Raw genomic sequence first — 61,715 nt, forward strand, 5'->3', positions numbered from 1 at the left:
ACTGCTCTAGATAATAAGAAAAAATGGAGTTGCTTAGCACATAATTTGGCCAGTTCATGCATGCTCAGCAGCCAACGACAAGGCGATCTCCGGTTTCTGGGAACCTATCTACCGTATTTTTCGGACGATAAGACGCACTTTTTTCCCCCAAATTTGGGAGGAAAATGAGGGGTGCATCTTATGGTCCAAACATAGAGGTACCTGATAGTTGCGGTGGTGGAGCGGGATCGCAGGGCCCTCAGTTCCCTCCCTCCTTCAGGAACCTGGCGGAAGAGGTAAGATGCTGCGGGCCGGGGTGTGCCTGGGGGCCAGGGCTGGTGTTTGCCTGGGGGCCGGTGTGTACCTGGGGGCCAATGTGTGCTTAGGGGCCGGGGCCTGCCTGGGAGTCGGTGAGCGGCGCGGCTTTCCGGTGTGCGCAGCCATCTTCCTGAAGCTATGATCTACAGGAAAATTGCTGCCCATGTGCAGACTGGTAGCTCGGGCGGCCATTTTCTTGTAGATCACAGCTTCAGGAAGATGGCCGCGCACACCGGAAAGCCGCACATGTCGCTCTGCCATGCCGCTCACTGGCGGTGTCTGTCTAGCCCCCAGACACCAGCCCCCAGGCAGACACCGGCCCCGACCCCCAGGCAGGCACCACCCCCAGGTAGACACCGGCCCCCAGGCAGACACCGGCCCCAGGCAGGCACCGGCCCCCAGCTAGGCACTGGGCCTCAGCCATCTCACCTGTTCTGCTGCAGCTGACAGGTTCCTGAGGGAGGGAACGGAGTTCCTTGCTATCCTGCTCCACCACCACAACTCCCTGAAGCACCGGCTTCCTGAACTACAATGTCTCCACTGCCCCGCAGGTAAGATAAGTACCTATTTAGACTATAAGACGGACCCTCATCTTATCAAAAATATTTTTTTACTATAGTCTACCCCAAAATTTGGGGTGCGTCTTATAGTCTGAAAAATACAGGAATGTGAATCCTCTACTAGGCTAAACCCTAGGGTGAGGGGGGGGACCATGAATACCAGGATTGGGGGGTGAGGGGACCATGCATACCAGGATGAGGATTGGGGTGCCATGCATACCAGGATGAGGGGTACCATGCATACCAGGATTGGGGGGTGAGGGGACCATGCATACCAGGATAGGGATGAGGTGGTACCATGCATATCAGGATTGGGGTGAAGGGACCATGCATACCAGGATTGGGGGGTGAGGGATAATAATAATAATAATAATAATAATAGTTTATTTTTATAGCGCCAACATATTCCGCAGCACTTTACAAATTTTAGGGGGGACTTATACAGACAATACAGAATAAGCATATCTCATATCGAACGGAGTGAGGGCCCTGCTCGCGAGCTTACAGTCTATGAGGAAGTGGGGGAGACACAAAAGGTAAAAAGTACATATATTGTATAATGCAGCCTTGATATACTGAATAGGATAAATAATAATACATGGACTGGTCGCCAGCCAGTATGTGTGCAGTCCTGACAGAGGCTTTTATGTGCATGGTTGGTTTGAACCCGAAGTTGAAGAAGATTTTAATATGGGGGAAAGCTGGGATGGACAGAGTGTGTTTAGGTGATACGCCAGTCTAAAGAAATGTGTTTTTAGGGTTCGCTTGAAACTGTGGGTATTGGGAATTAATCGAACTGTCCTGGGTAGTGCATTCCAGAGAATTGGCGCAGCACGCGAGAAATCTTGGAGACGGGAGTGGGAAGTTCGGATTATGGAGGATTTTAGTTTCAAGTCATTTGCAGAACGGAGGGCACGTGTAGGGTGGTAGACTGAGACAAGGGAGGAGATGTAGGGGGGTACTGAAGCATGGAGCGCTTTGTGGGTAAGCGTGATAAGTTTAAAACGAACTCTATATTGGATGGGCAACCAATGCAATGACTGGCACAGGGAAGAGGCATCTGAGTAGCGGTTGGCGAGGAATATGATCCTGGCTGCTGCGTTCAGGACGGATTGGAGAGGGGAGAGTTTAGTAAGAGGGAGACCGATTAGTAGAGCGTTGCAATAGTCAAGACGAGAATGAATAAGAGCGACAGTAAGAGTTTTTGCCGAGTCAAAGGTGAGAAAAGTCCTGATTCTTGAGATGTTTTTGAGGTGTAGATGACATGAACGAGCGAGTGATTTGATGTGAGGAGTGAAAGAAAGATCTGAATCAAAAATGACCCCAAGACAGCGGGCTTGTAGCTGGGGAGTAATGGTTGAGCCATAAACGGAGATGGCAATATCGGGCACAGGTAGATTAATGGAGGGAGGAAAGACGAGGAGTTCAGTTTTTGACAGATTCAGTTTTAGGTAGAGGGAGGACATAATGTTAGACACAGCAGAAAGACAATCACTGGTCTTTTGTAGTAATGCAGGGGTGATGTCTGGAGCAGAGGTGTATAATTGGGTGTCATCAGCATAGAGATGGTACTGAAAACCGAATCTACTGATTGTTTGTCCAATAGGAGCGGTGTATAAGGAGAAAAGAAGGGGGCCTAGGACTGATCCTTGAGGAACCCCGACAGTAAGAGGAAGGAGAGAGGAGGAGGAGCCGGCAAAAGACACAGAGAAGGAGCGGTCAGAGAGATAAGAGGAGAACCAGGAGAGAACCGTGTCCTTGAGGCCAATAGTGCGGAGCATAGTGAGGAGGAGCTGGTGATCCACAGTGTCAAATGCTGCAGAGAGATCCAGGAGAATCAGCAGGGAGTAGTGACCATTAGATTTAGCTGTTAGTAGATCATTAGAGACTTTAGTGAGGGCAGTTTCAGTAGAATGTAAAGAGCGGAAACCAGATTGTAAAGGGTCAAGAAGAGAGTTGTCTGAGAGATAGCGGATTAGACGGGAGTGGACCAGGCGTTCCAGGAGTTTAGAGATAAAGGGAAGATTGGAAACAGGTCTGTAGTTGGCCGTGCAGTTCTGGTCGAGGGATGGTTTTTTAAGTAATGGTTGTATGCTGGCGTGTTTAAAAGAAGAGGGAAAGATACCAGATGAGAGGGAAAGGTTGAAAATTTTAGTTAGGTGAGAGGTGACAGCTGGAGCAAGGGACTGAAGGAGATGTGAGGGAATAGGGTCGCTGGTGCAGGTGGTAGGGCGAGAAGATGCAAGGAGCCTGATCACTTCATCTTCCGTGACTGGTTCGAAGTCAGAAAATGAGCAAGATACAATGTGGCGGGGGGGAGCATGCATAACATTTGGGGATTGGGAGAAAATTTCCTGTCGGATATGGTCAATTTTTTCTTTGAAATAGTTAGCCAGATCGTCAGCGCTGAGGTCGGTGGTCGGGGCCTGTGCTGTTTGATTGAGGAGAGAATGAAACGTGTCAAAGAGTCGTTTAGGATTATTGGAAAGTGAGATGATGAGGTTGTTAAAGTAGGTTTGTTTGGAGAGGTGAAGGGCAGAGTTATATGTTTTCAGCATAAATTTATAGTGGAGGAAATCTTCGGGCAGATTTGATTTTCTCCACAGCCGTTCAGCGCACCTGGAGTACCTCTGGAGAAGACGTGTTTCAGGCGTGTGCCAGGGTTGTCGCCGTCTATGCCGAATTGTTCTTTGTGTAGGAGGTGCGGCTTCATCCAGGGCGCATAGCATTATTTTGTTATAATGCTTCAATGCAGATTCGGGACATGAGAGGGAGGAGATTGGGGCCAATGATGATTGCAACCTTTTTATAAATTTCTGGGTGTTAATGGCGCGTAAATTTCTATAAGTGTGGACGGTGGGAGTGTCTTGAGTAGAGTCACAGTTCTTGACAGAGAATGAAAGAAGATTATGGTCAGAGAGTGGAAGGGGAGAGTTAGTAAAGTCATGTACTGAGCAAAGCCGGGAGAAGATCAGGTCCAATGTGTTCCCGTCCTCATGTGTAGGAGAATTAGCAAGCTGTGAAAGGCCGAAGGAGGAGGTTAATGATAAAAGATGCGTGGCAGATGGGGAAAGAGGATCGCCAATTGGGATGTTAAAGTCTCCCATGATTATCGTGGGGATGTCGCAGGATAGAAAATTTGTAAGCCAGGCAGCAAAGTGATCCAGGAATTGACGGAGGGGACCTGGGGGGCGATAGACAACCGCCACTCGCAGGGAGAAGGGCCGGTAGAGTCTGACTGTGTGGGCCTCAAAGGACGGGAAGATAAGGGAGGGTACAGGGGGGATAACCTGAAAAGTACATTTTGTTGAAAGAAGCAGACCAACACCTCCACCTGATCTGTTGTCAGGTCGCGGGGTATGAGAGAAATGTAGGCCACCATAGGAGAGAGCTGCAGCGGCAGTGGTGTCCGACTGCTGGATCCAGGTTTCAGTGAGAGCCAGAAGGTTGAGGGAATTAGAGAGGAAAAAGTCATGGATGTAAGAGAGTTTATTACAAGCTGAGCGTGCATTCCAAAGGGCACAGTTGAATGAGACAGAAGATATGCAGGGAATATTAATGAGATTAGCAGGGTTTCTGAATGTAACAGGGAAAGAGTTAGTGTTATTATTACTGGAGGGTCCTGGGTTGGGAGAAATATCACCTGCGACTAATAGAAGGAAGATACAGAGAGTGAGCAGATGATTGAGTGATTTGTGAGAGCGTTTCCTGCGTTGTATGGTGGGAATGAATGGATCTGCGTGGTATAACATTGTGAAGAGAGCATGACAACTGTACATAGGAGAAGAGAGGAGTGAGGGATTAATATGGATGAAGTGTGCCGCATTTGTGGGAGAACGGTGAATGTGGATGATTGTAGCAACCAGAGTATAAATGGCACAGATACAAATGGTGAATACTGTTTGCCAAAAAGATGACCTGGAAGCAAGTTTGTTTAATTGTCTTACCTGTCTCCTGCCCTGTCCAACTGCCATTTTCTAACTGCCAGGGCACTTTGCTAAATTATGGCACTTCGATAAAGTATGCATAAATGCTATATGCATAAATGCCCCCGCATAAATGCCTCCCCTTAACTAAGTCTCAATATATAGGGACGTATCTGCTTAGATCTGCACAGATTTAACTCATTAACAATCAATCACTAGCTTAAAAGACAACAGGAGACCATAAAGTGCAGGGAAAAAAAAAAAAACAAAAAAACAGACTAGTAAACTCGGCATGGATCATAAACTCTTAAAGTAAGTGTGATGACCTTTAAGTATCATGGAATAAAAAAGCTAGAGGAGTGAAAAAATATATACCAGAAATTGATAGGCTGCAGAGCATTGCATGGAGATATAATGCAGTTTTCAGGACAGATCACACAAGCAGTGAAAAATATATACCAGAAATTGATAGGCTGCAGAGCATTGCATGGAGATATAATGCAGTTTTCAGGACAGATCACACAAGCAGTGAAAAATATATACCAGAAATTGATAGGCTGCAGAGCATTGCATGGAGACATAATGCAGTTTTCAGGACAGATCACACAAGCAGTGAAAAATATATACCAGAAATTGATAGGCTGCAGAGCATTGCATGGAGATATAATGCAGTTTTCAGGACAGATCACACAAGCAGTGAAAAATATATACCAGAAATTGATAGGCTGCAGAGCATTGCATGGAGATATAATGCAGTTTTCAGGACAGATCACACAAGCAGTGAAAAATATATACCAGAAATTGATAGGCTGCAGAGCATTGCATGGAGATATAATGCAGTTTTCAGGACAGATCACACAAGCAGTGAAAAATATATACCAGAAATTGATAGGCTGCAGAGCATTGCATGGAGATATAATGCAGTTTTCAGGACAGATCACACAAGCAGTGAAAAATATATACCAGAAATTGATAGGCTGCAGAGCATTGCATGGAGATATAATGCAGTTTTCAGGACAGATCACACAAGCAGTGAAAAATATATACCAGAAATTGATAGGCTGCAGAGCATTGCATGGAGATATAATGCAGTTTTCAGGACAGATCACACAAGCAGTGAAAAATATATACCTGTAAGAAGAGAAGAAAGATGAATATTAGCAATGCCATTTTCTAACTGCCAGGGCACTTTGCTAAATTATGGCACTTCGATAAAGTATGCATAAATCCATGCATACCAGGATGAGGGATGGGGTGCCATGCATACCAGGATGAGGGGTACCATACATGCCAGGATAGGGATGAGGGGGTGCCATGCATACCAGGATAGGGATGAGGAGGCCATGCATGCTAGGATAGGAATGAGGGGTGCCATACATACCAGGATAGGGGGATAAGGAGGTATCATACATACCAGGATAGGGATGAGGGGTACCATGCATACCAGGATAGGTATGAGGGATACCATGCATACCAGGATTGGGGGTGAGGAGTGCCATGCATACCAGCATTGGAGATGAGGGGTACCATGCATACCAGGATTGGGGGGTGAGGGGACCATGCAAACCAGGATAGGGATGAGGCGGTACCATGCATACCAGGATTGGGGAGTGAGGGGACCATGCAAACAAGGATAGGGATGAGGCAGTACCATGCATACCAGGATTGGAGGGTGAGGGGACCATGCATACCAGGATTGGGGGATGAAGGGTACCATGCATATCGGGATTGGGGGTGAGGGGACCATGCATACCAGGATAGGGATGAGGCGGTACCATGCATACCATGATTGGGGAGTGAGGGGACCATGCATACCAGGATTGGGGGGTGAGGGGACCATGCATACCAGGATTGGGGGGTGAGGAGTGCCATGCATACCAGGATTGGGGGGTGAGGGGAGTCATGCATACCAGGATTGGGGGTGAGGGGAGCCATGCATAGCAGGATTGGGGGTGAGGGGACCATGAATACCAGGATAGGGATGAGGGGGTACCATGCATACCAGGATTGGGGGTTGAGGGGACCATGCATACCAGGATTGGGAGGTGAGGGGAGCCATGGATACCACGATTGGGGGTGAGGGGACCATACATACCAGGATAGGGATGAGGCGGTACCATGCATACCAGAATTGGGGAGTGAGAAGACCATGAATATCAGGATTGGGGTGTGAGGTGACCATGCATACCAGAATAGACATGAGGGGGTACCATGCATACCCGGATGGGGGGCTGAGGGGACCATGCATACCAGGATAGGGGTGAGGGGACCATGCATACCAGGATTGGGGGAAGAGGGGTGCCATGCATACCAGAATTGGGGGTGAAGGGTGCCAAGCATACCAGGATGGGGATGAGGGGTGCCATGCATACCAGGATAGGATGGGGGCAACACATAACAGGATGGGGGAACAGGATTGGGGAGCACAAATACCAGGATGGGGGCAGCACAAATACCAGGATGGGAGCAGAACAAATTCCAGGATGGGGGCAGAACATAGCAGGATGGGGGCAGCACAAAGCAGGAGGGGGGCAGCACATACCAGCATGGGAGACCATATACCAATAAAAATGCTCGCCACCCGGGTGTAGAACGGGTTCAATAGCTAGTGTACATATATTGTATAATACAGCCATAATATACTAAATAGGATATGCACAAAACAATATATGAACCAGTCACTAACCAGTATCAGTACAGGTACAGACACAGAGGACTATTAAGTGCATGGAGTATGTGTGAACAGATGATATGAGAGACATTATTTTGAAGAAAAATTTTGTATGGGCCAAACGGGGATAGTTAGATAACTGAGATGAGGCGATAGGCCTCTAAAGAAATGCGTTTTCAAGGCACGCTTAAAACTGTGGGTATTGGGGATTAATCGAAGAGTCCTGGCTAGTGCTTTACAAAGAACTGGCGCAGCACGCAAGAAGTCCTGGGGATGAGAGTGGGAGGTCCGGATTATTGAGGATTTTAGTTTTAAGTCATTAGCAGAACGGAGGGCTGAGACGAGGGAGGAGATGTAGGGTCATGCAGAACTGTGGAGCTTTTTGTGGGTGAGACTGATATGTTTATATTAAACTATGCAGCGGATGGTAAGCTTAGACCCTGGAGAACATGATCAAGACCCATTTTTCCAGTCCCCGATCACATGATTGCCGTTATTCAGTGAATTGCATACCAGGATGTGGAATGGGGTGCCATGCATAGCAGGATGAGGGGTACCACACATACCAGGATTAGGGGTGAGGGGACCATGCATACCAGGATAGGGATGAGGGGTACCATGCATACCAGGATGAGGGATGGGGTATCATGCATACCAGGATTGGGAGTTGAGGGGACAATGCATACAAGGATTGGGGGGTGAAGGGAGCCATACATACCAGGATTGGGGGGTGACGGGTGCCATACATACCAGTATAGGGATGAGGGGGTACCATGCATGCCAGGATTGGGGGGTGAGGCGACCATGCATACCAGGATTGGGGGGTGAGAAGACCATGAATACCAGGATTGGGGGGTGAGAAGACCATGAATACCAGGATAGGGATGAGGAGGAACCATGCATACCAGGATTGGGGAGTGAGGGGACCATGCATACCAGGATAGGGATGAGGGGATAACATGCATACCAGGGATTGGGGGGGTGAGGGGAACATGCATACCAGGATTGGGGGGTAAGGGGTGCCATGCATACCAGGATAAGGATGAGGGGGTACCATGCATACCAGGATGGGGGTGAGGGGACCATGCATACCAGGATTGGGGATAGAGGGGGCTATGCATACCAAGATTAAGGGGTGAGGGGGGCATGCATACAAGGATGAGGAATGGTGTGCCATGCATACCAGGATGAGGGGTACCACACATACCAGGATTGGGGGGTGAGGGGACCATACATACCAGGATAGGGATGAGGGGTACCATGCATACCAGGATGAGGGATGGGGTACCATGCATACCAGGATTGGGGGTTGAGGGGGCCATGCATACCAGGATTGGGGGGTGAGGGGAGCCATGCATACTAGGATTGGGGGTGAGGGGACCCATGCATACCAGGATTGGGGGTGAGGGGACCATGCATACCAGGATAGGGATGAGGCGGTACCATGCATACCAGGATTGGGGGGTGAGGAGACCATGCATACCAGGATAGGGATGAGGAGGTACCATGCATACCAAGATTGGAGGGTGAGGGGACCATGCATACCAGGATTGGGGGATGAGGGGTACCAGGCATACCAGGATTGGGGGTAGAGGGGGCCATGCATACCAGGATAAGGAGGTAAAGGGACCATGCATACCAGGATCAGGAATGGGGTGCCATGCATACCAGGATTGGGGGTTGAGGGGACCATGCATACCAGGATTGGGGGGGTGAGGGGAGCCATGCATACCAGGATTGGGGGGGTGAGGGGTGCCATATATACCAGGATAGGGATGAGGGAACCATGCATACCAGGATTAGGGGCTGAGAAGACCATGAATACCAGGATTGGGGGGTGAGGGGGTACCATGCATACCAGGATTGGGGAGTGAGGGGTGCCATGCATACCAGGATGGGGATGAGGGGTGCCATGCATACCAGAATAGGGATGAGGGGTGCCATGCATACCAGAATAGGGATGAGGGGTGCCATGCATACCAGGATAGGGATGAGGGGTGCCATGCATACCAGGATAGGATGGGGGCGGCACATAACAGGATGGGGGAACAGGATTGACTAGCACAAATACTAGGATGGGGGCAGCACAAATACCAGGATGGGCGCAGAACAAATTCCAGGATGGGGGCAGAACATAGCAGGATGGGGGCAGCACAAAGCAGGAGGGGGGCAGCACATACCAGCATGGGAGACCATATATCAATAAAAATGCTCGCCACCCGGGTGTAGAACGGGTTCAATAGCTAGTGTACATATATTGTATAATACAGCCATAATATACTAAATAGGATATGCACATAACACTGTATGAACCAGTCACTAACCAGTATCAGTACAGGTACAGACACAGAGGACTATTAAGTGCATGGAGGATGTGTGAACAGATGATATGAGAGACATTATTTTGAAGAAAAATTTTGTAGGGGCCAAACGGGGATAGTTAGATAACGGAGGTGAGGCGATAGGCCAGTCTAAAGAAATGCGTTTTCAAGGCACGCTTAAAACTGTGGGTATTGGGGATTAATCGAAGAGTCCTGGCTAGTGCGTTACAAAGAACTGGCGCAGCACGCAAGAAGTCTTGGGAATGAGAGTGGGAGGTCCGGATTATGGAGGATTTTAGTTTTAAGTCATTAGCAGAACGGATGGCTGAGACGAGGGAGGAGATGTAGGGTCATGCAGAACTGTGGAGCTTTTTGTGGGTGAGAGTGATATGTTTATATTAAACTCTGCAGCGGATGGTAGCTTAGACCCTGGAGAACATGATCAAGACCGATTTTTCCGGTTCCCGATCACATGATTTACGTTATTCAGTGAATTGCAGCGATAACAAAAAAAAAAAGTGTGCCCACGGTTACAATGATTTCTCTCTCCTCTGACATGATATACATGTCAGAGGAGAGGGAAATGAAGCCCCCGAGCCTTCCCGGTACCTCTTCCATCCCAGGATCTCCTGATTCATTTCCTGGCCCTCCGTCATCTTCCTGTTAAAAAAAACAGGCGGGCGCATGCACAGTGCGCCCACGAAGATCTGCCGGCAGCAATAGGGAATTTTCCCTATTAGCTCCTTTTGATCACTATGATAAACCCTATCACGGTGATGAAAAGAAAAAAAATCAAATCTCCCTTTGTCACATAAAAATTATAAAATAAAAATTGTTTTTTTCCATTCTTTGCAGTTAGGGTTTAGGGTTAGGATTTAGGGTTAGAATTATGGTTAGGATTTAGGGTTAGAATTAGGGTTAGGATTAGGGTTGTGTTAGGATTAGGGTTAGAACTCGGGTTAGGATTGGGGTAGGATTAGGGTTGGAACTAGGGTTGTGTTAGGGTTAGGGTTGTGTTGGGGTTAGGGTTGGAGTTAGGGTTGTGTTGGGGTTAGGGTTGGAGTTAGGGTTGTGTTGGGGTTGGGATTTTTTCAAAAGTAAAGAAAAAAAATGATGACAATATGGCGACAAGTGTTGAGCGCAAGTACTCGCTACTTGAGTTTGCATCGTGTGCTCGGGTATGCACAGAGTATCGCAGGTGCTCGAATGACATGCCCGAGTCTCCACCCCATATGCTTCGCAGCTGTTATACAGCAAAAAAACACATGCAGGGATGGCCTGCCGTACACAAGGAATTCCCGCATTTTTTTTGTTGGGTGTCTAAGAGCCGCACAACATGTGGAGCGGGGACTCGAGCACTTGCGATACGCAGTGAATAAACAAGCAACCAATGCAAACTCAAGTAGTGAGCACTTGCGCTCAACACTATAAACAAGATATTCAATATGATGACCTAATGTTATCAAATTCTGTGTCGTACCTCTGGGTTTAAAATGCTCACTATCCCCTTGATAAAATCCTTGAGGGGTGTAGTTTCCAAAATGGGGTCACTTGTGGGGGGTTTCCCCTGTTTAAGCACATCAGGGGCTCTGCAAACACAACATGGCATCCGCTAATTATTCAAGCAAATTTTACATTCAAAAAGTAAAACAGTGCTCCTTCTCTTTCGAGCCCTGTCGTGCGCCCAAACAGTGATTTTTCCACATATTTGGGGTATCAGCGTACTCAAGAGAAATTGCACAACAATTCTCGGGGTCCATTTTCTCCTACCCTTGTGAAAATAAAAAAATTGGGGTGAAAAGATCATTTTTGTGGAAAAAGTTTGATTTTTTATTTTCCCAGCTCCACGTTATAAACTTCTGTGAAGAACCTGGGGGTTCAAGGTGCTCACCACACATCTAGATAAATTCCTTGAGGGTTCTAGTTTCCAAAATGACGTCACTTGTGCGGGGTTTCCACAGTTTAGGCACATCATGGGCTCCCCAAACGCAACATGGTGTCCGCTCTAGATTCCAGGCAATTTTGCTTTCAAAAAGTCAAAAATGGTTCCCTTCCGAACCCTGCCGTGCGCCTAAGCAGTGGTTTTCTCCCATATATCGGGTATCAGCTTACTCAGGAGAAATTGCACAACAAATTTTGAGGTCCACTTTCTCATGTTACCCTTGCAAAAATAAAAAACAATGGGGTCTGAAGTAAAATTTGTGTGAAAAAGTTAAATGTTCATTTTGTCCTTCCAAATTGCTTCAGTTCTTGTGAAGCACCTGAAGGGTTAATAAACTTCTTGAATGTGGTTTTGAGCACCGTGAGGGGTGCAGATTTTAGAATGGTGTCACTTTTGTTTTTTTTTCTGTCATATAGACCCCTCAAAGTCACTTCAAATTTGATGTGGTCCCTAAAAAAAATGGTTTTGTAAATTTTGTTGGAAAAATGAGAAATCGTTGGTCAACTTTTAACCCTTATAACTTCCTAACAAAAAAAAATTTTGTTGCAAAAATTGTGCTGATGTAAAGTAGACATGTGACAAATGTTATTTATTAACTATTTTGTGTGACATATCACTCTGATTTAAGGGCATAAGAATTCAAAGTTTGACAATAGCAAAATTTTCGCCCAAATTTTTTTTTTTTCACAAATATCATACTGAAGAAATTTTACCACTATCCTGAAATACAATACGTCATTAAACACAGTCTCAGAATCAGTGGGATCCGTTGAAGCGTTCCAGAGGTATTACCTCATAAAGTGACAGTGGTCAGAATTGTAAAAATTGACTTGGTCATTAAGGACATAATTGGCTCCGTCACAAAGGGGGTTAAATATCAGCAGCAGAATGGGGGACATATACCAGGATGGAAGATATATATACCAGGATGGAACCACGATGAAGGCGCATATATATATATACAGTGCCTACAAGTAGTATTCAACCCCCTGCAGATTTAGCTGGTTGACACATGCGGAATTAACTTGGCATTGTGACATTTGTACTGTAGATCAGCCTGGAAGTGGGAAATGCACTGCAGCAAATTTTTTTTTTGTTTTTTTTTTAAAACGTTAAAAGTTAATTCAGAGTGTCATTTATTATTCAACCCCTCAAACCACAAGAATTCTGTTTGGTCCCCCTAAAGTATTAAGAAGTAGTTTAGGCACCAAGAATAATGAGCTTCACATGTGTGGATTAAAGATCTCTTTTGCCAGCCTTTTCTGACTATTTAAGACCCTCCCCAAACTTGTGAACAGCACTCAGACATGGTCAACATGGGAAAGACAAAGGAGCATTCCAAGGCCATCAGAGACAAGATAGTGGAGGGTCACAAGGCTGGCAAGGGGTACAAAACCCTTTCCAAGGAGTTGGGCCTACCTGTCTCCACTGTTGGGAGCATCATCCGTAAGTGGAAGGCTTATGGAACTACTGTTAGCCTTCCACGGCCTGGACAGCCTTTGAAAGTGTCCTCCCGTGCCGAGGCCAGGCTTGTCCGAAGAGTCAAGGCTAACCCAAGGACAACAAGGAAGGAGCTCCGGGAAGATCTCATGGCAGTGGGGACATTGGTTTCAGTCAATACCATAAGTAACGTACTCCACCGCAATGGTCTCCGTTCCAGACGAGCCCGTAAGGTACCTTTACTTTCAAAGCGTCATGTCAAGGCTCGTCTACAGTTTGCTCATGATCACTTGGAGGACTCTGAGACAGACTGGTTCAAGGTTCTATGGTCTGATGAGACCAAGATCGAGATCTTTGGTGCCAACCACACACGTGACGTTTGGAGACTGGATGGCACTGCATACGACCCCAAGAATACCATCCCTACAGTCAAGCATGGTGTTGGCAGCATCATGTTGTGGGGCTGTTTCTCTGCCAAGGGGCCTGGCCATCTGGTCCGCATCCATGGGAAGATGGATAGCACGGCCTACCTGGAGATTTTGGCCAAGAACCTCCGCTCCTCCATCAAGGATCTTAAGATGGGTCGTAATTTCATCTTCCAACAAGACAACGACCCAAAGCGCACAGCCAAGAAAACCAAGGCCTGGTTCAAGAGGGAAAAAGTCAAGGTGTTGGAGTGGCCTAGTCAGTCTCCTGACCTTAACCCAATTGAAAACTTGTGGAAGGAGCTCAAGAATAAAGTCCACATGAGACACCCAAAGAACCTAGATAACTTGGAGAAGATCTGCATGGAGGAGTGGGCCAAGATAGCTCCACAGACCTGTGCCGGCCTGATCAGGTCTTATAAAAGACGATTATTAGCTGTAATTGCAAACAAGGGTTATTCCACAAAATATTAAACATAGGGGTTGAATAATAATTGACCCACACTTTTATGTTTAAAATTTAATAAAATTCAACTGAGCAACATAACTTTTTGGTTTGTAAGATTTATGCTTCTGTTCATAAAACCTACTCTCGTTTGCAGTTTGAAGGCTCTAACTTATTTGCATCTTATCAAACCAGCTAAATCTGCAGGGGGTTGAATACTACTTGTAGGCACTGTATATACAGATACACAGTACAGACCAAAAGTTTGGACACACCTTCTCATTTAAAGATTTTTCTGTATTTTCATGACTATGAAAATTGTACATTCACACTGAAGGCATCAAAACTATGAATTAACACATGTGGAATTATATACTTAACAAAAAAGTGTGAAACAACTGAAAATATGCCTTATATTCTAGGTTCTTCAAAGTAGCCACCTTTTGCTTTGATGACTGCTTTGCACACTCTTGGCATTCTCTTGATGAGCTTCAAGAGGTAGTCACCGGAAATGGTCTTCCAACAATCTTGAAGGAGTTCCCAGAGATGCTTAGTACTTGTTGGCCCTTTTGCCTTCACTCTGCGGTCCAGCTCACCCCAAACCATCTCGATTGGGTTCAGGTCTGGTGACTGTGGAGGCCAGGTCATCTGGCGTAGCACCTCATCACTCTCCTTCTTTGTCAAATAGCCCTTACACAGCCTGGAGGTGTGTTTGGGGTCATTGTCCTGTTGAAAAATAAATGATGGTCCAGTTAAATGCAAACCGGATGGAATAGCATGCCGCTGCAAGATGTTGTAGTAGCCATGCTGGTTCAGTATGCCTTCAATTTTGAATAAATCCCCAACAGTGTCACCAGCAAAGCACCCCCACACCATCACACCTCCTCCTCCATGCTTCACGGTGGGAACCAGGCATGTAGAGTCCATCCGTTCACCTTTTCTGCATCGCACAAAGACACGGTGGTTGGAACCAAAGATCTCAAATTTGGACTCATCAGACAAAAGCACAGATTTCCACTGGTCTAATGTCCATTCCTTGTGTTCTTTAGCCCAAACAAGTCTCTTCTGCTAATAACCTAAACAAAAGCAAGTCACCGGAGGTGAGATGCAATCTCCAAATAACCAAACAAAAACCAAACTAAAGTCTAATAGGTATCATTAAGATAATCATATAATGATATAACAGAAGAAAATAAATAGATACCCGAGACACATCGGAGATATGTATAGTATATTATAATTTTATTCAAAAAATATATTACTCTATTTGAAACATCACATAATAGGTTACGGGAAAAGAACAGCTAAAACAGTAAGGGATACAGGGTATATAATTCCAAGATAACAAAAGCAAGACCGTAAACGCGGCCCCAGGTCACAATAAATACTACACAGGTTATAGTATAATAATATTCAGCATGATTATCACAGTAAAAATCCAACCATGGGCAGATAGACCACATGATAAACAGGAAGATTTTTTGAGGTTAATGCACAATAGTAAAGTTGAATACACTAGATGTCAATAGATATCAGTTAGATATAGGAAAATATTTGTGCTAAAATAATGCACATGAGATGATGACTAGTATCTAAATTGATCATCTGATAAAGATGCTATGACATGCTAGCCAATAAAGTAGGTATGGATATCTTAGGTCAAAATAAGAGACCGAGGACTAATGGTGACAATCAGCCTAACGTCTCAAATGATCATATAACATGCTAACCAATGAAGTGAGTATAAATACCTTGAGTCATGGTAGAAGACAAGGGGCTTGTAGTAACAGTCTGCCGAACGCCTCGACGCGCGTTTCGCCTCGGCTTCGTCAGGAGGCGTGGTTAGGATAAGAGGTGGGTCCTATTTTTATGAGTGAAGTGTACTAACCGCCAATCGACGCGCTATCCCCCGCGATGCCACGCCCCCCGCGACGACGCGGGCCGATGTGCAGCCTGCGAGATGAGGAGGAGGAACAACGTCATCACCCGGGCAACGACGTACAGGCCGCGACGACACCGGGGCGCCGCAGTGCGCAAGCGAGAGCGCGTCCACATGTAAGCAAAAAAAGGGAACAGGGTGCAAGCAGAAGTTATCTCTTCTCCTTAGTGGCATCATTGCGGACGGGGGGGTGGCCAGTCCCCCGCCATCAACGAGGGCAGGTCAGGATGAATTTAGGAAGATAATAACATACCCTAACCTATTATAAGGTAATGGGAATCATTAGTCCATTGCCCAACGGATCTTAACATACAATAATAATCTCCTACAGCGTAGTCATATTAAATCCCTCAAATAATCTCTATAGTTCTTATAAATATATTGCGCTGGTAATAATAGACCAGTGAAGAAAAAGCAATAGATATGTATAATACAGTAAATACACAAATGACTGCTACAAACAGAACTATATAATAATAAATATAGGCGAATAAAAGTAGATAAAAATCTTGATAGGAGATCATATTGATGTAGTTCCCTCAGAAGATACATGGCACCTTTTCTATTGCTTGATAAAACGTCTGCTGCTAGAACTCTGTGTGGCATTGACCTGGTCTCTAATCTGAGCTGCTGTTAACCTGCGATTTCTGAGGCTGGTGACTGGGATAAACTTATCCTCAGAAGCAGAGGTGACTCTTAGTCTTCCTTTCCTGGGGCGGTCCTCATGTGAGCCAGTTTCTTTGTAGCGCTTGATGATTTTTGCAACTGCACTTGGGGACACTTTCAAAGTTTTCCCAATTTTTCGCACTGACTGACCTTCATTTCTTAAAGTAATGATGGCCACTCGTTTTTCTTTACTTAGCTGCTTTTTTCTTGCCATAATACAAATTCTAACAGTCTATTCAGTAGGACTATCAGCTGTGTATCCACCAGACTTCTGCACAACACAACTGATGGTCCCAACCCCATTTATAAGGCAAGAAATCCCACTTATTAAACCTGACAGGGCACACCTGTGAAGTGAAAACCATTTCCGGTGACTACCTCTTGAAGCTCATCAAGAGAATGCCAAGAGTGTGCAAAGCAGTCATCAAAGCAAAATGTGGCTACTTTGAAGAACCTAGAATATAAGACATATTTTCAGTTGTTTCACACTTTTTTGGTAAGTATATAATTCCACATGTGTTAATTCATAGTTTTGATGCCTTCAGTGTGAATGTACAATTTTCATAGTCATGAAAATACAGAAAAATCTTTAAATGAGAAGGTGTGTCTAAACTTTTGGTCTGTACTGTATATATATATATATATGTATATATATATATATATATATATATATATATATATATATATATATATATATATATATTCAGGATGAGTGGGGCCCCGGTCCACATCTGGCACCGGGGCCCATCAGATTCTAGTTACAACACTGCAGAGCACTGTCATTGCACAATGTAAAGAACGAGCAAGCAGAGAAATTTTAAATAAAGAAAATCACTCATGTAGCCCTGTTCCCCCCACTACTCTGCAGCGTGTGGTCTGAAGTAGGTGCGAGGTAGTGATGTCATTACTCCTGCTGCGTGAAACTCAGAGCTCACTGGCACAGGGAAAATGATGGAACGGGCTGACTGAATCTGCACCCACTAATGGGCTCCATAGCGGTAGCGTGGTCTGCCCTAGTACCGGTATTCCACTGACTGCATGTGTGTTGACAAGTCATCTTTTTCGAGAAGTACTGAAAAAGCATGAACCGCATAAACAGGAGTAAATGCTTAGAAAAAACACAGCATAAGCGCAATAATCAGAGAAGACTGCTATCGCTCAGACCTCCCAACTTGGCCAGATAGGAAGGAGGAACACATACTTTGGCACGCAGCTACTTCCCTAACCTCACCCAGTCCTTTATACAGCTCTGGTTAAAAATGTATACGCACCTGTTCATGCAATGGTTTTTCTTGTTCTTACACACACAAATGATTTCTTGAGTCATATCTGTTCACTGGAAGCCATTCCAGGTGATAGATTTGTGAGAATGCCAAGGGTGTGTAAAGCTGTCAAGAGAGTGAAACAGGGGGAGTCTAAAGTGTAACACACATTCTGGTTTGTTTCACATGTGTCTCTTTACTCCTTGTTTCCATATGAGTACCTTTGTAGCTTCGCTGCCTTCAACCTGACTCTACAATATGCACATTCCATTAAGAGCAAGGAAAAACATTTCTTAAACAGATGTGTCCAAACTTTTGACTGGTACTGTCTGTGCTGACCAAGAAATATTGCCCCTAGTAATGCTTTCATACAAAGTATGAAACTTCTTTCCTGGCCTCCACAGTGCCCCCCACGCACATAATGATTTACCCAATTCTCTCCCACACAGTATAATGCCCCTAGTGTCCCCAAATACATTCCCTCAAACATTATGGTGGCCCCAAAGTCTCCGCCACATAGTATGATGTCCTCGCAGTGTGATGCCCCCACACAGTAGGATTCTTTCACAGTCCCCCCACACGCATTGTCTTCAGCCCTCCTCCTATTGTATGATGTCCTCACAGTGCCCCATACACTCAGTATGATTTTCCTACAATGCCTCTGACACTCAGTATGATGCCCCCAGACAGTATGATGCCCCCAAAGTTCCCCCCATTACTCCTTATGATGTCTTCACAGTGCCCCCCAAACTCAGTATACCCTCAGTTCCTTCTTATACATAGTAGATCGTCCCTCACACTGTATAATGCATCCACACAACATCTCCGTTTCTACCATGAGAGAGTGGCGGAGCCGACATGACATGGTTCCCTGATCCACCATTATAAGACACAGATGAACTGTGTGCACAATTATTAGGCAATTTGTATGTTTGATTACTTATTTTAGTATTGAACTACAGGGCTGTTGGTCAACCCAAAAGGTTAATAGACCTGAAAATGTATGAAGGTTTTAGGAGAATTTCTATGTGTGCAGAATTATTATGCAACTTAATTTAAATTGATGTAAATCAAAACCAGTGATATTATATGACCCCAGAGAAAGAGATCTGTGGCATAATAAAAAAATGATAAGTTTATTGAGAAAATACATAAAAGTTCAATTAAAATCATATAAAACAAGGAATACCTCTAGAGCAGGGATGTCAAACTCAAAACACAAAGAGGGTCAAAATGAAAAACTTGGACAAAGTTGCGGGCCAACCAGTATACAGTATAATGTGCCCCACATAGTCCTCCATACAGAATAATGGGCTCCACATAGCCCTCCATACAGTATAATGGGCCCCACATAGTCCTCCATACAGTATAATGGGTCCCACATAGTCCTCCATACAGTATAATGGGCCCCACATAGTCCTCCATACAGAATAATGGGCCCCACATAGTCCTCCATACAGAATAATGGGCCTCTCATAGTCCTCCATACAGAATAATGGGCCCCACATAGTCCTCCATACAGAATAATGGTCCCCACATAGTCCTCCATACAGAATAATGGGCCCCTCATAGTCCTCCATACAGTATAATGGGCCCCACAAAGTCATATATACAGAATAATGGGCCCCACATAGGTGTAGTGGTTCTGGTGTCGAGGGCGAAATACAGGTGCATCTCACAAAATTAGAATATCATCAAAAATTTAATTTATTTCAGTTCTTCAATACAAAAAGTGAAACTCATAAACTATATAGAGTCATTACAAACAGAGTGATCTATTTCAAGTGTTTATTTCTGTTAATGTGGATGATTATGGCTTACAGCCAATGAAAGTACAAAAGTCATTATCTCAGTAAATTAGAATACTTTATAACAACAGCTTGAAAAAGGTTTTTAAAATCTGAAATGTTGGCCTACTGAAATGTATGTTCAGTAAATGCCCTCAATACTTGGTTGGGGCTCTTTTGCATCAATTACTGCATCAATGCGGCGTGGCATGGAGGTGATCAGCCTGTGGCACTGCTGAGGTGTTATGGAAGCCCAGGTGGCTTTGATAGCAGCCTTCAGCTCGTCTGCATTGTTGGGTCTGGTGTCCCATCTTCCTCTTGACAATACCCCATAGATTCTCTATGGGGTTAAGGTCAGGCGAGTTTGCTGGCCAATCAATCACAGTGATACTGTTGTTTATAAACCAGGTATTGGTACTTTGGGCAGTGTGGACAGGTGCCAAGTCCTGCTGGAGAATGAAATTTCCATCTCCAAAAAGCTTGTCGGCAGAGGGAAGCATGAAGTGCTCTAAAATGTCCTGGTAGACGGCCGCACTCACTTTGGTCTTGATAAAACACAGTGGACCTACACCAGCAGATGACATGGCTCCCCAAACCATCACTGATTGTGGAAACTTCACACTAGACCTCAAGCAGCTTGGATTGTGGCCTCTCCACTCTTCCTCCAGACTCTGGGCCCTTGATTTCCAAATGAAAGTTGGAACTCTGGGACCTTGTGGAGTGTGTCGATGACTGCCTTCTGGACATCTGTCAAGTCAGCAGTCTTCCCCATGATTGTGGAGCCTACTGAAATAGACTAAGGGACCTTTTTAAACGCTTAGGAAGCCTTTGCAGGTGTTTTTTGGTCATTATTTTAATTTACTGAGATAATGACTTTTGTGTTTTCATTGGCTGTAAGCCATAATCATCAACATTAACAGAAATAAACACTTGAAATAGATCACTCTGTTTGTAATGACTCTATATAGTTTATGAGTTTCACTTTTTGTATTGAAGAACTGAAATAAATAAAATTTTTGATGATATTCTAATTTTGTGAGATGCACCTGTATAATCACTCTGCGGGTTAGATTTGGCCCACGGGCCAGAGTTTTACATCGGTGATCTAGACCATACATGGCAAACTCTGGCCCGTGGGACAAATCTAGCCCGCAGAGTGATTATATTTGGCCCTCGACACCAGAACCACCACCCCTATGTGGGGCCATTATTCTGTATGGAGGACTATGTGGGGCCCATAATACTGTATGGAGGACTATGTGGGGCCCATAATACTGTATGGAGGACTATGTGGGGCCCATAATACTGTATGGAGGACTATGTGGGGCCCATAATACTGTATGAAGCACTATGTGGTGCCCATAATACTGTATGGAGCACTATGTGGGGCCCATAAAACTGTTTGGAGAACTATGTGGGGCCCATAAAACTGTATGGAGAATTATGTGGGGCTCATTATACTGTATGGAGGACTATGTGGAGCTCATTATACTGTGTGAAGCACTATGTGGGGACCATTATACTGTATGGAGCACTATGTGGGGCTCATTATACTGTATACTAGTTGGCCACGACTTTATTTAAATTTTTCATTTTGGCTCCCTGTGTGTTTGAGTTTGACATCTCTGCTCTAAAGGAACATCAAAATCTGCATGTGATGACAATTATATAGACCAAAAAAGGGGCAACTCTCCATAAGTGTATAATTTGTTATCATGCTAGTGCATAATCTACAGTTGAAACCAGAAGTTTAGATACACTGTATAAAAAGACACATATGCATGTTTTTCTCAATATCTGACATGAAATCAGAATAAACCTTTCCTGTTTTAGGTCAATTAGGATTACCATAATTTTTAATATTTGCCAAATGTCAGAATAATGAGAGAGAGAGAATGTTTTAAGGCATTTTTATTATTTACTGCAAAGTCAAAGTTTACATACATTTCATTAGTATTTGGTACCATTGCCCTTAAACTGAATGACTTGGGTTAAATGTTTGGGATATCCTTCCACAAGCTTCTCACAATAGTTGGTCAGAATTTGGGCCCATTCCTCCTGACAAAACTGGTGTAACTGATCCAGGTTTGTAGGTCGCCTTGCTCGCACCTGCCTTTCAGCTTTGTCCATAAATTTTCAATAGAATTGAGATCAGGGATTTGTAATGGCCACTCCAAAACATTGACTTTGTTATCCTTAAGCCACTTTGTTACCATTTTGGCAGTATGCTTCAGGTCATTGTCCATTTGGAAAGACCCATTTCCGCCCAAGCTTAAACTTCCTGGCTGATGTCTTCAGATGTTGCTTCAGTATTGCCACATAATATTTTCTCATGATGCCATCTACAGTACAGACCAAAAGTTTGGACACACCTTCTCATTTGAAGATTTTTCTGTATTTTCATGACTATGAAAATTGTACATTCACACTGAAGGCATCAAAACTATGAATTAACACATGTGGAATTATATACTTAACAAAAAAGTGTGAAACAACTGAAAATATGTCTTATATTCTAGGTTCTTCAAAGTAGCCACATTTTGCTTTGATGACTGCTTTGCACACTCTTGGCATTCTCTTGATGAGCTTCAAGAGGTAGTCACTGGAAATGGTCTTCCAACAATCTTGAAGGAGTTCCCAGAGATGCTTAGCACTTGTTGGCTCTTTTGCCTTCACTCTGCGGTCCAGCTCACCTCAAACCATCTCGATTGGGTTCAGGTCTGGTGACTGTGGAGGCCAGGTCATCTGGCGTAGCACCCCATCACTCTACCTCTTGGTCAAATAGCCCTTACACAGCCTGGAGGTGTGTTTGGGGTCATTGTCCTGTTGAAAAATAAATGATGGTCCAACTAAACGCAAACCGGATGGAATAGCATGCCGCTGCAAGATGCTGTGGTAGCCATGCTGGTTCAGTATGCCTTCAATTTTGAATAAATCCCCAACAGTGTCACAAGCAAAGCACCCCACACCATCACACCTCCTCCTCCATGCTTCACGGCGGGAATGTAGAGTCCATCCGTTCACCTTTTCTGTGTCACACAAAGACACGGTGGTTGGAACCAAAGATCTCAAATTTGGACTGATCAGACCAAAGCACAGATTTCCACTGGTCTAATGTCCATTCCTTGTGTTCTTTAGCCCAAACAAGTCTCTTCTGCTTGTTGCCTGTCCTTAGCAGTGGTTTCCTAGCAGCTATTTTACCATGAAGGCCTGCAGCACAAAGTCTCCTCTTAACAGCTGTTGTAGAGATGTGTCTGCTGCTAGAACTCTGTGTGGCATTGACCTGGTCTCTAATCTGAGCTGCTGTTAACCTGCAATTTCTGAGGCTGGTGACTCGGATAAACTTATACTCAGAAGCAGAGGTGACTCTTGGTCTTCCTTTCCTGGGTCGGTCCTCATGTGAGCCAGTTTCTTTGTAGCGCTTGATAGTTTTTGGAACTGCACTTGGGGATACTTTCAAAGTTTTCCCAATTTTTCGAACTGACTGACCTTCATTTCTTAAAGTAATGAAGGCCACTCGTTTTTCTTTACTTAGCTGCTTTTTTCTTGCCATAATACAAATTCTAACAGTCTATTCAGTAGGACTATCAGCTGTGTATCCACCAGACTTCTGCACAACACAACTGATGGTCCCAACCCCATTTATAAGGCAAGAAATCCCACTTATTAAACCTGACAGGGCACACCTGTTAAGTGAAACCCATTTCCGGTGACTACCTCTTGAAGCTCATCAAGAGAATGCCAAGAGTGTGCAAAGCAGTCATCAAAGCAAAAGGTGGCTACTTTGAAGAACCTAGAATATAAGACATATTTTCAGTTGTTTCACACTTTTTTGTTAAGTATATAATTCCACATGTGTTAATTCATAGTTTTGATGCTTTCAGTGTGAATGTACAATTTTCAAAGTCATGAAAATACAGAAAAATCTTTAAATGAGAAGGTGTGTCCAAACTTTTGGTCTGTACTGTATTTTGTGAAATGCACCAGTCCCTCCTGCAGCAAAACAACCCCACAACATGATGCTGCCACCCCCGTGTTTCACAGTTGGGATGGTGTTCTTAGGCTTCCAAGCTTCTCCCTTTTTCCTCCAAACATAAAGTTGGTCATTATGCCCAAAAAGTAAAATTTTAGTTTCATCAGACCACAGGACATGTCTCCAAAAATTAAGGTCTTTGTTCCTGTGTGCATTTGCAAACATTAATCTGGCTTATTTTATGTTTCTTTTGGACTAATGGCTTCTTCCTGGCAGAGTGGCCTTTCAGCCCATGTTGATACAGTACTCATTTCACTGTGGTTATTGACACAATCTTACCAGCTTCCCCCATCATCTTCACAAGGTCTTTTGCTTTTGTCCTTGGGTTGATATGCACATGTCGGACCAAAGCACGTTCATCTCTGGGACACAAAACCCGTCTCCTTCCTGAGCGATATGATGGCTGGACATTCCCATCTTGTTTGTACTTGCGTATAATTGTTTGTACAGGTGAACGAGGCACCTGTATCTTGTAATTGTTCCCAAAGATGAGCCAGACTTGTGCAAGTCCACAATTCTCTTTTTGATATCTTGGCTGATTTCTTTAGACTTTCCTGTGATGCTACACAGAGAAGCAATCTGTTTCAGGTGTGCATTAAAATACATCCACAGATGTGTCTCTAATTCAAATGTTGCCAAAAAAACCTATCAGAAGCTTCCAAACACATGACATCATGATATAAGCAGTCCAGAATTGTTTAAAAGCATAGTAATCTTACTGTATGTAAACTTTTGACTTTGCAGTAAGTAATAAAAATGCCTTAAAACATTCTCTCTCTCTCATTATTCTGGCACTTGGCGACTATTAAAAATTATGGTAATCCTAATTGACCTAAAACGGGAAAGATTTATTCTGATTTCATGTCAGATATTGAGAAAAACATGCATACGTGTCTTTTTATCTAGTGTATGTAAACTTCTGGTTTCAACTGTATATATCACATAGATTAATAAAGTATGCCCATGTCTCAAGATTATGATAGTAATCCGCCACTTGCTAGTACCCCTGTAGAATCTACTTAGGCGGGTTCGTATATATGCCTCGAGCCAGTAACAAAACGCAATGGGAAAGCACCATAAAAGTGGCTTGTGACTTGGCTTGAGCGTTTCACTCCACAACTACAGTGCAGGCGGCCTCCACTAGAGGGAGCCTGTGCCAAGTGTATTCCTAGCGCTTCACTAACAAGTATATACCCTGAGCTCCCACCTGTGAGATCTGCAGATGGGAATGTACAGTACCGGTCCGACACTGTATATGGGGGCAATATGACACTGTCCAACACTGTATATGGGGGCAATATGACACTGTCCAACACTGTATAGGAGGGCAATATGATTCTGGCTGACACTGTATATGGGGGCAATGTGCCACTGGCTGACACTGTATATGGGGGCAATATGGTTATATATGGGAGCAATATGCCACTGGCTGACACTGCATATAGGGACAATATGCCACAGGCTGACACTGTATATAGGGACAATATGCCACTGCCTGACACTGTATATGGGGGCAATATGGTTGCATATGGGAGCAATATGCCACTGGCTGACACTGTATATAGGGGCTATATGCCACTGGCTGACACTGTATATAGGGGCAATATGACACTGTATATAGGGGTAATATGCCACTGGCTAACACTGTATATGGGGGCAATAGGGTAGTATATGGGAGCAATATGCCACTGGCTGACATAGTATATAGGGGCAATATGCCACTGGCTGACACTTTATATAGGGGCAATATGGTTGCATATGGGAGAAATATGCCACTGGCTGACACTGTATATAGGGGCAATATGACACTGTATATTGGGGTAATATGCCACTGGCTAACACTGTATATGGGGGCAATATGGTTGTATATGGGAGCAATATGCCACTGGCTGACACTGTATATGGGGCAATATGCCAGTGGCTGACACTGTATATGGGAGCGATATGGCTGCTGTGGTGCGTTCTGACCGGTGACGTCCGTTCACACTGGTGCACAGTGCGCAACATCTCCCATCCTCACATACAGGGGCTCCTTGGTCTTTTTCTGGAGGGCTCAGTGTCTTTAGGATGCTATAGAGCAGGGGTTTCAAACACGTGGCCCCTGAGGCTGCTTACTGCGGCCCGCAAGCACTGGAGCCCCAGTAATGATTGCGGCATGGTCCTGAGGGCAGCTGAAGTCAGTGATTCTTTTCAGTTGAATGTTCTATAAGTTAGGGACCAGCATTGGCCATTACTACAAGATGGGTTACCAGGATAGAGGACATTACTACAAGATGGAGACCAGAATGGAGAACATTACTAAAATATGGGGACCAGGATGGGGGACATTACTACAAGATGGGGACCAGGATGGGCACATTACTACAAGATGGAGACCAGGATGGGCACATTACTACAAGATGGAGACCAGGATGGGCACATTACTACAAGATGGAGACCAGGATGGGGCACATTACTACGAGATGGGGACTAGGATGGGGCACATTACTACGAGATGGGGACTAGGATGGGGCACATTACTACAAGATGGGGACCAGGATGGGGCACATTACTACAAGATGGAGACCAGGATGGGCACATTACTACAAGATGGAGACCAGGATGGGCACATTACTACAAGATGGAGACCAGGATGGGGCACATTACTACAAGATGGAGACCAGGATGGGGCACATTACTACAAGATGGAGACCAGGATGGGCACATTACTACAAGATGGAGACCAGGATGGGCACATTACTACAAGATGGGGCCAGAATGGGGCACATTACTACAAGAGGGGGATCGGGATGAGGCACATTACTACAAGATGGGGACCAGGATGGGCACATTACTACAAGATGAGGACCAGGATGGGCACATTACTACAAGATGAGGAATCTACTACAAGATGGGGACATTACTACAAGATGGAGACCAGGATGGGGCACATTACTACAAGATGGGGAATCTACTACAAGATGGGGACCAGGATGGGCACATTACTACAAGATGGGGACATTACTACAAGATGGGGACCAGGATGGGCACATTACTACAAGATGGGGAATCTACTACAAGATGGAGACCAGGATGGGGCACATTACTACAAGATGGGGAATCTACTACAAGATGGGGACCAGGATGGGCACATTACTACAAGATGGGGACATTACTGCAAGATGGGGACCAGGATGGGCACATTACTACAAGATGGGGAATCTACTACAAGATGGGGACCAGGATGGGGCACATTACTACAAGAGGGGGACCGGGATGAGGCACATTACTACAAGATGGGGACATTACTACAAGATGGGGACCAGAATGGGCACATTACTACAAGATGGGGAATCTACTACAAGATGGGCACATTACTACAAGATGGAGACCAGGATGGGGCACATTACTACAAGAGGGGGACCGGGATGAGGCACATTACTACAAGATGGGGACATTACTACAAGATGGGGACATTACTACAAGATGGGGACCAGGATGGGGCACATTACTACAAGATGGGGAATCTACTACAAGATGGGGACCAGGATGGGCACATTACTACAAGATGGGGACATTACTACAAGATGGGGACCAGGATGGGCACATTACTACAAGATGGGGAATCTACTACAAGATGGGCACATTACTACAAGATGGAGACCAGGATGGGGCACATTACTACAAGAGGGGGACCGGGATGAGGCACATTACTACAAGAGGGGGACTAGGATGGGCACATTACTACAAGATGGGGACCAGGATGGGGCACATTGCTACAAGATGGGGACCAGGATGGGGCACATTGCTACAAGATGGGGACCAGGATGGGGCACATTACTACAAGATGAGGACCAGGATGGGGCACATTGCTACAAGATGGGGACCAGGATGGGGCACATTACTACAAGATGGGGACCAGGATGGGGCACATTGCTACAAGATGGGGACCAGGATGGGGCACATTGCTACAAGATGGGGACCAGGATGGGGCACATTACTACAAGAGGGGGACTAGGATGGGGCACATTACTACAAGAGGGGGACTAGGATGGGGACATTACTACAAGAGGGGGACTAGGATGGGCACATTACTACAAGATGGGGACCAGGATGGGGCACATTACTACAAGAGGGGGACTAGGATGGGGCACATTACTACAAGAGGGGGACTAGGATGGGGCACATTACTACAAGATGGGGACTAGGATGGGCACATTACTACAAGATGGGGACCAGGATGGGCACATTACTACAAGATGGGGACATTACTACAAGATGGGGAATCTACTATAAGAAGTTGATCAGAATTACTATATGGTGCGAGTTGTAAGAAAAAAAAATATCACTGTATGTGGCCAATTAGGGGACACAAAAAGGAAATAAAAATTGTAAAATAATGCAAAACTGTACTATAGCCCATAAAATGAATGCCACTGAAAAGAATAAAATAAAGCCAAAAATGTAAAAAAAATGATCCAAAAGGTGTATAGAAGAAACAATATGGTGTCATTACAAATGTCATATCATCCGGCAAAGACTGCGGCCCTTCAAATTCACATTCTTTCCATGTGCGGCCCATATACTTAGCCGAGCTTGAGCCCCCTGCTATAGAGGCTGTTCCCTGCAGTGCAGACTCTGGGGATCTTTTCTCACTCAGTGACACAATTCTCCTTTTATCCTGTTATTACCCCAATTATTTTTGTTTGCGTTCTTTTGTCCAAAATTGTCTTTATATGCATTTGTCTGCGTTTTTTTTTTTACAAGTCAGAAAAAAACTTAGCAGGACACAACGGAGCCGCTGCCATTCCCGGAACCGTGCCACCGCTACTGATCCCGCGCTCTGACAGCCGGGAGCGCACGGCCGAGCCAGGTATCCCAGCATGCACTACGCCGGAGACGCTCCTCACTCTCCCTCATCGCGGCGCCTGTCTACACTCACCGTTTTCTCTATGGTTTAGTTAACCGGAAGTGCATTACCCTCCGATCCCGGAAGTTCCGACATATTACCGGCGACCCTGAGAGGTAATGTGTAGTGGACGGCCCCTCCACAGCAGGAGGGGGAGCCCGGGCGGGGACTGCCGGCTCCGGGGCTGTAATGTGCGTGTAACCTCTGTCCAGCAGAAGAGGGGACGGGTCCGCACCTTCCCGGGGTATGAGAACATGTCTGTGCCTGGTGCAGGTACCTGCTCACACAAGTGTCACCTACAGATCCCAGGGCTGTCACATCGTGCAGGAAACATGGAGGGCACGTCTGCATATTGTATTCATGTGCAGTGTCATGTTACTGTTCTCTGTTATCAGCCTCAGGCTGGGAGACCCAGATCTCTGACAGGAGAGGAGCTCTGCCCGAGGACCCCAGACCTCTATGTATTCTGTGTCTATGTGGGGTCCTGGCTCCAGCAGTCTGGCCGCCCTCATTGCCAGGTGACTGTTGATTCACTGCGTATGGTGGAGGGCGGCCTCATTGTACTGTAGTGCACCCCAGTGGCTCAGGCTTGTCAGGAATCACACTAAGGCTGTATTCACACACAGATTTTACAGGAGGTTTTTGGGGGGAAGGATCTTAGGAATAAGATCCTTTACAAACTTTCCAACAACTGATTAAAAATGCAGTGAAAACTCTTCCTACTCACGTCTATGGGACATCTGTCCATGTGAGTTTTTTTGGGGGACATTTTTGTCTTATCCCGAATTGGTTTTGAAATAGTGCAAGTGACTAAAAGATGCCTCTCCTCCAGACTAGACAATGTCCTATCAGCAGGCTGCTGCAAGGAATGGCGCATTACATGATTTGGACCCTCAGTTTTACAGGGACCATTGCCCAGGCCAGTACAGAGTGCCAGCTCTGAGGTTGTGCATTTTAGAAATCCTTACACAGATGCTTCCCAGCAGGTAGTAATTATAACCTATAGTCAGTAAATATTTCTGAATACCCCTTTAAAGCACACTGCAAATTAATGGTACTCTGTCAGCACAGAATGACAAAAGGTTTGTACTCCCATCAGTATTCATCAGCCCTTGTAAACAAGCATGGACTAACTTTTAGGGTATGTGCACACAATCAGCGTTCACTGCGGATTGGACACAGCGCAAGTGTGCTGTGTGCAATCCGCAGCGGCCAGATGTTATGGCATAGTGTATGAGATTTATACAAATTCCATTCCCACTATGTGTCTGCGGCACACCTTTGAAAATTGACATGCGGCGCGTCTTTCCGGACCGCAGCATGTCAAATTCTCCGGCGGGTCCGCATGCGGGCTTTCCCCATAGACTTAATCTCTATGGGGAAAGTCTGCAGATGGGGGGGAAAAAAAAAAAAAAGAGGCCGGCTCTCATTTGCATAATGAGCATAAGCCAGAGGCGGCTTCTCCGCAGTCTCGGTGCCGTAGTCGGCTACGGATGGTCTGCACAGGCCCTTATATTGTCATTTGATGTTTGGTTAAAAAGCAGAAATTGACGTATTTTAAAGCGCCCTGAGGCCATGATCCAACCATGTGCAACATACAGTATATGCCTGTCACTATAACTTAAATCTATGCACAGCTGCATCAGTCAGCATAGGAATCCATTGGAAAAAAAGCTTTTATATATTTAATGTATATTTTTTGCAGGATATTATTTGGAAGTTGCAGGTGAATACCAATTAGATACCATACACATATCATTTTTTGGTTACTGTTAATGTGAACCCTGGGAAACCATTTGATGCACACATTAATCATATCCAGGTTCGTCTGTCAGTCTAGCTGTGTTGGGGTAGTAGAGAAGCCAGTGGGGACCTGCACCGATAACTGTTCTTGTTTTTATGTCCTTCTTTAACCCCCCCACACCACCTAACATAACAGGCCATCATAGTCAGGGTGCACGTGTGTTGAGCGGGGTCGGGAGATGAGCCCACCCCATAGCCAGCATCTGCCTGTAACAGCAATGATCAGCGCCTGCCGCAGTTGCTGCTTTTTGTTTCAATGCCATTGTCAATGGGTGACCATGGCAGCCAAGGGCCTGACAAAGGCCTTCAACACCACCATATTGGTACTCTTGAAACTCAGCCTGTAGTTGAGCTTAAAGGAAATACATATACTATGTACTGTAATACTGTGGTATTGCAGTATATAGTATAAGCGATCAAATGATAGCAGGTTCACGTTCCATAAGAGTCCTAAAAAAAAACGAAGTTCAAAAATAAAAAAATGCAAAAGTCTAAATCGCCCCTTTTCCCGTTTTTAAAATAAAGAAATAAAATAATAAACATAATTGGTGTCACTACATCTATAAAAGTCTAGTCCATCAATATATAAAATGAATTAAAATACACCCCCCATTTCAAAACAGCAGATTTGTGTATTTTTCAGCCACTAGTTTCATTCCACTTTACAGTTCCTCCCACAAAAAAAGAAATACAACAAAAAATTGGTCAAAATATTGCATATACCCCAAAACTGTACCCGTAAAAGATTAGCCCTCACATCTCCAAAAATTAAAAAGTTACTGGTCTCAGAAAATGACGTAATAAACAATGAATTTATTTATTTTACTAATTTCAGAATTTTTTTCACAACTAAAATATAAAAAAGAACCATATACATGTTTGGTGTCGCCATAATCGTAGTGACCTGCAGAATCATACTGCCAGATTGTTTTTATGGCATTCATTTTGTGCTAAAAACAATGGTGGAATCGCAGTTTTTTTCACAATTTCAGCCCACTTTGATTTTTTTTTCCCGTTTTTCAGTACATGACACTGTAAAATGATTGGCGCCATTCAAAACTACAAAGCTGTTTCAAGAAAGAAGCCAGTATACGGCCATGTGGGCTCAAATATAGCTCTTGGAAGGAGAGGAAAAATTGGCTGGTCCAAAGGGTTAAGATTAGTGTTGAGCGAGTATGTACTGTCCGAGTATGCTCGGGCCGAGCTCCGAGTATTTACAGCTGCTCGGTGATATGGTTGAATCACTCCCGTGTGCATGATTTACAACTGTTTGACAGCTTTATTACATGTGAGGAATGTGTAAGAAATAGACATTCCTCACATGTAATAAAACTGTCAAACAGTTGCAAATCATGCACACGGGAGCGATTTTAACCATATCACCGAGCAGCTGTAAATACTTGGAGCTCAGCCCAAGCATACTCGGCGAAAGGGTTAATAGAACATACTTGCTCAACACTAGTTAAGATCTTTTAATTAACGCTATTAGCCTGCAGATTAACCCCAGATCTGCAGGCTAATAGTTATCAAACATGACAGGTTCCCTTTAATCTTTTCCCGCTGCAGTCAGTTTTCATTTATTCATCCTGGGTTCCTATGAGAGGACATTTTTTCTTTTACTGTCACCGTGGCCATATGAGAGCTTGTTTATTGGCGCGATACATCTTCCTCACAGGACACCTAGGACATCGTGCATGTATGCAGGGCGCAGCCAAAGCCATGGACATACACCGTTCTTTGCTGCACATATGCTAAATACCGGTACAGTACAGTGCAAATGTTTGAGGCACATGTGGAGAATATGCTGCAGAGTAAGAATGCTTTAAAAAAAATAGTTAATTGTTTATTTTTATCAATTAAAGTGAATGAACAAAAGCCAAATCTAAATCACATATTTAATGTGACCGTCATTTGCATTCAAAACAGCATCAACAGATTAATTCTTCTAGGTACAGCTGCACAAAGTCCGATATTTTGTAGAATTATAGTCAGGTGTATGATTAACCAATCATACAAGGTGATAATGATTATCATCATTTTCATATGTAGGTTGAAAAAAGTCATTGACTAAAACACAAACGGCTTAAAACTGAGTGAGGAACCGACAAACTCTGCTACAAAGGTGAGGTTGTGGAAGACCATTTTGTGTCACAGGTCATACACTACGTAATACACAGGGCAGTTATAGTGCGTCAGTAAGGTCTCTCCCAGACAAGCATATCAAAGCAGATTGGGGTTTTAGGATGTCCTGATCAGGCACTTTTGAAAAAGCTGCAAGAAGTGGGCAACATTGAGGACCCTAATCACAATGATCGGCCAAGAAAACCTAGTGCAGCAGATGAGACACATCACTGTTGCCTTGAAATCGGGAGATGTCCAGCTGTGCCATTATCTCAGAACCAGCAGTAACCGATGCACACAGCTACACCTGTCTATTGCTCAGAGAATTGTGGTCTTCATGGAAGGATTGTGGCCAAAAGCTCTGGACTGGTAAGCCTAAATATGAAATATTTTGCTGTGACAAAAGGCAGATTAAAATCGTTCGCTGAAGTGCTGGAGAGCGGCACAATAATGAGTCTGCAGGCAACAGGTTCTATTCTTGAAACCATTCTTACTCTTCAGCATTTTTTCCACACCTGCCTAAAACATTTGCACAGTGCTGTACCTTGTTGTAATTGTGTAAATTTCTTTTATTTGTAATTTTACATGCCTTCTACTGATAACATTTGTTGTTTTTTCCTTTTTTGTCTGTAGACTGGCTGGTCCATCTCTTCTGTGCCTATACCTGCCATGGCAGGCTGGTCTCGTGAGGCAGTACTGACGCTGTACCGCGCCCTTCTGCGCCAAGGGCGTAAGCTAGAATTTACTGATCGTGACTACTATGCTTCGTATGTGCGCAGAGAATTTAGAAAAAATCAGAGCCTTACAAAGCAAGAAGACAAAGAGAAACAGCTGGAGAAAGGACAGTTTTTCCTGAGGACCAACCTGGGAGGGTTGGTGTAAACCTTGCGATTTGCCCACTTTTTACTCACATCTACAGGTAAACATTTTTGATATTTCATATTGGCTGTTATGTATGCTGGAAACAGTGGAGCACGCCAAACATTTACACAACCAGTGTAATGGGTTATTGTTTAACAGCGAGGGAATGGCTTCTTCTACCTGGTGTTGCTTGTTTTTTGCATAACCATTGTAAGAAGAAAGCTCGTATAATAGCCTCACAGTCTGACATGCATTATTACGGAAAGTAGCAATCCTTAATAACTCAAAATACTTCCTTGCAAATTTTTTTCAATCTACTGAAATCATCTAAAACTTCTTTTGTAGATCCACTACAATCTCTTCTCTTTTTTCAGGAAATATGGCAGGGGCTGGAGAGAAGAAAGGGAAGAAAGATGACAATGGCATTGGTACCGCCATAGACTTTGTGCTGTCCAATGCTCGCTTGGTGCTTGGAGTTGGTGGAGCTGCAATGCTAGGAATAGCAACTCTTGCAGTGAAGCGGGTACGTGTAGAAGAGATGAAAACATAGGGCGCGATTCATCCAGACCAGCATGGTTCATGCCGGTATTGATGAGGGGGTATGTTTATGTCAGACGTACGCCTCACCACAAATCTTATCCCAGTAAGAGACCAGAGTAACATTTGTGGTGTAAGGTACGCCACGGCTTGTAATGAATTTGACGAGTGGGCATCGACACGTTCCGCTCATTTTGGCAAAGCTGGCTGAAATTGGCATGGAAATGGTAAGTCGCAACAATTTTTGTGCAATCTGTGTTGCGCTAAGACTTTGCAAATTTTCACAGCATTTTAAGCTAGTCACTTTGGTGAACCTATGAGCCATAATATTTTGGGCTTTTATTGCTGCAGTGATTTTAACCAATCGGGAAAAGGAAACTATTCAAGTTAATAGGGCTTTTTTACTAAGTACTAGCAAACAGCCAAGTGGTGGTGCCAATATAATTAGTGTGAGCAGTTGTGCCCCAATATTATAAATCACTGGCCATATCTACTGAACCACCTCTCCCCCCCCACTATTACACAGTTTTCACATAATTTCCTACTGAATATGTACAGACCCTGCCCAACTCGGGTAAGTCATCCATTAGGGGTCTTTAGTACCCTGTTGAGTGCTTTACATTTTTATCGGTAATAGTAGTAGTTAGTTCTCCAGTCCCAGCCAAGTCATTTTCTATCTTCAGTATATCTTCACAGTAGGTAATTCAATCTTCTCGTGTTTGTTTAGATGTATGATCGAGCTATTAGTGCTCCTGCGAGTCCTTCTCGAGCGAGCCAGTCTGGGAAGCGGAGCTGGGAAGAACCGAGTTGGTTGGGCTCATCCACACGTCTGTTGAACAAAGACATGAAAACATCTGTGAGCCGCAGCCTGCAGACACTTCCGACTGATGCTTCAGTATTCGAGCGAGGTGGGAAATTGTGCTTATTTTCATTCCAGTACTTTTGTTGAGCATTGTCCTGAAATGTGTGTTGTCTGCATATGTAGATATATGATGATAGTGATCTAATGGGCTGCTTCCATGCCAACCTTCCATCATTAGAATAACATAAAGTAGAAGAAAAAAATAGTAATTGTCATGGCTCTGTTGTCGGGTATCCCAGGGTCAGGGGTTAATTTCCTATCCCTAATGCTAGGGGCGCCGTAGCTGGCCCTGTTCCCTGAATTACTTCTGATGGTGAAGATGCCGGGGCCACGTACCTTGTCTGAGCTCCTCAATCCGCCCTCAGTCTGTTCCCTTCACCAATCCAGGGAAGAGGGGAATAGTAGTGTATGGCAGTACACCAACCAGTCTAACAAGGTAATACAAACCGGGCTAAAGGAAAATACCAGTCATATAAATAAATGCACACAAAGAGAGGTTAACACCAGGAAGTGGAGGATGGGGAACAAACCAAAATAGGAGAAGAGGATTACACACAACCTAAACCACACAACAGTCTTAGCTTAAATCCTTCAAACACCTTCTCAAACAGCAACTCCCCACCACACTCCTAGAACCACGCAGCATAAGCTAGCTCTGGCAATGACTCCAAGCCAAAGCCCAGAATATATAGGAGCGGGGAGTGGCTAATATTGGACAACTGAGAGCCTTAATGCTGGTAAGCTTCCAGGAGCTCACAACTGAGCAGATTAACACTTGAACTGCTGAAAGAAACTTGCACCGTTTAATATGAAGGTGAAAGGTTTCTAGTAAGCGCAGGATTGGGAGGAATCAGACGCTGCGGTCTTCTGGCTCCTCTATTGTCGTGGTAAACCCGAGACAATGTTGAAAACACACCTTCTGCGCAAGAGTCAAAACCTCTCTGAACCTTCGTGCTCCAGTATTAGACAGCCTCTGTGACACAAACACATTTTGCATGCGTATAAAGAGATCAGGAGCAAGATACATGTAAAACTAACATGGGAGCGTTGTTGTCAGAGCCATAGAAAGCTCATGTTGCACAGTGTATTCATTTTTGGCGTCACTTTATTGAACAAAACAGAGAATCAGAAAAATAAAATCACTTTTTTTCCCTTAAATCAGATCTGCAAAATAAAATAATAGTTAAAATTTTATAACTTTAAAGAGGACCTGAAAATTTTTCATACAGATTTAGTCCCATTTGAATTGGGTTAACCCACTGCAGAAGTCATGAGTGTTGGCCTCTGATCCCCCAAAGAAAAGCTACTCCAGAGTTGTATCATGTGGAGTACATTTTTATTTTTATTTTTTTGCTTGGAAAGCCTTGTCTGAGTTGATAGGTCTCCCTCAAGTACAAATCCATTTGTAGCTTGCTAGCAAGAGGGGGGAAAAAGACTAGAAAGTTAAAAAGAATAATCTGCTTTTAGGATTCAGCATTTTCAAAGCTAAGTTTTACACTGGGCATTAATGTCTAAAACACCCCCAGTCATCTGCTTTCTGCTATATTTACAGTGTTTGATATAATTTTTTAATGTTTATTCACTCATTTGTGTGCTGTCCATTTTACCATTTTATATTCTTAGACAGTACACCGACCAAAGGGTTTCATTGATCCATACACCCATCCATTCTATGTAGCCTAACACTTTAATTGGCAATTCTGTATGATGCATGTTTTATCTGAGTGATGTGCTTTATGAATGGATAGAATTGATCACATAAAAAAAAAAAACCCTTCTCTCTGTAGATTCAATCCAACCAAAACCGCCAAGTCGCAAGACCAAGTCTGATTTGATGAAGACTCGCTTGAAACTATCACTTCAGGAGAAGCTCTTTACCTACTACAAGAAGTACGTGGCCATTCCTCCTGGAGAGCAGAGCCACGCCAAGCAGGCTGCTATAGACATCTGTGCCGAACTACGCAACTTCATACACAGCAAATTTCCTGACATGCCCCTCCGAGACATGCACCTGAGCGGGAGCTTGTACGATGATCTACAGGTAAAGCTCTTGCTGCTGTGTTTCTACATTTCATAGTGAACCGTAGAACAGGCATCAAAATTCCCCTCTTACTGGGATGGGAAAGTCATGTAATATTTATTTTTTAGTACATTCACAATGTATTTGTAGTTTTATTGTCAATGTAACAGAAACTTGCACTCCACGCACAGAACTACTGGTGAGCTTGTGATAGGCTGGTGCTTATAAATGGCAGGCAATCTGGAGAAACAGAAAGGGATGTGGATGGTCAGAAAATCAGTCTGAACCTGTTAGTTGTGTGCAAAAGTTTACATACCCCGGCTGAATTTTTCCTTTCTTGGCCTTGTTTCAGAGAATATGAATGATAACAAAAAACTTTTTCTCCACTCATGGCTATTGGTTGGGTGAAGCCATTTATTGTCAAACTACTGTGTTTTCTCTTTTTAAATCTTAATGACAGCCAAAAACATCCAAATGACCCTGATCAAAAGTTCACATACCCTGGTGATTTGGGCCTGAGAACATGCACAGAGTTTGACACAAATGGGTTTGAATGGCTACTAAAGGTAACATCCTCACCTGTGACCTGTTTGCTTGTAATCAGTGTGTGTGCATAAAGGCTGAGTGAGTTTCTGGGATTCAGACAGACTCTTGTATCTTTCATCCAGCCACTGACGTTTCTGGATTCTGAATCATGGAGAAAGCAAAATAATTGTCAACGGATCTATGGGAAAAGGTAGTTGAACTGTATAACACAGGAAAGGGACACAAAAAGATATCCAAGGAATTTATAATGCCAGTCAGCAACGTTTAAACTGTGATTAACAAATGGAAAATCAAGGGCTCTGTAAAAACCAAACCACGGTCACGTAGACAAACAAAAATTTCGGCCACAACTGCCAGGACAATTGTTCGGGATGCAAAGAAAAATACACATCAGCTGAAATTCAGGACTCTGAAAGCTAGCGGTGTGGCTGTCTCAAGATGCACAATAAGGAGACACTTGAAGAAAAATGGGCTGCATGGTCGAGTCACCAGAAGAAAGCCATTACTGTGCAAATGCCACAAAGTATCTCGCCTACAATACACCAAACAGCACAAAGACAAGCCTCAGAACATATGGAACAAGGTAATTTGGAGTGATGAGACCAAAATTTAACTTTTTGGCCACAACCATAAACGTTACATTTGGAGAGAGGTCAACAAGGCCTATGATGAAAGGAACACCATTCCTACAGTAAAGCACGGGGGTGGATCGCTGATGTTTTGGGGATATGTGAGCTACAAGGGCACAGGAAACTTGGTAAAAGTTGAAAGAAAGATGAATGCAGCATATTATCAGCAAATACTGGAGGCAAATTTGCACTCATCAGCCCGGAAGGTGCGCATGGGACGTACTTGGATGTTCCGACATGACAACGATCTAAAACACAAGGCCAAATCGACCTGCCTACAACAGAACAAAGTGAAGGTTCTGGAGTGGCCATCTTGGTCTCCTCACCTCAATATCATTGAGCCACTCTGAGGAGATCTCAAGCATGCAGTTCATGCTAGACAGCCCAGGAATTTACAGGAACTGGAGGCTTTTTGCCAAGAAGAATGGGCAGCTTTACCATCTGAGAAAATAACCTCTTCAACAGCTATTACAAAAGACTTCAAGCTGTCATTGATGTTAGAGGGGGCAATACACGGTATTAAGAACTGGGGTATGTGAACTTTTGATCAGGGTCATTTGGATATTTTTGGTTGTCATTAAGATTTAAAAAGAGAAAACACAGTAGTTTGACAATAAATGGCTTCACCCAAACAGTAACCATGAGCGGAGAAAAAGGATTTTTGTTATCATTCATATTCTCTGAAACAAGGCCAAGAAAGGAAAAATTCTACCGGGGTATGTAAACTTTTGAGCACAACTGTATATCCAAACTGCTTCCCAGCATAGTTACAAGTAGGGCTGTGGAGTTGGAGTCAGTATAAAATGGACCGGCTCCAACTCCTAAACTATATAATAAATTGGGTACAGTAGTTCAATGCAGTTTGTGGGGAATATTTTTCATAAGGATTTGGGAAAGTTATGAAATGTCCTATTCCTGATCTAAGGGTCTAGACTTTTAGCTGAGATGAATCTGCGCGGCAGTAAATTTATCACTTAAACATGAGCCATGTATGAGGGAGTCAGAGTCATGGAAATTGAGGAGTCGGAGGTTTCGCTTACCAACTCCACAGCCCTGGTTACAAGAGCGAGCCTTCTGCCGACTGTTCATACATTGCTCTCCTTATATACATAGTATACAGTAAGCTCCTAAGCCCTTCACATACTCTCACCCACGTTTATATAACATATCAGTGTATTTTCTCAGGAACACAAAATCTATCTTTAGCCAGTAAGAACTGTTTGAGCTTGTGTATCACTACTTACCCTGGCACTGTGATTTGGTTTTCTGACCCTATAGCTCCTGACAGCTTCCATTTAAATACTGTTAAAGGGAATTTGTCACCAGCGAAATCACTTTTTTCAGCAGGAGATTATAACTAGACGGCTAGTAAACCTGCTGCCATGTAGTCCTCCATATTCAGGAGCTCTATATAACCCGCCCCACCACTGATTGGCAGCTTTCCATGTATACTGTGCATAGGCAGAAAGCTGCCAATTAGTGGTGTGGGAGAGCTCAGCATTTAGAGAACTGCTAGATCTGGAACAGAGAAAACAGTGTTTTGTTTTGTTTTTTTATCAAAACTATAGCAAGCAGCCCAGTAAATGATGCATCTCTTGAATCTGGGTCTCCTCTACATTATACTGCTCTCAAATGGGGTAGCAAAAATCTGGTGACAGATTCCCTTTAAACTTAAAGCTGATTAATTAGAGATAATTCTCATGTTAGATGATTGACGTGCCTTCATGTTGCTTTTATGTTTCTAACTTTCAGGTTGTTAGAGCGGATCACATTCAACTCATGGTACCTCTTTCCGTGGAAAATAATTTATGGTCGTGTGTCCCTGGAGAAGAAACCATCCTCAATCTTCCAGGCTTCTGCCTTGTGCGTAGAGAGAATGTTGAGTACTTTCCTCGTGGGACCAGTTATTGGGACCGCTGTGTGGTAGGAGGGTATCTTTGTCCCAAGGCTGTGGTAGCCACTTTTGAGAAAGTGGTAGCTGGTTCTATTAACTGGCCAGCCATTGGCAGCATGTTGGGCTATATAATTAGGCCTGTCGTGCCCTCAGAAAGCCTCATCTTAGAGGTTCAGTATGATGATGATCGAAAGCTCTTTATAGACTTCTTGCCATTAGTTGCTCTTGGGGACCGTGCCGCTGTTGCCAAAGCTCACAGATTACCACGTTATGGGAACATGTGGCGCTTAAGCCAGCGCGGAGCAGAAACTGCTGCTTTGGTAGGTAGAGATCAACAAGATTCAGGCTGCCGGGGTCTCTGCCTAAAGATTCTGAAGGCGATATGTCGATACAATATACCTCTGTCCCATCTTACAGCCTCCCATCTCACCAACATCCTGCTCCATGTTTGTGATAAAGAGGAGGACTGGACCCAGGGGGCATTAGCAGACAGATTCCTTCAAGCACTTCGAGAAACTGTTGGACATCTAGAGACTGGGAATTTACCCTCCGCTTTGGACCCCAAGGTGAACTTGTTTTCTGAACTTACACCAGATGAAGTGGATGAGATGGGATATTTTCTTTACTGTTCCCTCTCTGAGCCAGAGGTGCTTCTTAGGACAGGAGAATGAGCAATTTTCAAGCAAGTTCATCATGATTAAAAGGAAACACGACCTGGTTTTATTAGCGCGAACTTCTAAAGAGCCTGCATAGTTATCAGGGCATAGGTATTATTCTTTCTTTTGGCGTTAATCTTTTTATTTTATATATGTCTGTTTGTTTTTGTTTTTTTTCCTCATTTCTTCACTTCTCAGGAAGGAGCTCTCTTTTTCAGAGATCATATCGGCCATAAATCATTTTCTAGTCTCTGAACAAAAACAATTTCTGGTAGCATGGAACATAAATGGCGGTGATGTATTGGAAATGCAATTATTTTCAGCTCATACTTTTGTGCTCATTCACTTTTAATAATGTTTCCTGTGACATTAAAGCTGTTGTCAGGCCACTTAAAATAAATAAAATAAGTAATACTCTCCTTACCATTGAGCTCCACTGCAGAAGTCACACGTCCATCAGGAAGATCGGCAGGAACCCGGAAAGTATTGGAATGAGAGCAATATGGCATGGGGAAGGCGAATATTACTTATTTTATAGCATTATTTTTTTTATTTTTTTTTTTTATAGAAAGTCTCAAGAACCGGCTTTAAATACACCTAACCAGGGCTGGACAAATCTATGGCACTAGATAATGTGTGTAGAAGTGTTTTTCTAAATGGCCGTAAATTTCTACAGTAATTTTCTACCCCTAATATAGCTGGCCATAATCATCCGATGTGAAATGGCTGCAGTGGTTTGTAATTTTCCTCCTTTGTTGCCATGGAAATGCATCGGAGCTGCAAACATAAAACGACAGACTGCAAACAAGCCTCGTGTAGTCTGATTCTGCAGGAAAGTGGCTACATAGGGTTTGTTCGCACTCTATCATTGGGATGGAAAAGTACTGAAGACACAAAATGGTAAAATATTTCTAACCTAGAAATGTCCCAAAGTTGCTTTCTTAGATGCACTGGAAGACTGTGAAAAACTGCTAATGTGTACATTGCCATCATAGGAGAAAACTGCCCTGAGATGTGTACTACCTCCCATTCCTGCATTAGTACAGTCTCGGGTCTCTAATATAACACACAGACCCCAGACATTTCTTACATCTCTCTGTTTTTCTTGTGCTAATGAAAATGGCAGAATTTCTAAGGTGAAGAGAGGTGATTGCTGGTTCAGGGATCTGGAGACACGTGGCTTTCATGGAAATGTTGTCTGACCGCGTTCAGTCTTTTTCCTCACCACTGTACCTTAGATATAGGCCTGTCTGGCGTCTAATCAGCTCATCACTTGGCGTGTTTGAGGTTGTGTAGGATTGTTCAGCCATCATCTGTAATCTACTACTAACTTAGTGTTGCAATGTTCTCCTCTTTGTTGATGCCTCCTGTGTTTGCATGTAGTGTCAAATGTCTTAAAGGGGTTGTTCAGGATTTTTTTTGTTTTCAAATAACAAGGAATATAAGCATAAAACTTCCTTTCTTAATCCCCCCCTTTTGGTCTTTGTTTCCTCTGGTGCAGCAATCATGTGCCGTACATACTCGTGATCAGTGCAGACACCACTGGCCTCCGCACCGATCTGCCTGTATGTACGCTGCATGATTGTAGCAGCAGTGGGTGAATTTAGGGTTGAGGTTTTATTGTATAGATCTCCCTACCTTTGTAGAAAAGAACATAATTCTGAATAACCCCTTTAACCACGCCGATGCTGGGGAGTATGCACAACTCGGCTAAGTTGTCTCCTTTCCCTCACGGACGGAGACCTCTTCCTTTTCTCAGATGCCCTGGCTATGGGGTCTTGAACCAGATAATGTTTAGTTATGCAAAATATTTTTGTCTTGAGCAAAGAACCACTTGACATCAGCTGGTAAACAGATAAGTATTGTGCGGCAGATGATGTGAATCACATGGTAAAATAGAGGCTTGTAACACTTGTGCTCAGCTGCTGCTTGGTGTGATTCATCCCACTTCTCTGCGTGTCACGGTCATGGCATGTATTCATCATGTGGTTGCACCTGCTGCACAGAGTGAAGTCCCTTACAGGTTCTGGAGCGATTGGTGAAAGCAGGGACAAGGGTTCTGGATCTGGAGTGTACCCACGGGAGGCTTTCAGTTAGCATCAACAAGGACTGTTACCCTGTTTTCTTCTTTTAGCACACACATGTATGAATTCTGCGTGTTTTATCTTATGGCGTAAGTTTCAAGTCTAACCAGGTTTTTACAGATCAACTCAGTAACCACCCGCTGTGTCTGTTTCTGGAGCCCGAAATCTCCAGATGCATTACTGTACGTTAAGCCATATTAACAGAACAGCTAGGTAACCATCCAGTGACTATAATGTAATCTAATCAGATTCCTGGGTTTTTAGTTGTGCTGGAGAGAATTGACTTTTACACTTTTGTATTAATTATTGGATTATGCTACTCATAGTGAGTCCACTTTGTGCAATGCGCCGGTTACAGATCTGATGGAGGACAACTAAGTCCAAGCAGATAGCCACAAAAGAAATGTTGAAAAATTTAAATTGCTATATTCCCCTTTACAAAACAGCCAATACTTACTCCGATGCTGGCACCGTTCTAGCTATGTGTGCGCCTAGTCTCCAAGGGCTCACTTAACATTGTCATGTGAGCCCTGGAGCCAATCAGCAGCTGCATCACCCTCATTTCCTTCAGACATGACTGATATTCGGAGTACGTCAGAAAGCTGCTGCAGCAGCTCACTGCTTCTAAGTGTCTGCTATGTCCAAGGGAAGTAAGAGAGACGTGCCCCATTAGCTTCCGCTGATTGGCTGCAGGGCTCGCATGACATAACGACATGCAAGCCCTGGGAGTGCCACAGCCGCCATCGCTAGAACAGAGGCGAGTACAGGCTGGTGTTTTTAAAAGGTGGAATATAGCAATTGAGAATGAGTTGTCTGAGTAGTGGACAACCCCTTTAAGCAGCAGAATATAATTATTGCAGAGTGGAATCAGAACAATTTAAAGGGAAACGGTCTTGTTGAAAATGATATCTGGTCTGCAGGCAGGATGTTATAGAGCAGGAGGGGCTAATCAGATTGATACACATTTTTGTGGGAAAAGTTTCAGTAAAACTTGCATTTTATTAATTGAAAACAGCACGGTATAGAGAAGGCAAAGCTGAACAGAATGATCTACAGTATAGGCTTGTGGGAAAAGATTGAGTAATACTTGTATTTTATTCATTGAGATCCCTAGTGTCTGTATGCTGGAGTCCAATGGATGGTTCTGTCAGTGATATAATAACGGTCCTGCTTTCACGGACATTTTCAGCACAATCCTTTAAAATGCCCCCGTTTCTTCCTTAGTCAGAGTCTATACTCCCACCTGCCATGTCTGGTGCAGTATCTTTGCAGTGGGAGAAAAAAAATGCTGCTGATTTTAGTTGTGTAAATGTGGATTCCCTTCCACACACTTCACCCTATGAATTGAAAAGCATAAATGGACATGCTACAGATTTCCCTTCCCCAGCAGCAGTATATATGCTGTGATGAGATGTTGGGAAATGTCTTTGTAATATACCAGGGATTCTCTGCCCGCCGTTCCCCGGCAGGCAATCTGATGCATAGACGGCTCTGGGAACGTCCCCTCGCTAATACCAAAACGTGGGGACTTTAATGTTCTTGTAGAGGAGTCCATCTACCTAGGAATATGAATTTGCTAAATGAATATTATTGAAGACCACTGAGGTGGAGGAAGCCATTGTAGAATCAAAACCTTAATTCCTATGTTGCATTTTGATTTATTAATGTTACTATTGAAGTGATGGCACCTAATGTCGGCTCCCACTGAGTTCAGGCCAACAGGTAGTGTATGGGGGGCATCCTGACCCACCCCCGACCAGATGTCGTGTGAGATGAGGATTGGACAATTTGACTTTACATGCCCCATTATTGTCCTCTGTGGAGATACTTGACCACCAGAGATGTCTGGTTGGATCTCACTCCCCTCTCCCCATACAGGACACGTGCCGGTCATGCATGTGGCTGGGGAGCTGGGAGAGATGGCTTGTTCAGCGTACAGCTGTGTGCCGCCATCTGCTGACCACATACATGTTACTGCCATCTACTGCCTACCTGAACCATACCTAGACTACATCATCAACACACGACATACATATTCTTCTGAAAGCGGGAATGTTACTTACCCTGGTGTTACGAAGTGTCCTGTTTGTCAGCGTCATTTCTAATCTATATATATATTCAGCACTTTGGATTCCAGCCATAAATTGGCATTATGTCATTAGGACATTGTTCATCTGTGACTTCTCTTCCGCTGCCTAATAACTCAATGCTGCACCTCTTCTATATTCCTAAATGTGTCTGGCATTTCCCCAGAATATGTCGACTCTTTCACTTGTGCTTCCATTGATGTAACACATGTGGCTCAAAAAAAAAAAAAAAAGTTTAATCCTCACTAAAAAAAAAAAGCCTCAGTTCTGCCGTGAGATGAATGTGTAAGCGCCAGTGTGCAACTCCTAGTGATGGAAATGTGTCTGCTAAACCATATGGTGGGTATTACAGGTCATTGTTTCCCACTTTTTGTGTTTTTTTTTTTTTTTTTTCATTCTTAAGTATTTATCTATGAAATGGTTTAAAAGGCTCGAAAGTGCATGTTTTATTATTTTATTTTCTGAAGAGTGTTAATATAAACAATAAATGGTGACAATTACAATTACTAGCTGTGTGGAGTGTAATGGTGCTTTACAAACACATAACATTTAGAATATTTAAGTTGCTTCCAACACATGACCAGAACAGAGTTTTATCCCTTAGGAATCAACAAGGATGGCTCCTCTTTAAAAGGAATCTGTCAGCCCCTGGCAAACAAGGAGGAATATGGAGTCTTTAAAGGTATAAAGGAGTTAATTTTATTTTCTCATAACAAAAACATAATTTTATTTTCTCATAACAAAAAATGTTTAACTTTTTTTATATACCTTTTTAAGACTCTGTATTCCTCCTTGTTTTTTAAGTTTCTGATGTGTTCCCGCCTCGGGGCCCGCAAGAAATCCCGCCTCCTGTGGTAATTATAATGTTTCCCCCTCCCCTGCAGATTCAGCAGCCAAATCCCACGCCTGCGCACTTCACTTTTTAAAGAAGGCGCACTTGTACTATGTACTTTGCAGTCATAGTACTGCAGGGATCGTGTGCGCAGGCGCCGGGAAGTCACAGTGACCTTCCGGCGCCTGCGCACAAGATTCCTGCTTACTTCCTCTTGCCACCGGAATTCTGCGATCGATTTTGATCGCAGCATTTCGGGGGTTAATGTGCCGGGAGTGATGCGGGACTGCTCCCTGCACATAGCACCGGGTGTCAGCTGTAACAATCAGCTGACACCCGGCGGCGATCTCGCCCGTACCGCTTGAGTGCGGGCGAAATCGCCAGGGCGTATCAGGCCCATAAGGCCCAGGGCACAGATATGTATTAATACGCCCTGGGCCAGAAAGGGGTTAATGAAGGAGTTTGATAGATTTGGTTTCCTGAGTAATTTTAAAGTTAATTACTGAAAGCCTGAGGCATTGAATATATCATTAACATAGAAAGAGGTCAAACAAGTAATGGATAATTTACTAGTAATGGAAGTCGGAAGCAATAAAGTATCTGGGTGTGTTCATCACTCCTGATTCTTTAAAACTCTTTACCCTAAATTGAGATCATCTTGGCTCGGGAAAATGAACGCGATAAACATGCATAACTTGCCTCGTTTTTTATATATCTTTCATACCGTTCCCATCTCTCCCTCATGCAGTTTCTTCAGCAAACTACGTTCAGCCTTAACTAGGTTTGTATGGGGTAAATATAGATCTAGGACAGGTATGCAAACTTTAACTCGCCCTAAAACTGCTGGTGGAGCCGGATTTCCGAATTTTAAAATATATTTCCAGGCCTCTAATTTAGGTCGCCTTTTAAATTGCCATTTCCATTCTCTAACAAAGCAATGGGTCATTATTGAGCAGGAGGGGGTGGGCATTCCACTGAAGCATCTTCCTTGGCTTCTTGCCTCTGATGTTTTCTTGGTAGGGGGCTTAACGAACCTGACTAGGGGAACAATCAAAGTTTGGCATGCAATTATGAAAAAACATTATTCTTCCAGAACACTCGGCCCTCTCACACCACTTTTTTCTAATCCTTCCTTTCCTTCCGGATACTTGCCCAAATCTTTTATCGGATGGAGAGCTATGGAGGACACTCGTCTCTTACAAATACTTGAAAATGGTAAAATACTGCTATTCAACACTTTGCAGGATAGGTTTCCATCCAAAAAATTGTCATGGATAGAATACCTACAGCTGCAATCATTCTTATCCTCTCAGAAGATGCCACTTCCATCCCAGCTCACACTTACTCCTTTTGAGAGGTTGTTCTTACAGGAGTCTCACCCCAATCATACAATATCTTTGCTTTATAACCACCTGATTAGAGAAGGTATCCCAGGAAAATTAAAATTTCAATACACTTGGGAACAGGAACTATGGGTAGCCATATCTTCAATGGAATGGGAAAAAGGATTTTTATTCACACACAAAATGTTGGTCTCCTGTTATGCGCAGGAGAAAAATTCTAAAATTATGGTGAGGTGGTATCAGTAACCTGTAAAACTAAACGCCATATTTCCGTTGGTCCCAGACACATGTTGGCAATGTGAAATGGAAAAAGGATCTATGCTTCACATATGGTGGGAGTGTAGGAAGATCAAACCCTTTTGGGAAAAAATATTCTCAAACTATAATTTAGTTACTGGAAGTAGGGTTGAAAGTTGCCCTGAGATGGCTCTACTTTCCATTCTGCCTTCATCAATTGGGTCCCAAAATAAGGATATTTTACGCTTTTGTCTAACAGCCGCTCGTACAGTGATTCCAAGCTATTGGAAATCGCCTCAGATTCCCAAAACTTTGGAATGGTACAATGAAATGGCTAATATCTGCAGAATGGAAGAACTTTCTGCTGATTATAATGGCTCTGCCGATTAAATTCAGGAAGATCTGGAATGTCTGGATTTTGTTTCAAGACTCATTGGATTTTCATAAGCTATTTGAATGAGAGATTGATGACTTGTTGGATTGGACCTGGATTGGTGCTGGAGAATAATTAAGGAATCAAAGTGAGCTTCATTCTTTGTTCCCTTTGCCCCCCTCCTTCCCCTAATACGCCCCTCTTTTTTGCTTTCCCCATTTTATTTTGCTTTCTCTTCTCTTTTCCTTCTCTTTCTTCTTCTTCCCTTTTGGCTGCTTTATTAATGAATCACACAGTGGTTTGCTTACCTTGTTATAGTAAAATGTAATGCTTTCATTGATGATTAAGAGGTATTGAAGTCTTATCAGAGAAGTTTTGAAGATTGATCAATATGACTGGACATTTGCTACTGTATTTTACATCTGTTAATTTGCATTTCAATAAAAAGATTATACAAAAAAAAATCAATATATTGCTTTTCAACAGAAGAGGAAGTGTGGAAAGTATCTGTGAAAGACCCCTGAGTACATGGACCTACTCTATCACAACTCTTTGTATTGAATACGGCACATTGGACACACACAACACTTCTGCCCCCTGACAGAGCTGCTGAAGGATATGATGGGCCTCAGTAATTTCTTACACTGCTCTGCTAGAAGGAAAAATGGGCTCTGATTGCTATGGTCAACTACTACGAGTTCTGATGAAGGAGACCCAATAAGCATTATCTTGTACAAACCATACAAGGAAAGCGGGACTGTTAGTGCTCACTTTGTCTTGGATAATTGTATAAAATCTCCCCTCTGTATAGCACAAAAAATATTTTATCATACATAAGATCTGGTTTGATAGCTGGTCTTCCTTTGGCGCCTCCTCTCTCCTCACAATCATCATCATCCTTCTGCCTTGCATCATGTGGATGACGTGTCCTACGCCATCCACACAATGTCCCCCAATCGCTCTTCTGCACAGGCGTACTTAACTGCCAAGGGCAGAGGAAAGTACAATGTGCATGCCCCAAGAGAGGCCAAAGAGCACCGATGACCCGGAAGTAAAGCCAGGCAGAGTGAGGTAAGCATGCGGAGACTTGCAGCTTACTAGAATACTGTAAACAAGACCGTAAAGGTGGTGGCTGTACTTTATATTGGGGAAACTTGTTGATGGGTTCGCTATAAGCCCTGAGTTAGTATGTTTAAGTTCAGTAAGAAAGTCTGAACTATGGCTTGTTGGGAAGGGTTACCTGGAGAAAGTCTTGTTTTTTTTGTTTAAAAAAACATGGCAGAACAGCTGTTTCCAAAGGAAAAGGCCACAAAATGTTAGGATCTTCAGTCGAAAAGACATTGTTCCATAAGTGGAGATGTTTGGTCATAAAGCCCGTCAACGTGTTGGGGGAAAATCAGACACAGTGGTGGAGGGGTGAAGATTTATGCTTGTTTTGTAGCCACAGGACCTGAGCATCTAGCAATCATTGAGTCGACCATGAACTTCTAAAACTTTGCCGAAACTGGTTCAAGCAACAGGATAGTGATTCAAAGCACACCAGCTAATCTACATCAGAATGGCTGAAAACAAAAAAGTTGTTGCAATGGGCGAGTCACAGTTTAGATCTCTACCAAATAGAAATCCTGTGGCAGGGACCCTAAGAGCTGTGCATAAACAAGTGCCCACAAACCCCAATGAACTTAGGAACGTCATAAAGAAAAATTAACCAAAATTCCTCCAGAACGATATGACACTGATAAAATCATACCGAAAACGATTACTTGTTATTGCTGCTAAAGGTGGTTCTACAAGCTATTGATTCATGGGGTTTACTTGATTTTTCAACCAAATTTTCTGCATTTTGGCCTAGGTTTTACTAAGTAATGACATTACAGTTTGTCACATGGTGTTCATCTGAGGTTGCATTTTCCTGAGTTTAAGATCTTGTAAGAACAAGATTTTTTTTTAATATATATTATGTCTTAATATGTAAACCATAGAATTCAGAGTCTAGTTAGAATTGCTCATGACTGTATGTGCCCTTGTGAACACAGTGCCCGGTAATGGACTATTTCCCTATTTGGCTTTTACTCGAGGTTTATGATTTGATGTTTATATGTAAATATATATAATGCTAAGAGACGTTTAGGACGTGCTGGATCGTGTATTGGAAATGTGACAAGGCTGGTAATTATTTGGAAACACTAGATGGTGCAATAGCATCAACTAAGATTGTAAAACACTATTCACATGAGCAAAACCAGGGAAAAGTGACTTATAGATGCTACTGCTGTTCTCATTTTCTGATTCATTGTCCCAGGCAGTACCCTGTGGTTCCTAAGGCCAGACAGAACATACAAAAGCAGAAAGCAAATAGTTAAGACACTATCACTAGACTGTATAAAGCAAACCCATTGAGCAAATCTGTACAACAGCACGTTTTTCTCGCGAATCATCGAACGTTGCAGTGGAGTGCTATTATAGACCAAGCCCAAAAAATGAAAGAAGGTTGCACTCACCGTCCCTTTTAAAAATCCTTTATTGCACAGCCAATAAAAACATGCAGGCAGGGAAACGAAGTGGATCAAAGTCAGACGAGGGCCATTTTGCGCCTCCTTGTCCAACCTAAGTCCCGTTGAAGCACAGGAGGCGCGAAACGCCCCTCGTCCGACTTTGATCCACTTAGTTTCCCTGCCTGCATGTTTTTATTTGCTGTGCAATGAAGGATTTTTAAAGAGAAAAGGTGAGTGCAACCTTCTTTTATTTTTTGGACTTGGTTGGCAATTGCTGTTTTCAGGTTTGCACCCGGGATCCCAATTTACTGATTTGTTATTCACTGAATGGTAGGCAACTAAATACCAGACAGTGTAGGTCTATCCCAAACGGGTTCACCTCATCGTGGTGGGTTGGCTTTTATGCTATTTTTGCTCAAAAACAATGTTACTAAGAACCCTACTTTATTATAATGCACTTGCTTTTTATTTATTTACAGCAGGGTTTTTGTTCATTTTGCTTCTTGTTGGTTTTTCTGATTCATGGCCATTGTGAAACATGCATTTATGTGCTGCATGTATACCAACTTAAACCAAGCTCAAATTGTGTTGTTTTTTTTCCTTTGTATTTTTTGCATTCTGTGCAAACCTGGGTGTGGCCTCCCTTTCTTGAGCTGGATAATACATTTAAAAAGCTTCCCTTGGCTGGTGTTCACCGTTTGGGGCCTGGGCCTTTGTCTGCCCTTATTCACACTGATCTCACCTTTGACACAAGGTAAGGTTTTTAATATTAGACAGAGTAGGTTCTATCCCAAACGGATTCACCTTGTCGCTGTGGGATAGCTTTTAAACTATTTTTGATCAAAAACAGTGTTACTAAGAACCTTATTTTATTAAAAATGCACTTGCTTTTTATTTATTTACAGCAGGGTTTTTGTTCATTTTGCTTCCTGTAGGTTTTTCTCTAAATACCAGTAATTGTGGGATTTTTTGGTGCCATTTTTTTTCCTTTACACTGAGTGCTGTTCTAGCCCTCTGATTCCTGAGCCATGATATGTTATCTTCCAGTAAACTTAGTTAATATTAACCACAGATGCGTCATCCTCTGCTTGGGATCCCTGCTTCTAGGAGGGAACTTGTGCGCAGGCGCTGGGAAGGCAGAGTGACTCATCGGCGCCTGCGCACAAGTTCCCTGCTGCACAACACTACACTGACGGCAGGGAGAAGAGTGCCTTCCGTACAGAGGAAACAGCGCGGGATCTGGCCGGAAACTGCACATCACAGGGCCCTATGACGTGCAGGGGAGGTGGGGCGAGTATGGAAATAGGACTAGTAGATGGGCATTTCTAGGCGTCCAGGGGATGCGAAACTTAGCTTTTTTATTAAATTATTTCTATTACACAGCAACCAGATCGCTAATATGGGCCATACAGGTCAGTATAGATTCACATTCCTATCACCTGTATGCCCATATAGGGGGTGACAGATTCCCTTTAAGTTGTCTGATCTCCGAGGAGAAGAAAATGTTTTCAAATGTTCGAGAGCTCAGAGATGTGAGACCGGGTTACTTCTTTTTGAGTCTCTTCTTCAGAACTCAAGGTCAAGGTGCAGTAAGGCAACCTATTGCAAGTGTTTTATCTGAACAAGCATTGAAGAACTAGCAGTGCTTTGCTGGAAGAGAAATGTGCAATAATCACCCGGTGAGCAGAGGTCAATATAAAGGGGATTAGAGAATTCCTCAGCAGACAATCCATGTTACTATGGAATGGAAGCTGAACCTACAAGTTTTTCAGATGTTTACCAAAAAGAGGTTTCCTTTTCTTTTTTGTTTGTTTCAAGAGAGGTGTACCATTTTGCACTGGATGCATTCTCTTTCTTTGAATAGAAGTCTGATGTATGTCTTCCCTCCACTTTCAAACAAACAGAGAATTTTAAACATCAGATTTAAACAAAGCATCCTTCCTCTTTTGTCCAAAGAATACCAGGTTTCCGTACTGGCTTAGAAATTTTTCTACAGCGTGTTGTCCTGTGTAAGCAGGAATGTGCTGCCGATAATGTTTCATGTGTCCAGAACGATTATATTAGCTATCATTTTATATGCATGGAAGTACAGTTGCCTGTCTAAACAGAGCATTAAAGGACCACCGATCGGCTTGCAGGTAGCTCATCGGCGGTTGTCTTGGGTTCTAAGTGGGCGTGCGGTCAACCTGTCGAAAATGAGCATTAGACTTGGCTGTTACAGTGATTAAACCACCGCCGATTGGCTGCATCTAAGTGATCAGGGGCCATAATTTATTGCCCTTTTTGCACAGGATGTTGTGCTGCCAAGAGCAATGATTTTTAAGTCAACAGTTTCGCCAGTCCAGTAATTGAGCAAAGGGCATTCCTAACAACGCTCGGTCTCAACGATCTGTCAAAATGGATCCTTAACCCCGCATTACACATTAGATTAATGTTGGTCGAACCTCCGATATCGATGTGTTTGGCTAACACTCTGATGTATGTGAGAGACCCTGCCGATTGTATTGCCTCTCAGAGATAAGTTGTCTCCAGACATGTCTGGTGATGGGTCTCTAATAGAGAATGCTGGAGCACTTGGCCGAATGAGTGCTCCTCCGTATGGGAAAGCCGGCCGCGGTTGCTACCAGTCAAACTATCCTTTGTCCGATATCCATCTAATGTGTATGACGGGCTTAAGTCTCCTGAGCGTTCTAGTCAACTTGGGTTTTAGGTTTTCCTTCAAGAACGAGGTGACTAAAGCCTCAAGGTTAAGATACTTTGTGTCCATTTCTCTGATTTTATTGCTAACTTGAACTTTAAAATCTCAAAGGTTTGAAGATATTCAGGGCCACTGTCAAATCTCCTGTGTACACCTCTGATCTTTCTCTAGAGTTCAAAAGATTGACCTCTACGCCATTTAAGCCGCTTTATTAGGTTCATTAATTATTTTTTTATGAAACTGTCTTTTTAAAGACTATTGCTTCCATCAAAGGATTTCCTGAAATCATAGTAACTTCTGTCTTAACTTAAAGGGAACCTGTCTCCTCAGAAAATGCCGTTTACCTGCAGATATGGGGTTAATCTGCAGGTAAACGGCATTATAATGCTGCCTGGGCGCTGTTTTCTAAGTTGACAGGTTCCCTTTAAATGCCTTCTGACAAAACTGTAAATCAGGAAAAAATTTTCAGCCTACGTCAACTAGTCACAGAATGAAGAGGAGGAAAGAATGCTTCTAAAGAAGTTAGCGCTTCTGATGGTCTTGTCTTTTTTTTTTTCTTCTTCTGTTTCATGGGGATAGAAAAGATCAAGCTCCAAATACGCCTTCCATTCCAGATGCAATAAGGTCACTATCCTAGCGTGGTACAAACCTTAAGAAGTGCATGCCCATTCTACAAGATCTATAGCTAGATCATGGACAGAATTGGCAAAAGTCCCATTTCAATAAATTTACCAAGCAAATTCTCTGCAAAAACCTTTGTATTGTTTAATACAGACTGAATATAGCAGATGGGAGAGCAGCCTCAAGCACTGAAGTCTTAAATAAGGCTGAGTTCTCCTCCAAACCCCCCTTCTTTAGCTTCTCAAAGCCCTGAATGCTGCCAAAGAAAAAAAAGGAAGAGAAAAAGTTACTCAAAATGTTCTTTTCCTCAAGACTAAAGCAGCACATTTTTCGTAGTCCAAAATATAGTCTGTCCTTCTAAGCGATGTGTAAAATTCTTCAATACATTATTGGAAAAGGTTAAAATGATTAGATATCCCTAAATCAGTTCTCATACTTTGCACTGACGAGGAGCATTGCACGGCGAAAAAGCCTCCTTACCTTGACGTGCCAGAGTCAGTATGTCACTCTCCACAAGGAGAAACGTTAACCCTTAGACCTCAGTCCAGAGTCTCTCATGCAGCCAAATCAGTTCTCATACTTTGCACTGACGAGGGCCAACAGCCCGAAACACCGTGTCTGCAAATTGAGATTCTGATTTGGCTTTTACCCTAAGTATATGCACGACTCGTTAAAGGGTTGATTGTGACTTGTAGGATTGCTGCTTCCAAGAGGTGGCGCTATAGAGTTCAAGTCCTCTTTTTCTCTGAAGAGGCAATTTGCATAGATATCCCTAGAAATCTGACGTGTCACCAACGTGTTTCTGGCACCATGTGTGCCGCTACTCATCGCCTTCGGTAAGCGCACATGTGGATCCAGAAATGCGTTGGTGATACTGCAGATTTCAATAGATATGTAATAATTTGAGCCTTTTGAAATAAAGTATAGAAGAATTTTACACATCTGAGACTGACTTTTTCCCTTCGACTTCCTAACTGCGCTGAGACAGTAATGTAGTACCGCCGTTCCTCATCTTCTACCTCTGATTTTGTCCATGTGTCAGTTTTTACCATCAGTGATGTTCTTGTCTGAATCAAATTACAAAGCTTCTCTTACACATCGCAATGTTAAAAACCTACAGCACACAAATGGGTAGGTGGGCTATCAGTGGTTTTTCACATACCCATAGGCTTGTATGGGTTTTGAATCATGACTCGGATCAAAAACATTGGATAGAACCCTTATGTGAAGATCTGACATCTGAATGAGCTTTTACTTGAAGAGCACAATGTCTCCTCGTGAGCTGCTCAGTACTCATCCCAGTTATCAAATAAGATCAGACTTAAAGAAAATTGGACCATATCACAGTGTCATCCTCATTCCTAATACTTCTATTGATTTGTGAATCTTATGAGTAGCCTATTTGAATAGTCTGATGCAGGTGTATGGCATTTTAATCTGGGTCATGGATGGAAATATTCACACGTCAGCTGTGTAGGTAAACATGTGACGCTCAGACCCATATTTGTATTTCCGAGAGCTTTTGGCTTGTTTTCTTTCTAGTTGATTATTTTTACGATTGTAAAAGGTCAGACCGCGTTCCCTCCTTTACCTTAGAGGTAAATATTCTAATAATAATATCTCCATTACAAGAGAACCGACCTTTGCGTAAATTGCAGTTTCAAAATAAAACATGTGATGTAAGTAGTTTAGGTGGTTAATGGCATGTAATGTGTAATTGGTCAGATTAAATCTACCAACAGACCTAAATATATGGCCATGATACAAACATTTATTCCATAAAAAATGGTATTTGGGTAATTATGCTCTTATATTCTCTTACATGGTTTTCTCTTGGATGATCGTAAACTAAAGTCTACGCCTAATATTTGCTGATAATAGCTGAATTTAGCCTTTAAAGCATTTTTATTGGTCTTAACTAATAAGTCTTGGTACCATAGACTCTGCAATGACAAGTCCTGCAGCCACTGTAATGTCGACCTCACATAACCCCATTATTAAATGCTCATATGAACATGTTTTCTTCCCAAAGCTCCTGTCAGATCCTAAAGAATACAGTTATATGATGACCGCTTCTTTCACTGGTAGTATTAATTACAGGGTCTCGTCTATTCCTTTGCCCCTGTAGTAATGCAAAGGACTAATGGTAATATCTCCAGGTTCCTTCTGTAACGGCAGAGTCAAGATCTCCCATCGATTCCCCAGTTGTTGTGGCAGCAGCAACAGGTTCCCCACCAGCTTCCATTGTCACTAGAGGCAGGGTTCTCTGTTTTCCCTAATTACTCTAATAGCAATGAGCACTTCCCTTTTCCTCATTTTGGTTTCAATTAAGGTGTCCAGCATTTGGCAGATGCCGGAATGGAAAACAAACAGACCCCCGTCATAGATAAAGAGATACGTCTGATGTTTTTTGCGTCCATCATGCGACAAATACAGCTTACAAAAAACTGATGGTGGTTCTGATGATGTATTCATGTACTGATTGTGGTTCTGGTGGCGTATTCCGGTTCTGGTGACCTATTCATGAAGATGTCAGCAGAACCACCGTAAGTACATGAATACAAGACGAAAATCAAAAGTAGATGAATACAACAACCACGCTTAGTACAACAATCAATAGTAATGTCAAGTCAGTCCCATGAGCAATTGTATCGCATGGACCTATAACTCCAACTTAACAATGGTAAGGAGATACTCGGAGTTGCTATTAACAGCCATCATCAGACTGCGGCCCACACAGGAACTATAGTACTGATGAGACGCAGTCAGTATCACAAATAAACATTTACATCCAGGTGCATTGTAGGTGACATCTTCTCTGGAGTCAACTCTTTCTTTTCAACTCCATCTTGTCTACATGCCATGATGACTTTTAACATCCACATCTCCTTTCTGCAGAGCTCCCTCTTCTCTGGGTTTCTGCAGGACATCCCCACACAGTGCCCTTAAAAATAAGAGTGTTATTAAAATGCCCCCTACATAAAATATCTGTCCATACTGTACCATAAATAAGCCTCTTCTGGTATATAGCCTTCACACTGTCTACTATCATAGGCTATAACTGCCACACCATCCGCCCTTATGAACCACAGCCTATGCTATGGCTGTCTCCTCTCTAATTTTCCATTAGCCTTTCTATATCTCCACGCTGTCCCCCCATCATTCTAACCCCTCTCCATATAGTGCCCCCATTTCACACTGTCCCCTCTCCCTATCAATTATGTGCCCCCTTTCCACACTATGCCCTCATGCTGCACTCTTCAAACTGTAACCATTCTTCACACTGTCCCCCTGGGACACAGTATGATGGTCACTACAGCTCTGCTCATACGGTATGATATCCACAGCAAGCCCCCGATGTAAAGTCTGGTCACCACCACAGCCCCCATATATAGTATGATGTCCACCACAGCTCCCCATACAGTATTATGGCCCACAAACAACAACCCAAACAGTATGTTGTTCACCACAGCCCCCAGTATAATGTCTTACACAGCCCCATATTCAGTATGGTCACTACAGCTCCTCATATAATTTGCACAGCCCCTCATTTGCTGTCTCCCCTGCACAACCCCTCATTTGCTATCTCCCCTGCACAACCCCTCATTTGCTGTCTCCCCTGCACAGCCCCTCATTTGCTGTCTCCCCTGCACAGCTCCTCATTTGCTGTCTCCCCTGCACAGCTCCTCATTTGCTGTCTCCCCTGCACAACCCCTCATTTGCTGTCTCCCCTGCACAACCCCTCATTTGCTATCTCCCCTGCACAACCCCTCATTTGCTGTCTCCCCTGCACAGCCCCCCATTTGCTGTCTCCTCTGCACAGTCCCTCAATTCATAATGTCTTACACAGCCCCATATTCAGTATGGTCACTACAGCTCCTCATATAATTTGCTGTCTCCCCTGCACAACCCCTCATTTGCTGTCTCCCCTGCACAGCCCCTCATTTGCTGTCTCCTCTGCACAGTCCCTCAATTCATGTCCCCCTGCACAGTCCCTCATTTCATGGTCCACTCGTACGCTCCCCTCATTTTGTTTCCCCCGCACAGCCCCTCATTTCATGCCCAACTAATATAAGAATTGAAAAAAAAATGCGTATACTCGCCTAATCCAGGCTCCCCGTCCAGCCTCTTCTATCCTGGATAGCAGTGGGCGCTTGACGGTGCAATGACGTCACTGCATTGCGCCATCCGACGTCCCCTGCATGTGCGTTCTCCAACAACACACAGGCTGAAAGTAGCCTTCGTCTTGCTGGAGTTCCCGGCTATGAAGGAGGCTTCTCTGCTCCTCTCCCAGGTGGCATTGACATCAATTGTATTCGCATCTGTTAGATGCGAATACAATTGAGTGCAGGGAGGGAGCCACGGCTGGGGCGCAGGCAGAGACAGTCACTGCGCCCCAGCTGTCACTGTGCTGAATGCCTGCAGCCGCAGTAAGACACTGGCAGCAGGCTACCCAGCCTACCCCTTGTCCCAGCCCTGCTTCAGAGTTCCATCAAAGTTTCATCTGTTTTTAACTGATCCATTGTTAAGATTAAATAGATATAAAAAGTTCACACATTTCCTGCTTCAGTAAAACAAAATGGATAAAAAAAACAAGCAACTTGGATGAAACCTGAGAAGCAAATCCGTCTGTTTCTCTCGGATGGTAACACTCACGGATGTGTGAATGAGGCTTCAGCATCAACAGAGTCCATTTTCTCCAGCAGCCATAACAGAATCTTCCCTTTATCCCATTAGGAAAGTATCTACCCCATTTTCCAAGTAGTAGAATCGTGTTCCCAAAAATAATAGCAGACTCTCTTTCCTGTAACAGTACCCTATGAAACTGCAATTGTTTTCGCATTTTTATAAGAGTTGCTGCTGATTCATCTACAGTAAGGACCCGGTCAACATACAGGTAAATCTTATCACATTCAACTTTCTGAACATCGCTTCCAAGAAAACTTCCCAAAGCTGCAAAATGCTCCACCCTTAATCAATATCTGACATGGATGTGCTGTAAAAATATTTTTTTTAGCCCAAGCAGTCATGGTAAGCTGCATCCTATCACTTATTTTTTTTATTATTTTTTTTTCCTAATACCAACCTTCATAATTGCAGCACTACAATTCAGAGAGTTCTTATATGAAACAAAATCGGACCAAGTCAAATCTACCTAGGCTAGAAATTCCCATCGCAAATTCTGTCAATTTCACCAGAAGAAAAGCGCAGCATGCTGAAACATATTTTTCCATTAATATCACGACCACACGAACCAAACAGACCACAATATTGCTAATGGGTCCATATAGTTCTGTTTCTGCTCATCATAGGACAAACCCATTTCTTAAAGTTCTGTTTTTCTGTTCCTGTAACAGAACTCCTAAAATCAGTGTGAACCTAGCCCTAAAAATTCAATAAAGCAGCGAGTACCCTGTCCACAAGAGCTTACAATCTATGAACATAAGCAGAAAGGCTATAAAGTAACATGCTGTCCATTACTCCCCACCCTACCTATCTTAAATTGCAGGAGGATAGAAAGTCTTTTTCTCCTGCTCTGATGGGAGAAATAGTTTAGTGTGAGTGGTGAGCACTTTTCTTGATATATAGAAAACCATGTTTTTTTTTGTTGTTGTAGAAATGTCTTTGCTATATAATTATCCGACTCCAGGAGATTAGTTGAAATTATGTCCATTTCTACACCTATGCCTGCTAATCCTAAATCCCCAGTCTTAATCGTAACAAGTTCCATCCTGCCAGGGCCATGTGTCTCAGACTTATCAGACATACGCAGGGCTTCTTTCTTAGGCCGGTTTCACACATCCATGAAACTCGGACCATGCTCAGATCAGAAGAATTGGCTTGACCACCTAAGTACCTACTTTGACATATAAGAAGCAATTAGTTCAGTGCAGGAGACCTGGATCAAATTTAATTCCAACTGCAGGACCCTGGTGTCCCCTGACATAATCTGTCAGGGGACGGTCAGGAGGCCAGACTTTTATGTAATGTTTATAGGGGTCTTTAATAAGAGGGTGAGGTTTACATTTAGACCCATGAGATCACTTCTCGGTGGGTCTGAATTATGAACTAGTGGGTGTAAGTGCCATGTGATGGTACATTATATTCTCTAATAGAATGTGGCTAGGAGAGAAACCTCCAGACTTACAGAATATGATGGCGCATTGCACACTTTTTCTCCCAAAGATTCTGTATAAAATCATAGACATAAACAGATACAATAGTGGCTTAAAGGGAATCCTTTGCCAGCTTTTTGCAACCCCATCTGACAGCATCATGATATATGGGCGGAGACGCTGATTCCAACTGCTTTCTGCAGTTTTGATACAATTCCTGTTTTATCTGCTGCAGATCTCCCAGTTCTCTGAATGCTGAGCTCTGTATAGCCCGCCCACACCACTGAATGGCAGTTTTATGCCTATGCAGAGTGTACCAAGAAAGCTGCCAATCAGTAGTGGGGGCGGGATTATACGGAGCTCATGAATATGGAGGACTACATGGCAGCAGGTTTAGTAGTCCTGTAGTAATAATCTCCTGCTGATAAAACTGTGATTTTATCAAAACAATAGCAAGCAGACCAGTAAGTGACACATTACTGGAATCAGGGACTCTGACTCTACAGTATGCTGCTCTCAGATCAGGTGGTAAAACCCTGGTGATGGATTCCCTCTAAAGTTGGACCTGTTCATGAATGTTCAGTTACTCCTTCATTAGCCCTATAACCACTGAGAAAAACAGCACTGCGCTTGCACAATCGCCTTTCCACTGAATCTTCCCCAATATGGAGTTGTGTAGTTTGAAGAAACAAGAGTTTGAGACCTCTTTTCTAATAATGGTTCCAATATCAGTGATTTGTTACGAGTAGATAGATGACAAATGTAAATTGTGGTAAAACCTCCTTACGCCATTTATATGTTGCTGTACGCAATCCTTGTGCGGATGAAGAAGTTCCCAAGGTCCTCAGCCAGTTAAGCCCCCGTCTCACATAGCGATATCGCTCACGGTTTTGGTGACTCACCAGCGACCTCACCAGCGATGTCGCTGTGTGTGACACTTTGCAACGATCAGGCCCCTGCTGTGAAGTCGCTGATCGTTGCAAAGTGTCCTGGACCATTTTTTGGTCGTTGGCCTCCCGCTGGCCAGCACACATCGCTGTGTGTGACCAGCGGGACCAACGATCTGGCTGGTAACTATGGTAAACATCGGGTTACTAGGGGCACGCGCGCACTTAGTAACCCGCTGTTTACCATGGATACCACTCTGCTACGGTGCTCGGAGGCTCCCTCGCACCGTAGCAGAGTGGTATCCATGGTAAACAGCGGGTTACTAGGGGCACACGCGCACTTAGTAACCCGATGTTTACCATAGTTACCAGCCTGCTCCTGCTTGCAGCAGGCTGGTAACGGGAGCAGGACATCGTGGAACGATTCTTTCCACGATATCGCTGCTCCCCTCATCGCTGGTGAGCCTGCCTGTTTGACAGCTCACCAGCGATGTATTAGCGATGCAGCAACGATCCCTGACAGGTCGTATCGTTGTCGGGATCGCTGCTGCATCGCTTAGTGTGACGGGGCCCTTAGTCTTGCTTCTGTGTTACATAGTAATACACAACCACACTATTATTGTTGTCTTCATCACTACTCTGGTGATAGCGTTGTTTCGGTTGCTGCTAGGACACCAGTAAGGAGCTTGTTAACACTACTATTATGTTAATGTCGCTGTATCCAGCAACCATTGATTGTCAGCAAACGCGTTAGTATAAAGATTAACCACTAACCAGCCAAAATACAATAGGAAGTAAACGAACGTAAAGAGACCGCAGGTTTGTTTCCTCTTCTTTTTTAAACTACAATAGGAACACATCACAGCAGAGAATAAACGTATACCTTCCTTTTAAGAATGTAAATATTACTTCACCCTCAAAGAGTTCTGGTTATACTATGAGAAGTGCACAGGTATACCCACTGATCCCACCCTGGCCTTGCCTCACTGGATTCTAGGTCTGACAGACGGCTTTTTTGTACTGTTCTCTTTGAAGTGGTGCAGACACAAATGTTGCTGCGCTGTTTGGCCTGACTCCAGCATTAAGCCTGTGGGTTATGAGAAAGACGTGACTCACGCATTTTACAGTTATCTTCCCAGGCATTCACAGCAATGAAGATATGATGACTAATGCCTCGCCCAACTATTCACTAAACCCATCCTAAACTGGTTTTGGCAACAGCTCTAATATAATATATAAATATAATATACTTTTAAACCTAAATATAATAAATATAATTATTTATAAATTTATAAATATAATTTTTTGTTTATGGCCATTTTTTGTCCTAGATCAGACATACAAAAAAAAAAAAGGTTTCCGGCCATGTTCTGTGCCCTGCAGACGTCCTCTCAGCATCTGTACATACAGG

General features: G+C 43.5%; 2 protein-coding genes across 4 annotated transcripts; both read left to right on the forward strand.

Annotated features, from left to right (window-relative positions):
• The first annotated feature begins 28,629 nt into the window (after window positions 1-28,629).
• On the forward strand, window positions 28,630-33,408 carry MIURF (mitochondrial elongation factor 1 upstream open reading frame). Of its 3 annotated transcripts, none has more exons than XM_073644262.1 (2): window positions 28,630-28,718; window positions 33,160-33,408. In XM_073644262.1, the coding sequence occupies exon 2, from the start codon at window positions 33,196-33,198 to the stop codon at window positions 33,406-33,408; it is 213 nt and encodes a 70-aa protein (XP_073500363.1). In that variant the 5' UTR covers window positions 28,630-28,718; window positions 33,160-33,195. The 3 variants fall into 3 exon arrangements, with proteins under 3 accessions (XP_073500363.1, XP_073500362.1, XP_073500365.1); XM_073644261.1 differs by having other exon boundaries at window positions 28,667-28,875; XM_073644264.1 differs by having other exon boundaries at window positions 28,668-28,846.
• Window positions 33,409-33,766: 358 nt separating this feature from the next.
• On the forward strand, window positions 33,767-45,208 carry MIEF1 (mitochondrial elongation factor 1). The gene is made up of 4 exons (XM_073644260.1): window positions 33,767-33,910; window positions 34,652-34,832; window positions 36,574-36,827; window positions 39,734-45,208. Exons 1-4 carry the CDS (start codon window positions 33,767-33,769, stop codon window positions 40,544-40,546), a joined length of 1,392 nt encoding a protein of 463 aa, XP_073500361.1. The 3' UTR covers window positions 40,547-45,208.
• Window positions 45,209-61,715: the final 16,507 nt, after the last annotated feature.

The sequence above is a fragment of the Phyllobates terribilis genome, unplaced genomic scaffold (genome assembly GCF_046119375.1).
Source record: "Phyllobates terribilis strain yellow unplaced genomic scaffold, ASM4611937v1 Scaffold_8__6_contigs__length_399053987, whole genome shotgun sequence".
NCBI classification, from domain to species: domain Eukaryota; kingdom Metazoa; phylum Chordata; class Amphibia; order Anura; family Dendrobatidae; genus Phyllobates; species Phyllobates terribilis.

Excerpts from the sequence above, each read along its gene's own strand:
- MIURF (XM_073644261.1), top strand. The coding sequence starts at position 28,849 with ATGAGAACATGTCTGTGCCTGGTGCAG. Across the intron at positions 28,876-33,159 it reads CATGTCTGTGCCTGGTGCAG|ACTGGCTGGTCCATCTCTTC; the intron begins GTACCTGCTCAC and ends TTTTGTCTGTAG.
- MIEF1 (XM_073644260.1), top strand. The coding sequence starts at position 33,767 with ATGGCAGGGGCTGGAGAGAAGAAAGGGAAGAAAGATGACAATGGCATT. Across the intron at positions 33,911-34,651 it reads CAACTCTTGCAGTGAAGCGG|ATGTATGATCGAGCTATTAG; the intron begins GTACGTGTAGAA and ends GTGTTTGTTTAG. Across the intron at positions 36,828-39,733 it reads GCTTGTACGATGATCTACAG|GTTGTTAGAGCGGATCACAT; the intron begins GTAAAGCTCTTG and ends TCTAACTTTCAG.